Source organism: Lotus japonicus, chromosome 3 (genome assembly GCF_012489685.1).
Source record: "Lotus japonicus ecotype B-129 chromosome 3, LjGifu_v1.2".
NCBI lineage: Eukaryota > Viridiplantae > Streptophyta > Magnoliopsida > Fabales > Fabaceae > Lotus > Lotus japonicus.
This window is the reverse complement of record NC_080043.1, coordinates 41360075-41426259: the sequence shown is the minus strand read 5'-3', so window position 1 is coordinate 41426259 and position 66185 is coordinate 41360075. Positions and strand designations below refer to the sequence as shown.

The following is a 66185-nucleotide window of genomic DNA, read 5'->3' as shown; positions in this document are numbered from 1 at the left end:
CGCACATAACTGATCACCATGGCCTAGCTTTCCACATAAGTAGCAGAATTGAGGTAATTTTTCATACCGAAACTCCACCCCGAACACACCGTCTTTCCGACTTCCACTATTGACCCCTGCCAACAAAGGTTTAGTCACATCCAGTTCCACTTGCACCTTCACAATCGTTCTCCTGTCTGGCATCTCGAAAAGATCCACATCCAAAACCTCCCCCAATGAGGCACCAATCTTAGACCCAACTTCATGTGAGCGGCAGTGTAACGGGAGCCCCCATAGTTGCATCCAGACTGGAATGAAATTGAAAACCATATTACAGGGTTCAATGTGCCTATTCCAGGGTTGAATCAACAACCATGCATTACAGAAAAGCCAAGGGCTTCCCTGCACTACTATGCGAGCATCCTTCTCCATTTTAAAATTTGATAAAATTAGATTAATCCGTTAAGTTGTCATCTAAAATTAAAAGAATGTAGCTGATGTGGCCACTAAGATGCCACTAGGACTCCGAGTTAATAAATAAATAAAAATAAAATTAAATAAAAGTCTAAAAACTAAAAATGTCTTAACTTATTTAATTTTACTCCTAATCAAATCACTGGCCCCTAATCTCTCTTTTGTACGCAAGAAAAAATTCGCTAATCTCCCTTCATCTCATCTCCAATACATGAACAACAACAAAATATAGAAAACATCATCTGATAAATAATACAGGGACACAAGAAGGGGTTTGAATTGTGTCTTCGAGAAAACTACATTTTTAAACAAATATAAGTTTTTAAAAGCTTTTCACAAAAGAGTTTGATCTAGTGGATAATGTATGAGCAATAAAAAACTAAAGCAAATAAATCACATGAGATTGTATCATGGTTCACCATAAATCAATGGGCTACGTCCAGGCCTTGGTATTCATCAAGATTTTCCAATAAATAAGTATCAAGAACTTCCCTTTCACAAGTATTCTACAAGACTTCTCCTCACAAGTATTCTACATGACTTCTTCTGAACAAGTATTCTACAAGATTTCACCTAAATCTGAAAGAGGATTTTTCTTCTATTTAGATCTCTTCACAAATAAGGATGTAGAAAGATTAAAATCAAGCTACTATGTTTAAGTCTGTATACAAAATTTGACACTAAAGAATATTAAAAGTATTTCAGAGAGAGATTAAACGTGCGTGTGCTCTAATAATGTTGAACAAGAGATTTCTGAAGACTTTGATCTTTTGATTGCTTTTCAAATGTTGAGTAAGTTCCATAGCTCTTCAACTCTTCAAGTCTTCCATTTATACTTCTCACTTTGGGTCAAGAGACGTTGCATTGTGTGTTCCAATGCATCTATAGTACAAACGGTCATCTACTTTGCATTTAATGATTTTACTCATCATTATACTTTGGTTCAGAGGAGGCTTCCGAAAAGGTAATCCAAAAGGTAGGTAGAAGCTTTGTGCAATGAATCTTTCCTCTTTTAGTGAGAGTTGAAGTTGGTAGATAGCTGCATGATGTGACTTATTGTGACAATGTTGTACATTCACTTTGTTCAATTTACCTTTTGTAGCTCATGTGATACACTCTAGGTCTTCAAGCTAATTTTCTCTTAGGCTTCCTTTAGCTTCTTAAGCAGACCATACTTTCTTCTCTAAGGGTATGGACAATATCTCTTTTGTTGACTTGTCAATAATTATTGGATGATGCTTCCTTCAGACCAAACTTTTGCTCGTTGGATGAAAGAGGGTACAGACAATAAGTTTTTTGAAAAGTTGAGACATAATATCTTTTAGAAAAAATTATGTATCTCATAGTAATGCAATCAAGGACATTGTTATTACTCAAAACATAAGATTAGAGAATTAGGAATCTAACGTTTGAACTTTACATCATCTTCATATTTATCCCCCAACCATCATCTTCATCTAAATCAACCTCTTCCACTACCTAGAAACCAACCCCCAAAAACCTCTTGGCTTTCCCTTTACCAAGATTGCAGCAACCCACAAATAAGCACTAATCTTTCCAGTCCCAGACCAACCCTTTTAGTTCCTTATGCACAACGATGTGGGGGAAATGGTCTTAACTATTTGGAATGAGGAACAGGGGACAAGGCAATGGTGAAGAATAAAGGGAAGAATTTTTCAAACCCGGGAAGGAGAGTTTGGGGTTTTTACAGATCTGGGAAGGACATGGTGGTGTTAAATGCGTGAAGGCAGCTCCGAGTCCTTCATTGCCGATGACCTTGGGGTAGTAGAAAATGACAAAGACAAAGACTGCAGAGAACTTAGCAAAACCAATAGAGAATTTAGTCATGGTGGAATAGAGAAGATGTGATGATTAAAGAGTGAATCTGAATCTGATTTGATGATGTCCTCACATAAGGCGTGAAATTTAAGATTTAGGAACTTGCGAATCAGAAAAAATTGTTGTGGATTTTTTGGATGTGGGTTTTCTAGATGCCATCAAATCTCGGCAAGGGCGTCGATGTCGATGATTCCAAAGAGATTAAGGTCGGAGGGTGGAGGCCGGAGGCGATGTGGTTGAAGGAGATGACACTGGCCCAAGAGTTGTAGTAAGGGCACACGTATTAAGAACGATAGAGCTACATCCAGTCCTTGGCATCGCCAAGATTTCACTATCAAGTATCAAGGACTTCTCCATACAAGTATTATTTGACCACTGCTTCTTCATGAAAAACAAGTATTTTTTGTCCCTTCCTCTTTAGGCAGAATGAGTATTCTTTGTCCCTGCCTCTTCAGGCAGATGGGTATTCTTTGGCTACTGCCTCTTTATGCATTGTTGAGTATTCTTTAGACCCTGACTCTCCAGTAAAAACGAGTATCCTTAGGACTCCTCCTTGCTAACCTTACTAAGTGTTATCAGGACTCCTCCTTTACAACAAGTTTTATACAGGAATTCTCCCAAAACAATCTTTCTCAAGATTGTCTTCTTCTACATTGATCTCTTCTCCTAAGAGTGATTGTAGATTGATTAGGCCTAGGAACAGGTATTGTTTATCATATCTGACTCTTGTCCATATACTTTATGGTCTATTACATGAGAGATGTAGAGAGGATTTGTCTCTAACAAGAACTACTCTTCATGTAGAAGCAGACGATGTTGATGATCATTAAGCTCAATCTTTGTGAGCAAGCGCTAGTTCTTCAAGTCTTCACTTCTTCCTTCTATACATCTGAATCTTCCGTGTGATAGATTATAGCCGTTGGAGCTGGTTCTTCATGAAAATTCTAGCTGTTGGATCAAACGGTACAAAGTGCACTTGCGTCAGAGCAAAGTACTGTTTGATTGAAACCTTTTGCCGTAAAAATATAATTTGTCATCTAGCATGTAGCATAGGTCTGAACTTCTATCTGTTGGTGTACAAATGTGACAATATGATAGTGACACCACGGTTCCTTCATCTTCATCATAGCATTGTGTTAGGTGTTGAGATTTCATCTTTGAAACTTCTGCACAAAGCTTTCTTGGCTTCTTCTTTAACGAGAAGTGTACATGATTTGACTTTTTAGCTTGCTTTGAGTGTGAGCTTGATTCTTTAGATATCTTCTGCTTCTGTCGTCTTCATTCTGCTTCAAACGATCTTTCCTTCATCGTTCTTCAATTCATCAGACGATGATTCATGCTTCAGTCATTCTACTTTCTTTCAGATGATTTGACTGTAATGCTTGTTCTTCTTTCTTTCGTTTGAAGCTACAGACTTCATTTCATGATAGACATTGTTCCTTTCAGAATTTCTTCTTCCATTGTTCATTTAAGCTTTGCAGACAATGCTCCTTGCTTTGGACATTCTTCTCTTATAAGAGTTGTCAGTTCATCTCGTACTTCATTTGGTCATTCAGAATGTGATTGATAGCGTTTGACCTTCTTCATAAATGGATTGTCTTCTGTTGCCTAAATCAGATTGATGCTTGTAGGCATAGACAATAAGCTTTGCTTGATCTTGCTTGAAACAAGAAACTTTATATGTTGACATCTTGTACTTGTTTCCTTGGTCAACGTGCCTGAAGGGATATCACGTGGTTTCTCAGCACTTGACTTTCTCCCCATGAATGTCAGAGATATTTCCATTTGAATATGGCATAATTTTCTCTGAACATTGCTTCCTTTGATCAACCTTGAGATAGATGTTTGATCGCAGACGTTGAGGGAAGTCTTGTCATACGATCTGATTGCTTCGCTTGATCTTGCTTGATTGGTTTTGAAGCTTTGATTCTTCTTGTATAGATGAGCTTGATGCTTGGGCTTCTCCTTATGAAGATGATCTTGATGATTTGACTCTTCTTGTGTCTCGATCGTCTTCACCTTAAGTAGACTAGCGGATTTGACATTTCCTTGCTATTGTAGTTGCCTTGCTGCATTAGTCATCCTTAGCGTATCCATGATGTGCCTTGATGCTTTGATCAATCTTCTTCTTCTTCTTCTTATTCTTTTAGTCCGACTATTCAGTAGATATGACTTTCCTTTGCTTGTATAGTCTGCCTTGATGCTTTGACTTTTTCCTTGATCTTCTTGTGTAGACGATGAGGCATGTTTGACTTCTTTCGCTTGTCTCGTCTTCCTTTGATGCTCTTTGTCTTTTCTCTTCTTAGCTTGAGTGTCTCTTTATGTAGCCTTATACTTTGAATAAGAGACGACAGAGATAGAGGGCATAAGTGTGATTTCCTGAAATACAATTCACATGTTATATTTAATCACATCACTTATACTCTTGAAAATAGTTATCATTCAAAATGTAAGGCCCTAAGTTCAATTTGGAACAATTTTATGGAAGTTTGAATAAAATTGAAGTTTTTGGCTATGTTTGATAACTGGCAGATTAGAACTGTCAACTTGTGTGAATTTTTAGAGGGTCTTAACGACTTCATTTGGGAAAACTTCCTTCATGAGAGTTGTAGACCTTCAAGTCTAGAAAATTCTCCAAGTGGTTTCGTGTCGATCCGATATCTGTAGCTCCAGATATCCCCGTTTTAGTGAACGTAGTTCCGGCTGTACAGTGCCAGCGGGATTATTACATTGTTTTTCTTCTAAGTCCGAATTTAATTATGAATTTACCTTTGAGGGCTTAGGTTTTAGTAAGTTTCAGGTCTGATTAGGTAATTAGACTGGTGGGTTAAGGTTGAACTTGGGTCGGGCTTGTGGAAAAACAAAACCCTAGCCCACTTGTGGGTTGCATGTGATTTTAGCCAAGGGGGGAAACCCTATTCTTCCACAATCAGAAAACAGAGATACACTACAGCACCTTCACGTGAAAAACAAAGAGAGAACGTGTGAGAGAAGAGAAGGGAGCCGCCGCCCAAGCCACCACCATTGTCGCCGGTCACGCGCGCGAGCAAGGGAGAGAGTGCGAATAGAGAGAGTTTCGCGAAGGAGAAGGAAGGTGAAGGAGACTTGGACAGCAAGAGATTGTTCTTCCAAACTTCATTCTCTTCTCTTTTCAGATCAAGAATCAAGGTAAGGGCTGGTTCTAGGAATGGGTAGGTTCTTTAGGGAATATGCCATGAATTGCCATGAGAAACAACTTGAGTTTTGGACTGTTTTTGCATGATTTCCTGTACATGCTTGCTTGCTGGAATTTTTCTCTTGAAAAGCCATGAATATGATCCTCAAACGTTGTTTATGATCTGAATCTATGATTTTATGCGAGTTGCCATGGTATTTGTTAAGTTTTGTGCTATTTTACACTTGTTATAACATGATCCTTGCTAAATGTTTGGTTCTGAAATTTTGAGTGGATATTTGGGTTGTTGGGGCTGTACCAAGATTGCCATGATCAAAGGGAAAGAAAGGAAAATTATTTTTGAAAACCATAGAGCCATGGGAGTTTCGCTGCCAGTTTCCTGTACTGGACAGCGGACTTCAGAGCCCCTTTTTACCTGTTTAAGGTCATCAAATGAAAAAGTGATTAAAATGAAAGTTGTAGATTTTCGAAATATCTTTCCAGACATATAAAAAACATAATTTTTGGTTTAGTAATGTGATCTGGGGGTCGTGTTTAGTAACTGTCACACCTGCTGTTTTTCCTGTTCCGGACAGTTAGCTTTAAGGCCTAATATCACCTAATTCTGGGACTCAAATGAACAATTGTGTAACTAGAGAGTTGTAGATATTTCAAATAGCTTTCTAGAAAGGTATCATACGTGATTTTTGGTTGAAGGATGCATTCTGTGGCTCTATTTTTGTGAAAGTTGTTTCTGCTGTCAATATGCTGAAGTTGCGATGATATATTATGCATGAGTGAATGTTCTTGCGTTCCTTTACGTGGATTATATTTATTTTCTGAGTTAATGGTTCAAGGGTCGCTCACCTAGCCGTAATTCCCTTGTAACCCGTGAATGTTGTGTTGTGAAGGTTGTTGTATAAAGAGTATGATAAGACTCTAGGATTGATTTTAGAGACTTAACAAAGAGACAAGTGTAATAAACTCGCTTGCAAGTAAATGTGAATAATTGGACATAGGTCTGGTGAGGACTATGGACCATGAGAACGATGGTACCTTGCACGCGAGGGTGTTTTGTGGGTTGTACGGTGAGTCCCCACGTGATTGGCTGACTGCGGTCGCCTTGTGATTCTGTGGACGGACGGTGAGTCTGGCGGACGGTGAGTCCCCCCACATGATTGAGGGTTGTACGGTGAGTCCCCTCCGAGATTTGTTCATCTGCGGATGATCGTGATTATGGCCATGGAAGTTTTGGTGGGTTGTGTGAAGTGAGATTCCGTTAGTAACTGACTCTTTCCCATAAAAGACATATAATGTACTTATATTATATATGTTGTTGTTGATTTTGTCATTATCATTCTTTTGTTGGACCTGACCCTGCTTGTTTGCTATGTGTTTGTTTGGGGGGGGTAGATGGTCGTGAAGATAATGGCGATGACTCATTCTTGGGAGTTGATGCTACGTGACGTGCCAATACTGGAGGACGACTACACTTTAGAGGAAGAGGAAGAGGCTAAGGAATAGGGTTTGGGTTGAGAGTCTTTTGTTTTCTGTTGGGGTTGAGAGTTTCCGAAGTGTTGGTATCGAACAATTTTATTGCTTAAATTCGAATGAACAAGTTTTGATGTAATCTTTATTTTCATTCAGGCCTTTGTTTCGTACTCTTTACAGTTGGTTATTTAAAAAGTTTTACGAAGTTGGTTACTTCCGCGTGTTTTTTGGAAAGGTTATGTTTCAAGAGTTTTTGTAAAATGAAAGGTTTGTCATTAATTGAAGATTAATAAGTGAATCGACGAAAACTCTTTACGAAAATTGGTTAATTAGTTACTGTGTAACACTCGAGAAATCGGGGCGTTACATTGTGGTATCAGAGCTCCGGTTCAGAAACCAGAGCACTAAGGGTTTTGGGCTTACGAGTTTCCGAACTCGTTGTGTTTTTGTTTTTGATAAAAGTGTTTTCAAGGCTTCACGGTGAGATTGGGTAGACTTGTTTGCTAAGATGTTTGTTTGGCTGTGAGATTGTCTGTAGTTAGTATCATTGCCGTGATACTTGAGACTAAGTGTTTGATTATATTAAGATGTTTGAACTCTGAGATCGATTGATGGAATGTCAATCGAAGGAAGAGTGGGCTTTGGAATCCCTTTTGCGCCCCAAGGTGTACGCCTGTGTGCGTTTGTGTGCACCTGTGCTATTGGTAAAGAAGAAGGATGGGAAGTCCAGATTGTGTGTGGATTACCGGCAGCTGAATAAGGTGACAGTGAAGAACCGTTATCCGATGCCTCGGATAGACGACTTGATGGATCAACTTAGAGTTGCGGTGATCTTCTCGAAGGTAGACCTTAAGTCGGGATACCATCAGATCCGAGTCAAGGAATCGGACATCCAGAAGACCGCATTCAGGACCCGATACGGGCATTATGAATATCTTGTGATGCCGTTTGGGGTTACTAATGCACCCGCAGTGTTTATGGACTACATGAACAGAGTGTTCAGGCCATTCCTGGACAAGTTCGTGGTGGTGTTCATTGACGATATTTTGATTTACTCGAAGAGTAAAGAAGAACACGAAGAGCATTTGCGTCAAGTGCTAGGAGTATTGCGGGAGAAGGAGCTATATGCTAATGGCTCGAAGTGTGAATTCTGGATGGAAGAGGTGAAGTTCCTAGGTCATGTCATATCAAGTCAGGGTGTGGCTGTTGACCCCAGCAAGATTGAATCGATCATGTCATGGGAACAACCTAAGACAGCAAGCGACATCAGAAGTTTTGTTGGACTTGCTGGCTACTATAGACGCTTCGTGAAGGATTATGCAAAGTTGACTTCACCGTTGACTCAGTTGACAAAGAAGAACCAACCTTTTGCATGGACGGAGAAATGTGAAGAGAGTTTCCAGGAAATGAAGAAGCGACTGACTACTGCACCGATACTAGCTTTACCCAAGGAAGGAGAACCATATGACGTTTATTGTGACGCTTCACACAATGGGTTGGGTTGTGTAATGATGCAGGAGAAGAAAGTGATTGCTTATGCCTCGCGACAGCTGAAGATTCATGAGAAGAATTATCCTACGCATGATTTGGAGTTGGCTGCCATAGTTTATGCTCTCAAGATTTGGAGACACTATCTCTATGGCAGTACGTTCACGATCTATAGCGATCATAAGATTATTTGATCAGAAGGATCTGAACATGAGGCAGCGGAGGTGGATGGAATTCCTTCAGGACTATGAGTTCACTCTACAGTACCACCCGGGGAAAAGCAATGTCGTAGCCGACGCTCTCAGCCGGAAGGCTATACATGTATCCTCGTTGATGGTCAAGGAGTTAGAATTATTGGAGGCGTTCCGAGATCTGAGTTTGGATGTGAAGATAGCTCCCGGGAAACTTAGTTTCGGGATGGTGACGGTGTCGAGTGGGCTCTTGGATGAGATCAAATCGAAGCAAGAGACTGATGAAGGATTACTTGAGTGGCGCAAACTAGTTACTCAAGGGAAGGCACCGGAGTTCGCTATCGGAAACGATAACATACTGCGTTGCAAGGGACGGGTTTGTGTACCCAATGACGCAGCTATGCGAAGATTAATCTTGGATGAAGGTCACAAGAGCAGGTTGAGCATTCACCCGGGGATGAACAAGATGTATCAAGACCTGAAAGTTCATTTCTGGTGGCCTGGAATGAAGAAACAAGTAGCTGAGTATGTGTCGACATGCTTGACTTGTCAGAAGGCTAAGGTGGAACATCAGAAGCCAGCAGGAAAACTACAGTCGTTGGATGTTCCGGAGTGGAAATGGGATAGCATCTCTATGGACTTCGTGACGGCGTTACCCCTAACACGAAGAAGATTTGATGCAATTTGGGTAGTGGTTGATCGACTGACGAAGACCGCTCACTTCGTGCCGATCAATCTGAACTACAAGGTGGAGAGACTAGCAGAAATCTACATCGCGGAGATTGTTCGTCTGCATGGTGTACCGTCTAGCATTGTGTCGGACAGAGACCCGAGGTTTACCTCACGTTTCTGGGGGGCTTTGCAACAAGCTTTGGGAACCAAGCTGAGATTGAGTTCCGCTTATCACCCACAGACGGATGGGCAAACTGAAAGGACTATTCAATCCTTGGAGGATTTGCTAAGAGCTTGTGTGCTAGATAATAAAGGAAGCTGGGATGAGTTGTTGCCACTGATTGAGTTCACCTACAACAACAGCTTTCATGCGAGCATCGGGATGGCACCTTATGAAGCTTTGTATGGTCGGAGGTGTCGGACGCCTTTGTGCTGGCATCAAGATGGGGAGAACTTAGTGATTGGACCCGAGCTGGTTCAGCAAACCACCGAAGAAGTAAAGCGAATTCAAGAAAAGATGAGGATCTCGCAGAGTCGTCAGAAGAGTTACGCTGACAATCGAAGGAAAGAGCTGGAATTCCAAGCTGGAGATCATGTCTTCTTACGGGTTACCCCGATGACAGGTGTCGGAAGGGCGATCAAGTCTAAGAAGCTTACTCCAAAATTCATTGGACCGTACCAGATAACAGAACGAGTTGGGCCAGTGGCGTATAGGATTGCGTTGCCGCCTTTTCTATCCAACATCCATGACGTTCTTCATGTGTCGCAGTTGCGAAAGTACATGGCAGATGATTCGCATGTGATTACGCCAGACGACATACAGCTGAGAGATGATCTGACAATGGAGGTGCCACCCATCAAGATCGTCGACCGAAGCATAAAGCGCTTAAGAAACAAGGAGGTGCCTTTAGTGAAGGTCGTGTGGAACCAAGAGACTGGTGACGCGACCTGGGAGTTAGAAGATAAGATGCGGGAGTCACACCCCGATTTATTTGTAAACCCTTAAGTTTCGAGGGCGAAACTATTTTAAGGGGGGTGGTATTGTAAGGCCCTAAGTTCAATTTGGAACAATTTTATGGAAGTTTGAATAAAATTGAAGTTTTTGGCTATGTTTGATAACTGGCAGATTAGAACTGTCAACTTGTGTGAATTTTTAGAGGGTCTTAACGACTTCATTTGGGAAAACTTCCTTCATGAGAGTTGTAGACCTTCAAGTCTAGAAAATTCTCCAAGTGGTTTCGTGTCGATCCGATATCTGTAGCTCCAGATATCCCCGTTTTAGTGAACGTAGTTCCGGCTGTACAGTGCCAGCGGGATTATTACATTGTTTTTCTTCTAAGTCCGAATTTAATTATGAATTTACCTTTGAGGGCTTAGGTTTTAGTAAGTTTCAGGTCTGATTAGGTAATTAGACTGGTGGGTTAAGGTTGAACTTGGGTCGGGCTTGTGGAAAAACAAAACCCTAGCCCACTTGTGGGTTGCATGTGATTTTAGCCAAGGGGGGAAACCCTATTCTTCCACAATCAGAAAACAGAGATACACTACAGCACCTTCACGTGAAAAACAAAGAGAGAACGTGTGAGAGAAGAGAAAGGAGCCGCCGCCCAAGCCACCACCATTGTCGCCGGTCACGCGCGCGAGCAAGGGAGAGAGCGCGAATAGAGAGAGTTTCGCGAAGGAGAAGGAAGGTGAAGGAGACTTGGACAGCAAGAGATTGTTCTTCCAAACTTCATTCTCTTCTCTTTTCAGATCAAGAATCAAGGTAAGGGCTGGTTCTAGGAATGGGTAGGTTCTTTAGGGAATATGCCATGAATTGCCATGAGAAACAACTTGAGTTTTGGACTGTTTTTGCATGATTTCCTGTACATGCTTGCTTGCTGGAATTTTTCTCTTGAAAAGCCATGAATATGATCCTCAAACGTTGTTTATGATCTGAATCTATGATTTTATGCGAGTTGCCATGGTATTTGTTAAGTTTTGTGCTATTTTACACTTGTTATAACATGATCCTTGCTAAATGTTTGGTTCTGAAATTTTGAGTGGATATTTGGGTTGTTGGGGCTGTACCAAGATTGCCATGATCAAAGGGAAAGAAAGGAAAATTATTTTTGAAAACCATAGAGCCATGGGAGTTTCGCTGCCAGTTTCCTGTACTGGACAGCGGACTTCAGAGCCCCTTTTTACCTGTTTAAGGTCATCAAATGAAAAAGTGATTAAAATGAAAGTTGTAGATTTTCGAAATATCTTTCCAGACATATAAAAATCATAATTTTTGGTTTAGTAATGTGATCTGGGGGTCGTGTTTAGTAACTGTCACACCTGCTGTTTTTCCTGTTCCGGACAGTTAGCTTTAAGGCCTAATATCACCTAATTCTGGGACTCAAATGAACAATTGTGTAACTAGAGAGTTGTAGATATTTCAAATAGCTTTCTAGAAAGGTATCATACGTGATTTTTGGTTGAAGGATGCATTCTGTGGCTCTATTTTTGTGAAAGTTGTTTCTGCTGTCAATATGCTGAAGTTGCGATGATATATTATGCATGAGTGAATGTTCTTGCGTTCCTTTACGTGGATTATATTTATTTTCTGAGTTAATGGTTCAAGGGTCGCTCACCTAGCCGTAATTCCCTTGTAACCCGTGAATGTTGTGTTGTGAAGGTTGTTGTATAAAGAGTATGATAAGACTCTAGGATTGATTTTAGAGACTTAACAAAGAGACAAGTGTAATAAACTCGCTTGCAAGTAAATGTGAATAATTGGACATAGGTCTGGTGAGGACTATGGACCATGAGAACGATGGTACCTTGCACGCGAGGGTGTTTTGTGGGTTGTACGGTGAGTCCCCACGTGATTGGCTGACTGCGGTCGCCTTGTGATTCTGTGGACGGACGGTGAGTCTGGCGGACGGTGAGTCCCCCCACATGATTGAGGGTTGTACGGTGAGTCCCCTCCGAGATTTGTTCATCTGCGGATGATCGTGATTATGGCCATGGAAGTTTTGGTGGGTTGTGTGAAGTGAGATTCCGTTAGTAACTGACTCTTTCCCATAAAAGACATATAATGTACTTATATTATATATGTTGTTGTTGATTTTGTCATTATCATTCTTTTGTTGGACCTGACCCTGCTTGTTTGCTATGTGTTTGTTTGGGGGGGGTAGATGGTCGTGAAGATAATGGCGATGACTCATTCTTGGGAGTTGATGCTACGTGACGTGCCAATACTGGAGGACGACTACACTTTAGAGGAAGAGGAAGAGGCTAAGGAATAGGGTTTGGGTTGAGAGTCTTTTGTTTTCTGTTGGGGTTGAGAGTTTCCGAAGTGTTGGTATCGAACAATTTTATTGCTTAAATTCGAATGAACAAGTTTTGATGTAATCTTTATTTTCATTCAGGCCTTTGTTTCGTACTCTTTACAGTTGGTTATTTAAAAAGTTTTACGAAGTTGGTTACTTCCGCGTGTTTTTTGGAAAGGTTATGTTTCAAGAGTTTTTGTAAAATGAAAGGTTTGTCATTGAAGATTAATAAGTGAATCGACGAAAACTCTTTACGAAAATTGGTTAATTAGTTACTGTGTAACACTCGAGAAATCGGGGCGTTACATTGTGGTATCAGAGCTCCGGTTCAGAAACCAGAGCACTAAGGGTTTTGGGCTTACGAGTTTCCGAACTCGTTGTGTTTTTGTTTTTGATAAAAGTGTTTTCAAGGCTTCACGGTGAGATTGGGTAGACTTGTTTGCTAAGATGTTTGTTTGGCTGTGAGATTGTCTGTAGTTAGTATCATTGCCGTGATACTTGAGACTAAGTGTTTGATTATATTAAGATGTTTGAACTCTGAGATCGATTGATGGAATGTCAATCGAAGGAAGAGTGGGCTTTGGAATCCCTTTTGCGCCCCAAGGTGTACGCCTGTGTGCGTTTGTGTGCACCTGTGCTATTGGTAAAGAAGAAGGATGGGAAGTCCAGATTGTGTGTGGATTACCGGCAGCTGAATAAGGTGACAGTGAAGAACCGTTATCCGATGCCTCGGATAGACGACTTGATGGATCAACTTAGAGTTGCGGTGATCTTCTCGAAGGTAGACCTTAAGTCGGGATACCATCAGATCCGAGTCAAGGAATCGGACATCCAGAAGACCGCATTCAGGACCCGATACGGGCATTATGAATATCTTGTGATGCCGTTTGGGGTTACTAATGCACCCGCAGTGTTTATGGACTACATGAACAGAGTGTTCAGGCCATTCCTGGACAAGTTCGTGGTGGTGTTCATTGACGATATTTTGATTTACTCGAAGAGTAAAGAAGAACACGAAGAGCATTTGCGTCAAGTGCTAGGAGTATTGCGGGAGAAGGAGCTATATGCTAATGGCTCGAAGTGTGAATTCTGGATGGAAGAGGTGAAGTTCCTAGGTCATGTCATATCAAGTCAGGGTGTGGCTGTTGACCCCAGCAAGATTGAATCGATCATGTCATGGGAACAACCTAAGACAGCAAGCGACATCAGAAGTTTTGTTGGACTTGCTGGCTACTATAGACGCTTCGTGAAGGATTATGCAAAGTTGACTTCACTGTTGACTCAGTTGACAAAGAAGAACCAACCTTTTGCATGGACGGAGAAATGTGAAGAGAGTTTCCAGGAAATGAAGAAGCGACTGACTACTGCACCGATACTAGCTTTACCCATGGAAGGAGAACCATATGACGTTTATTGTGACGCTTCACACAATGGGTTGGGTTGTGTAATGATGCAGGAGAAGAAAGTGATTGCTTATGCCTCGCGACAGCTGAAGATTCATGAGAAGAATTATCCTACGCATGATTTGGAGTTGGCTGCCATAGTTTATGCTCTCAAGATTTGGAGACACTATCTCTATGGCAGTACGTTCACGATCTATAGCGATCATAAGATTATTTGATCAGAAGGATCTGAACATGAGGCAGCGGAGGTGGATGGAATTCCTTCAGGACTATGAGTTCACTCTACAGTACCACCCGGGGAAAAGCAATGTCGTAGCCGACGCTCTCAGCCGGAAGGCTATACATGTATCCTCGTTGATGGTCAAGGAGTTAGAATTATTGGAGGCGTTCCGAGATCTGAGTTTGGATGTGAAGATAGCTCCCGGGAAACTTAGTTTCGGGATGGTGACGGTGTCGAGTGGGCTCTTGGATGAGATCAAATCGAAGCAAGAGACTGATGAAGGATTACTTGAGTGGCGCAAACTAGTTACTCAAGGGAAGGCACCGGAGTTCGCTATCGGAAACGATAACATACTGCGTTGCAAGGGACGGGTTTGTGTACCCAATGACGCAGCTATGCGAAGATTAATCTTGGATGAAGGTCACAAGAGCAGGTTGAGCATTCACCCGGGGATGAACAAGATGTATCAAGACCTGAAAGTTCATTTCTGGTGGCCTGGAATGAAGAAACAAGTAGCTGAGTATGTGTCGACATGCTTGACTTGTCAGAAGGCTAAGGTGGAACATCAGAAGCCAGCAGGAAAACTACAGTCGTTGGATGTTCCGGAGTGGAAATGGGATAGCATCTCTATGGACTTCGTGACGGCGTTACCCCTAACACGAAGAAGATTTGATGCAATTTGGGTAGTGGTTGATCGACTGACGAAGACCGCTCACTTCGTGCCGATCAATCTGAACTACAAGGTGGAGAGACTAGCAGAAATCTACATCGCGGAGATTGTTCGTCTGCATGGTGTACCGTCTAGCATTGTGTCGGACAGAGACCCGAGGTTTACCTCACGTTTCTGGGGGGCTTTGCAACAAGCTTTGGGAACCAAGCTGAGATTGAGTTCCGCTTATCACCCACAGACGGATGGGCAAACTGAAAGGACTATTCAATCCTTGGAGGATTTGCTAAGAGCTTGTGTGCTAGATAATAAAGGAAGCTGGGATGAGTTGTTGCCACTGATTGAGTTCACCTACAACAACAGCTTTCATGCGAGCATCGGGATGGCACCTTATGAAGCTTTGTATGGTCGGAGGTGTCGGACGCCTTTGTGCTGGCATCAAGATGGGGAGAACTTAGTGATTGGACCCGAGCTGGTTCAGCAAACCACCGAAGAAGTAAAGCGAATTCAAGAAAAGATGAGGATCTCGCAGAGTCGTCAGAAGAGTTACGCTGACAATCGAAGGAAAGAGCTGGAATTCCAAGCTGGAGATCATGTCTTCTTACGGGTTACCCCGATGACAGGTGTCGGAAGGGCGATCAAGTCTAAGAAGCTTACTCCAAAATTCATTGGACCGTACCAGATAACAGAACGAGTTGGGCCAGTGGCGTATAGGATTGCGTTGCCGCCTTTTCTATCCAACATCCATGACGTTCTTCATGTGTCGCAGTTGCGAAAGTACATGGCAGATGATTCGCATGTGATTACGCCAGACGACATACAGCTGAGAGATGATCTGACAATGGAGGTGCCACCCATCAAGATCGTCGACCGAAGCATAAAGCGCTTAAGAAACAAGGAGGTGCCTTTAGTGAAGGTCGTGTGGAACCAAGAGACTGGTGACGCGACCTGGGAGTTAGAAGATAAGATGCGGGAGTCACACCCCGATTTATTTATAAACCCTTAAGTTTCGAGGGCGAAACTATTTTAAGGGGGGTGGTATTGTAAGGCCCTAAGTTCAATTTGGAACAATTTTATGGAAGTTTGAATAAAATTGAAGTTTTTGGCTATGTTTGATAACTGGCAGATTAGAACTGTCAACTTGTGTGAATTTTTAGAGGGTCTTAACGACTTCATTTGGGAAAACTTCCTTCATGAGAGTTGTAGACCTTCAAGTCTAGAAAATTCTCCAAGTGGTTTCGTGTCGATCCGATATCTGTAGCTCCAGATATCCCCGTTTTAGTGAACGTAGTTCCGGCTGTACAGTGCCAGCGGGATTATTACATTGTTTTTCTTCTAAGTCCGAATTTAATTATGAATTTACCTTTGAGGGCTTAGGTTTTAGTAAGTTTCAGGTCTGATTAGGTAATTAGACTGGTGGGTTAAGGTTGAACTTGGGTCGGGCTTGTGGAAAAACAAAACCCTAGCCCACTTGTGGGTTGCATGTGATTTTAGCCAAGGGGGGAAACCCTATTCTTCCACAATCAGAAAACAGAGATACACTACAGCACCTTCACGTGAAAAACAAAGAGAGAACGTGTGAGAGAAGAGAAAGGAGCCGCCGCCCAAGCCACCACCATTGTCGCCGGTCACGCGCGCGAGCAAGGGAGAGAGCGCGAATAGAGAGAGTTTCGCGAAGGAGAAGGAAGGTGAAGGAGACTTGGACAGCAAGAGATTGTTCTTCCAAACTTCATTCTCTTCTCTTTTCAGATCAAGAATCAAGGTAAGGGCTGGTTCTAGGAATGGGTAGGTTCTTTAGGGAATATGCCATGAATTGCCATGAGAAACAACTTGAGTTTTGGACTGTTTTTGCATGATTTCCTGTACATGCTTGCTTGCTGGAATTTTTCTCTTGAAAAGCCATGAATATGATCCTCAAACGTTGTTTATGATCTGAATCTATGATTTTATGCGAGTTGCCATGGTATTTGTTAAGTTTTGTGCTATTTTACACTTGTTATAACATGATCCTTGCTAAATGTTTGGTTCTGAAATTTTGAGTGGATATTTGGGTTGTTGGGGCTGTACCAAGATTGCCATGATCAAAGGGAAAGAAAGGAAAATTATTTTTGAAAACCATAGAGCCATGGGAGTTTCGCTGCCAGTTTCCTGTACTGGACAGCGGACTTCAGAGCCCCTTTTTACCTGTTTAAGGTCATCAAATGAAAAAGTGATTAAAATGAAAGTTGTAGATTTTCGAAATATCTTTCCAGACATATAAAAATCATAATTTTTGGTTTAGTAATGTGATCTGGGGGTCGTGTTTAGTAACTGTCACACCTGCTGTTTTTCCTGTTCCGGACAGTTAGCTTTAAGGCCTAATATCACCTAATTCTGGGACTCAAATGAACAATTGTGTAACTAGAGAGTTGTAGATATTTCAAATAGCTTTCTAGAAAGGTATCATACGTGATTTTTGGTTGAAGGATGCATTCTGTGGCTCTATTTTTGTGAAAGTTGTTTCTGCTGTCAATATGCTGAAGTTGCGATGATATATTATGCATGAGTGAATGTTCTTGCGTTCCTTTACGTGGATTATATTTATTTTCTGAGTTAATGGTTCAAGGGTCGCTCACCTAGCCGTAATTCCCTTGTAACCCGTGAATGTTGTGTTGTGAAGGTTGTTGTATAAAGAGTATGATAAGACTCTAGGATTGATTTTAGAGACTTAACAAAGAGACAAGTGTAATAAACTCGCTTGCAAGTAAATGTGAATAATTGGACATAGGTCTGGTGAGGACTATGGACCATGAGAACGATGGTACCTTGCACGCGAGGGTGTTTTGTGGGTTGTACGGTGAGTCCCCACGTGATTGGCTGACTGCGGTCACCTTGTGATTCTGTGGACGGACGGTGAGTCTGGCGGACGGTGAGTCCCCCCACATGATTGAGGGTTGTACGGTGAGTCCCCTCCGAGATTTGTTCATCTGCGGATGATCGTGATTATGGCCATGGAAGTTTTGGTGGGTTGTGTGAAGTGAGATTCCGTTAGTAACTGACTCTTTCCCATAAAAGACATATAATGTACTTATATTATATATGTTGTTGTTGATTTTGTCATTATCATTCTTTTGTTGGACCTGACCCTGCTTGTTTGCTATGTGTTTGTTTGGGGGGGGTAGATGGTCGTGAAGATAATGGCGATGACTCATTCTTGGGAGTTGATGCTACGTGACGTGCCAATACTGGAGGACGACTACACTTTAGAGGAAGAGGAAGAGGCTAAGGAATAGGGTTTGGGTTGAGAGTCTTTTGTTTTCTGTTGGGGTTGAGAGTTTCCGAAGTGTTGGTATCGAACAATTTTATTGCTTAAATTCGAATGAACAAGTTTTGATGTAATCTTTATTTTCATTCAGGCCTTTGTTTCGTACTCTTTACAGTTGGTTATTTAAAAAGTTTTACGAAGTTGGTTACTTCCGCGTGTTTTTTGGAAAGGTTATGTTTCAAGAGTTTTTGTAAAATGAAAGGTTTGTCATTAATTGAAGATTAATAAGTGAATCGACGAAAACTCTTTACGAAAATTGGTTAATTAGTTACTGTGTAACACTCGAGAAATCGGGGCGTTACACAAAACATGATAGACGATGTAAGCGTTTGAACTTAACAAGCCTTACTTTATTTATTTGTTTGTATAAACAAAGGTTCTAGAAGAGTTAATGGATAGCTAAACTCCTTAAATACTTAATCGGGGATTAGATCCCTGTACAATGTGTATGAAGAAGGATTTGTTGGGAGAGACCTACACATTTAATATATTATTTGAGTCTCGTGGGCTTAGTTTCATGGTTACAGGCCGTGAGCTACCTTGGGAAACCAATCAAACTCTTTATGCTTTTTCACCATCGTTGAAAGGAGAAAATAGAAGAAACGTGATTTTTTAGGAAATTGATTAGGATGGGTGACTTGATCAAGGGTCCTGGAGCTTGACTTGGTAGAGGGTATGCTAGCCATTAAATTAGGGTCTACTTAGTCTTAGGTGGTGTGATGTTATATTCTAGTTAGGAGGTTTGCCTCTTTGGTATGGGGCAACTTATTCTGTTGCATAACTTTGGGTGACATGTGCCCTTGAGCGATGTATTTTATTGTAAGCGCACATTACCTTAGCGAGATCTCTACTTTTGGCCACTAACAACCACGTTGTGAGAGACAGATGTGAGACAGTTTAGGAGAGAGATCAACGAACCGATGAACATCGAGCGACAGAGGTGGTGGTAAATTTTAACCATTTTTATAAGAGATCGTCAATGTAGTTGTTCACGAAAACCTCAAAAAATGGTTTTGGATGCTTATACTAGAGAGATTTACCCTATGGAGCACTTAGTGTATTTCAACACTAGAATGGTTATTAATGGGCATACTGATGTTGTTAAAAGAAAAATGTTGCCTTCTACATTCAAGAAATTGACTATGACTTGGTTTACTATCCAACAACCTCAGTTTATAGTCTACAAGTCATCGGTGCATGTTGAGGATGGTATGTTAGAGTTTTGCATAGTAGCTTTTGAATACGACTTGAGAGTAGGCCTTGAACAATGACTTTAGTAGGCTATCTGATGAATTGAGGAGTATGACGCATGATTTATTTAGAAGAAACAACGATTTGATGAAAAACGGTCTTGATACAGGGAAAACTTCTAATTCTACGAATTACCTTGGTTTCATAATAAATCGGTGCAAAGGGCCCCTCGAAGATCAAGAGTTCACCTATATAACAATCGTCTTGTTCTTCCTGTGCCTTATTATAATCTTCTAAGACTCGTGAGGACAACTTGGAACTAAGTAAATGATTATCAACAAATTTCCCTATTCTTTGCCTTTATTTTAATATGATGTGTTAGTTAGGCCCACGTTGATGTAGATTATTTACGGCGTGTTTGGCTGATGCTAACATTTATTTGACATTTTTTGTAAGTTCATAGTGTCAACTTTTAGGCCACGCTAACGTGGTCGATACTAATTTTCTTTGTGTCAATTTAGTTGCCTTCAACCACGATTTCTCTAGAACCGACAAACATCTAAGAGTGAAATCCCAGTGATTGGGCTCTAAGGTAGCCATTTCATCTATCATAGCTTGTCTCCATCAAGAATGAGAATTTGTTTCCTAAACATTTCCTGAACACTCAGATATAGGTAACAACATGCACCAATCAAAGACACATATATATCTTGAATCGGAATTCAAAAAAAAATGATCTTCAGCCAACATAAGGCTCCATTATTTTAGGTGCTTCATTACTTTTGGAGTCATAATTTTTTTATTCAATCCATAAATATAAAAAAAACTCAGGATGCCCTTGTGTATTATGACTTAACTCATAACCATCACAATACTACTTCATTAATTACGTATAAATTGATAGGTACAATGGTTCACGTAGATGGTACAATGTACAAACATCTGATAGTGTGAATTCGAACTTAAAACGAAATTATAGTAGAATTGCAAATGGTATCAATTTTTTGTAATTATGCAGTTGGGTAAGATGGTTGCATAGCTAAGCCACAGAGTCCTTCTGGGGCATCCACATCCCTTTGCATTCTAATGTAACCTTCTTCACCCCAATCTGCTCCCCATGAGTTCTTAACTAACCAATACTTTGTTCCATCATCACTAACACCATAACCCACAACAGCAACACCATGGTCCAACTGAGTTCCACAGCTACCAGTGAAGACACCACTTTGGTAGTTTTGAAAGTCAGAACCACTAGCATCAATTGCAATAGAAATTGGTTGATTAGCCACAGCTTGTTGCAGTGCCTGCTCATTGTTGCTAGGGACATCCTCATACCCAGTAATGGTAGCAACATGGGTAGCTTCTTCATTTGTATTGCATGTTCCATCAACCCCCTGATAGGGGTATTGAGCTTCAGTGTTGAGTCCACCATTTTGGATGATGAATTTGAAAGCATCATCCATAAGACCACCCTGGCAACCTTGGTCTGCACCACTTGTGTCACAATCAACAAGTTCTTGTTCAGATAAAGAAACCAAATTCCCAGTACTCAATTTATGAATTCCTTCTGTCGCGGCAACAGCAGAAAAGGCCCAACAACATCCTGCAAGGTAATTAAAACTAGACTTAGTTGACAATTCAATCTTGACATATTTGATTCAATTTGCATGAATTATCAAACACTTACCACAAGTGCCTTGGTTCTTCACAGGTGTCACTGCTCCTTCCTGCCTCCAATCCACAGTGGAAGGCGCAGTCACATTTTCGTACTTAAAAGTGGTTGTCCTTGTGATTGAGGAGCTCATGTGTCCTTTGAATTTGTTTCTAGTTGCTATGAACTCCTCATTGGTGAGATCTGCAAACTGATTAACACCTAGCTTGTAAGGTTTATTTCCAGCATTGTTGGAAGCTTCAATGTAGTTGACATTTTCCTTAAATATGCTGAAACGCTTTTCCTTTTCTTGGAGATCCTTATAGACCCTGCCATAGCGAGCCATCCATTGCTCATGCCTCTCCTGCATAGAAGCATCTTGGAGAGTGCGAGATGAGACTTGAAAAGCCCACAATCCCAAACAGAGAACTAATGCAAATGAAACTTGATAGAATTGATTTTTGGTAGCCATGGTAGCTAGTCAGCTAGTGTATGGAGTATGGTGACTTGAATATCTACTTCAAGTTGGTTAATGAAATGTGATGATAAAAGATGTGTTGTGCTGGTTTCCAGGATGATTTGTTGTATTTATAGGAAAGTTGACAATGAATTATAAATTGATCTTTGTAGTTTTCAACTTAAACCACAAAACACCTTTTTTCATTTTTCTTACCTGTGAGAATTGTCTGATTAAGACCTCTTTGTCCTGGTCAAGATGGATTTGATATATTTTGCTACTTTTAAATCCGATTGCTTGTCCTTGCATCAATAAAATGCTCAAGTATTTTGGTACAAGTTTGTATGAGAAAAAAAAACGTTCTACCAAACTTTTTTTTTTTGAAAGTCGTTCTACCAGACTTAAACCAGCGCAAAATGAGGATGACATATAATATATTCAAAATTCAAAATTAGAAAAGGGTAAAATAAATTTATTGATGACATGAAACATTTTTTGATTGAAAGTTCAATTTGGTATTCATGAAGTATTGTGAATAATGTTCATTAATGTTACGAGGAGTTCAACCACCGATCTAGACACGCAGCGTTACAATATGCTATTAAAAAATATATTTTTTTAGTTGTTTGGGAACATTGTCATAAAATGACGTATTTATTTTCAATAATGTTACTTACACACCTTTTTTTTAGGTGGAATAGGTGACATGAAGAGAGATAGGAAGAAAAAAAAAATAAGAGAGAAAAAGTATGAGATGTAATAGATGATAAGATGAGAAAGATACAACAAAAATAGGTGGAAATAAAGTGTTTAAAAATGAGGTATGTATATATTATTGTTGGTTTACTTTATAGAGGTTTTATAACTTCTGATAAAGAATTTTTTTCTTTTCGCGAATCACTGTTAGACATGTATTTTGATGATATGTGGCGAAATGTCTCAAGAACTAAATTTTTTTTATACATCGGAAAAGTCAAGAACTAAAATCTTAAACTTGAAAGATGCAATTTATTTTTCCGATGAAAAAAAAAAACTAAAATCTCAAAACATTTGGAAGATTTTATTTTAGTTTTAATATTTTTATGTCACAAAGTTTTTTAATTTTGCAAACATTTCGTTCAAATTAAACCGTTTAAACAATGTTTTTGAAATTAAATTATTTCTAACTATAGTAAATGTAAGTATTATTAAAATATTGATACCAATTTGATTTATAGTTTTATCCCTATCTACCAAGCTGTTCACGTTCAAAAACAAAAACCAAGCTGTTCACTGCAGGTCATAGATGGAATCCAATCACACGTGAAGCTCCACAAACTAAAACGCCAAGAAAATAATCTAAATCATCAAAATTGAAAACGACAAAGTAAAATTAAATAATTTCAGTCTCTTTTTGTTGTTTTATGGTTTTTCCATTCCAATCTGTAAATAATATGAGTGAATCAAAATTATCTAATGGCCGTCGTGATCATCATCAAATTATCTAATACGCCGACTTCAACCTCGCCGTAGCAAACAGGTTGTAATGTGATTTACCTTCCTCCTGCATGGGTTGCTCTTAATTGCTTCATATATTTATTGTTCCAACAAGATTCCATCACACTTAATAAATAGCTGAAATCTGAACTCCTTACATATTTAATTGAGAATTAGATATGTGAGCAGTGTAAGATTTATTAAAAAAGACCTACATATTTAATTTAATGTGATCTTTGAATCAGAAGAGCTTAGTGTCACACTTACCAATCGTGAGATACTTTTAGAAGAAAAAAAATACATATATATTTTTGCCTTATTGACACAGATTTGTCTAAATGACACATGTGTTTATTAACCCACAATCCAATTGACCAATCAAAATTTTTATAAATAAATGGCTTAAATAATCTTTTGGTCCTTGAAATTGTAAAGGGAATCAAATATGGTCCTTATAAAATTTTCGCATCAAATTGGGTTCCTAAAATTATTTTTTTAATCTAATTAACTCCTTTTGCTCAATTTTGACCGGTCAACAGTCTAGTGGCAAGCCTAGTCAGCTAAGGACAGCCACGTGGATTTTTTCACATCAATTTTAGTCCCTTGAAAAGTATTTTAATCAATTTTAGTTTCTGTTCTTCCACCTTCATGTTCTTCCACTTTCACCTTCTTCCTCTTCTTCCATAACTCAAATCACATAAATTCAAAAGGAAGAACAAGGTGAATGTAATAAACATATAGTTTTTTTAGGGTTTTGAATTTCTAGGTTTAAGGATTTGAGTTATGGAGGAAGAGGAAGAAGGTGGAAGAGGAAGGTGGAAGAACAAGGACTAAAATTGATTAAAATATTTTTTAAGGGACTAAAATTGATGTGAAAAAAGTGCATGTGGCCATCCTTAGCTGACTAGGCTTTCCACTGGACCGTTGACTAGTCAAAATTGAGAAAAATGACTTAATTAGATTAAAAAAATAATTTCAGGGACCCAATTTGATGCGAAAATTTTACAGGGATCAGATTTAATTCCCTTTACAATTTCAAGGACCAAAAGAGTATTTAAGCCTAAATAAATTAATGAATAAAATATAGAAATTTCAACTCACTTATCTTCAATGTGATTAGACGATGGGTTATAACTCAAACTTTCTCATAAGTCATTTAGACAATCTCGTTTAACACGGCCGAAAAGAGAGAATAGAAGAATTTTTTTTTTTTGAAAATGAATTGGGATGGAGACATGATCAAGGGTCGTGAACTTGACTTGGTAAAGGGTATGTTAGCCACTAAATTAGGACTCACTTAGTGGTGGGCGGGGTGATGTTATATTCTAGTTAGGAGGTTTGCCTGTTTGGTTGGGCGACATGTGCCCTTGAGCGTCGTGTTGTATTGTAAATGCATCTGACCTTAGCATGAATTTTACTCTTAGCCATTAATTGTCAGCCACATAGTGAGAGGCAATTGTAAAACAAGTTAGCTGCTACATGGTATATAGGAAAACTACAGAAAGGGGAAGGAAGAGTTTATGTTCACTTGAATGCAAGTTTCAGAGATTAAGCTTGAGAATCTCCAATTGTTCTTAGCTTCTTCTCTCTTTGTTTCACTTCCTGAACATTGGCACTCAATATTGTAGAGCCGTAGTAAAATATTTTTCCTAGGTCCCAAGTATTTTGACAACATGAATACGTGATCCTATACAAATGCATATGGGAACAATCATTACAACAATGTTCCAGGCACGGATCCAGACATTATATATCGGTGTGGCTAAACATAAAAGAAATTATAGGCTAAAATATAAAGTAGAAATTATATTAGGTACCAAGCAAGAAGTAACTATAATCTCACATGAAAAGCACAAAAGTTTATTCAAGCATGAAAAGTTAAAACTAATTTGTGCAGTAAAAATGACAAATTTTGCTTTTTTGGGAGAAAACAATATAATGTTGCTAATTTAATATTCCAAAATTTGCAGGCACGAATCAACAATCAAAACAGGAAAACCCATCAACAAAAACAAACGGAGGTAGCTCCAAACCCAACATGGTTCCATCAAAGAACTCAGATCTGTTGAGTTCACAAGCAAAAATTCTCACCCAGAAAATCGATCCAACTCAACGCGTGGAACAAGTTCATAAACCAAAAAAATCTTTGAAAATTAAAAATTTAAAAAAATAGAAATAGGAAAAGATCATCCAACATGAATTGTGTGTAGCGTACGTAGTAAGGATAATTACGAAGTTGATTTACCTGAGAGACAATGAATCAATTGAATTTCCTCTTGAATTTTGGTTGATTGGTGCGGTGGTCAGGGTTCTCCATGCGATGAAAAATTTAGGAAGGTGAAGATTGGTGGGTTTTCAATTTTTGGGGAAAAGGGTTTTAAGTTGATGAATGCCGAAAAGCAACAATGGAAGAAAGAAAGAAAGAAAAACCGCGTTCTAATTAATTTGATGTTAAGCGTGAATTTTGATTTTTTACTTATTAAGCTATGGCGGCGCTTTCGACCGTCGCCATACATTAACAGAAAACTTTTAGGGACGGATCCCTAACCGCCGCAATATACGGTAATAAAAAAACTCAAAAAATTTGGTATGGCTTTACGTGGGTCCGCCCCTGCAATGTTCCTCAAATGTTTTGCTGGAGAGTATGGTTTGTTTGGAGGAAACTTGGAATGACAACAACAGTTGAAGACTCGGGAGAGAGATCAACGCAACGACGAACATCGTGTAACTATAGTGGTGGTAATGTTTTAACCTATTTTTTTTTTATAAGAGATCCTCAATGCATCAGTTCACGAAAATCTTAAAACATTGGTTTTGGATGGTTATACTTCCTCTGTTCATTTTAATAAAAAGCAAATAGGAGGTGCACCTTGATCCTTTTTATAAGAACCTACTTAGAGTGTGTGGTGCATTAATTATTTTTCGACAAGAATGTCCTTGTTTAGTTGAATTTTCTTTCTCATTTCACTCTCAAAAGCATCAATGATGCATATAATTTAAGAAGAGCAGTGCTACGTGGTACGAGAAAGGAGGCACGAGAGGTGCACGAGAGTCATTTAGGGGCGGTTTTGAACCGCCACAAAATTACAACTGTAAAAAAAAAGAACAGCTACAGTTTTTGGGGGTTTAAACCGCCGGAAAATGCTTTGTGCATGGTGCACGAGACCCCACGTCGTGCCCCACAACATTTTCCATTTAAGAAAAGTAAATTGAAAGGTTGATATAAATAAAGAATCCAGGAATCATCTCTGACTTGGTTTACTATCTAGCGACCATGATCTATAATTGATTTCACACAATTGCTGATTGAGTTTTCATCATAATTTCGGCTAACCAAACGCAAGTAGTCACCCGGATAACATTATGTAACGCACACCAATAGACGAGCAAGACATTGAAGGAGCACATGAGCCAATATAACAAATCATTTGTGCATGTTAGATGTCTGCATATCAACTTTTGAATACGATTTGAGAGCAGACCCTTGCACAATGATTTCAGTGATCTGCTGAATTAAGAAGAAAGGCGCATAAATTATTTTGAAGGAACATAATGATTTGATGAAAAGGGTTGTGATGCATGACAAGCTTCTAGTTCTCACGAATAGGGTTGGCAATGGGTCTCAGACCCATAGGGTACCCGCAAAAAATATCCACTATAGGTAGGGTAAAAACCCGCTAGATGGGTATGGGGTATGGGTAAATACCCGCAAAAAGTAATGGATATGAGTGCGGGTATGGGTACTAAAGTATCCAACCCGCCCCATACCCGCTCACACATATTATTATTATTATTATTATTATTATTATTATTATTATTATTATTATTATTATTTTTATTATTATTATTATTATTATTATTATTTAGTATTATATGAACAAATTAACTTAAGCTATAGCTTTCAAACTTACTTATTTTAAAAAATATATGACTATTTAAAGTATTCATAATCATTGCTAATTTACTCTCACTTATTTTTAAAATTAGTAAGTTAATAACCTACAACTTTAGGACTATATTATAAATCCAAAATTAAAAATTAAGTTATATCTTTCTTTCTTATTCGTTCTAAAAAAATATATTCTTAGTTGAATAATTTTATGTGCTACGTATATAATCTTTTGTATTCATATTAGTGTTTTTAATTTAAAAAGTTAGTTGTATTTTTTTATTTCTATTAACAAAATAGTGAAAAATATATTTTGGTTAGCTAAATTGCGGGTAATGGGCACGGGTACGGACATATAGGTACCCAGAGGGTACGGGGACGGGCATTCAAGTTGCTACCCACGCGGGTATGGGGACGGGTACGGGTAATTTTTTAAAACGCGGATATGGGGATGGGTACTATAGTACCCTACCAGACCCTACCCATTGCCATCCCTACTCATGAATTACCTTGATTTCATAATAGATCGTTGCAGAAGGCTATATTTAACTCAAAGTTTTTTTTTTCCTAAATGACCCATGAGAAAGTTTGGGTTAAATAATTCACTATCTAAATACATTGAAGATAAGCGAGTTGAAATTTAATATATTTCATTTATTAATTTATTTATAAAAAATCCTATTAGTCTTTGAACTGTGGGTTTCTTTTTTTAATGGGGAATTGTGGGTTACTAACCACATCAATCATTTAGACAACTTTTTTTACCAGGTTGTTTAAATAACACATAAGAAAGTTTGAGTTAAATAACTCATCATTCAATTACATTGAAGATAAATGAGTTGAAATTTCTATATTTTATTTATTAATTTATTTCTAACTCACTTATATCCAATATAATTAGATGATGAATTATTTAACCCAAATTTTCTTATGAGTCATTAGACAACTCATTTTTATCACATATTTTTATCTTTCAAAGTATTAGTGGAAGACCCGATATTTTCTTCGGATAAAAACAACTTTTAACTAAAAATATATCCTTTTTTATAAAGTCATGAATATTTTTCCCATTCTACATTACCTTTTTTCTTTTTGAAAGCCCATTCTACATTACCTAATTTTCTTCTTTATTAAGTTACCTCACCGTTTAAGATTTTTTTTAAAAAATACGTTCCTTTTTTAAACCGTAAGCAATCACCAATCCACAATATCAAAACAGAATATAGAATCTCCTAGAAGATTACAGAAGGAAAAGAAACCTAATCCGAAGATTAGTGTGATGCTAATCTTGCCGTGTATGCCAGCTTTTCCGTACACGTGGAACAATTTCATTCGTGGATCATTGATATTTTCCTCGTTGAGTCGGCAAAACGCAGATATAAATACCACTCCTCCTTGCCCTTCTTTCTCATCGCAATTCTCAATTGAACGATTCTACGATTCAACGCAAACCCAATCTCGCAGTTCCTCTCCTCTCAATTTCGTTTTTTTCAAGGTATGTCTCGGTTTTCATACAATTCTATCAGGTTTCGATTATTGATTGTACATAGGGTTTTGATTTTCATCACATGATTGAGTTTCAATATTTTGATCTCTTTGCGAGATTGTGTTGATGTTCTTGTCAATAGGAGTTCGATGTCAATTCTGAACCCTAATTTATTGTTCAATTTTAGATTTGGAATTCGAATAGGGTTATGTTTCCGTTGTATATTAGGGTTTGTGATTTTAGGGTTTGTGAATTGATTTCTTAACCCTAATTTGTTGTTCAATTTTAGATTTGGAATTCGAATAGGGTTATGTTTTCCTTGTATATTAGGGTTTGTGATTTTAGGGTTTGTGAATTGATCTCTCATGTTTGGTGTATTGTTTTGCACAGATGCAAATCTTCGTGAAAACCCTAACCGGGAAGACAATCACTCTCGAGGTAGAGAGTTCAGATACCATTGACAACGTGAAAGCTAAGATCCAAGACAAGGAAGGGATCCCACCTGATCAGCAAAGGTTGATCTTTGCTGGGAAGCAATTGGAGGATGGTCGCACCCTTGCAGACTACAACATCCAAAAGGAGTCAACCCTTCACCTCGTTCTTCGTCTCAGGGGTGGTATGCAGATCTTTGTCAAGACCTTGACAGGGAAAACAATCACCCTCGAGGTTGAATCCTCAGACACTATCGATAATGTCAAGGCGAAGATCCAAGACAAAGAGGGTATTCCTCCGGATCAGCAAAGGTTGATTTTTGCTGGGAAGCAGCTGGAGGATGGAAGGACCCTCGCTGATTACAACATCCAGAAGGAATCTACCCTTCATTTGGTGCTTCGATTGAGAGGTGGTATGCAGATTTTTGTTAAGACCCTGACAGGGAAGACCATAACATTGGAAGTGGAGAGTTCAGACACCATTGATAATGTAAAGGCTAAGATTCAGGACAAGGAGGGCATCCCTCCGGACCAGCAGAGGCTCATCTTCGCTGGGAAACAACTTGAGGATGGAAGGACCCTTGCTGACTATAACATCCAGAAGGAGTCTACCCTGCACTTGGTGCTGCGATTGAGAGGTGGCATGCAGATTTTTGTCAAGACCCTGACAGGAAAGACCATTACTTTGGAGGTTGAGAGTTCAGACACGATTGATAATGTCAAAGCTAAGATTCAGGATAAGGAGGGTATCCCACCAGACCAGCAGAGGCTTATCTTTGCTGGTAAGCAGTTGGAAGATGGAAGAACCCTGGCTGACTATAACATCCAGAAGGAATCTACCCTTCACTTGGTTTTGCGTCTTCGTGGTGGGATGCAAATTTTTGTGAAGACATTGACGGGGAAGACCATAACTCTGGAGGTTGAGAGTTCTGATACGATTGATAATGTCAAAGCTAAGATTCAGGATAAGGAGGGTATCCCACCGGACCAGCAGAGGCTTATCTTTGCTGGTAAGCAGTTGGAAGATGGAAGAACCCTGGCTGACTATAACATCCAGAAGGAATCTACCCTTCACTTGGTTTTGCGTCTTCGTGGTGGGATGCAAATTTTTGTGAAGACATTGACGGGGAAGACCATAACTCTGGAGGTTGAGAGTTCTGATACAATTGACAATGTGAAAGCTAAGATTCAGGATAAGGAAGGTATCCCTCCGGATCAGCAGAGGCTTATCTTTGCTGGGAAGCAGTTGGAAGATGGAAGAACCCTTGCAGATTATAATATCCAGAAGGAGTCTACACTGCACTTGGTTTTGCGGCTTCGTGGTGGGATGCAAATCTTTGTGAAGACCTTGACAGGGAAGACTATCACATTGGAGGTGGAAAGCTCTGATACAATTGACAATGTTAAGGCGAAGATCCAAGACAAGGAGGGTATTCCTCCAGACCAGCAGAGACTGATTTTTGCTGGCAAGCAGTTGGAGGATGGACGTACTCTGGCTGATTATAATATTCAGAAGGAGTCCACCCTGCATCTTGTCCTGCGCCTTCGTGGTGGCTTCTGAGCTTTAAAGGGCTTTACCTCTGTGTCAGTTCCCTTTGCGTTGGTTTAGTGATTCTGCTATTAAGATCTTGTCCTTAGTTTGTATTTTGCAGCCCCTTTATAGTGGCTGTAACTATGTTTTAATGTTTGTGACCTGCTGTTATACTTCCATTCCCTCATGTCGAACCTTTAAATAGAATAATGTCATCTTTGTGTTTCTTTTAATTTCATTGCCTGGTAGTTTTTTTTTTGGTTTATTTGTGGCTGACTTTTATATTCTCCATTGTCAATTTGAGCTGGCATAACATAAAAACTTCATAGGATAAGATATAGACTTCATTTGTGGCTGACCTTTGAATTCTGATGTTGTTACTCAGCCAATCTATTTTATCCTACTTATTGCCTTAGCAAACTGCAATGCCCAGTTCTAGGCAAATTCTTTGTCACCCATCCTTAACTTTTACAATTTTTCGGGACTGGTAGTAATCAGATGTCCAAGGATATGTTTATTATTTTGTTTAGAAAATGGGTTGGTTTTACTTGCTCAGATTCTTGACTCCTCACTAATTGTATCTAGGAAATAACTAGATGAAGTTTGTAGATAGTTGATCTCTTGAAACTAATGAGTGAATACCGAATATTGATAGGAGGTACTTTTATTTAGACAGTGATTGCTGAATATATTGACAATGAACTTGTAAATTGTAATGATCTTAACAAATGACTTGCAGGCTCAAATGAGTTTTTATGTTTTCCAAGAGTGATTGTTCTATCCATAAACAATGATACTTCCAATTCCAAAGATAGTTTTCCTTTCCCTTAGTTAGATGTGGTAAACTTCAAGATGATTTTTACTTGTGTATGAATGATTACAACTCTTTAATTAGAATTGTTTAGAACCTTCCTTCAAGATACTTATGCATACATGATTAGATTCATCACTAAACGTTTCATTTCATGATTAACCAGACACTTAATTAAACTTATAAGGTTGTAGAATTGCTTGTTTTTATTAGCATGGCATGTTCATGCAGACCAGGTTATAAATGCATCAGTGAATTTCAATGTTAACTTAATTTGAAAGGTGTTTTGGACCAATAAAACTATTGTGGAGTGTGGATTTAAATGTCTTGTAATTTATTGGAATGGGACTGATTTAGTGGTCTTACATGGATTTCTTCTTACTTATCCTCATGTCTAGAGACTAAATTCAATTTTGAGAATAAGAGCAATAAAAATGAGTTCATAGTAAAATTTTACAGATCTACCCATGAAGATAGATTATTTCTTAACCTCTAAATGTAAGTCGAGTCCTCGATTGCTATCGTTATAAGCAAATGTGTTTTAAGCCCAACTCCACGCACTCAAGTCCCTTCCTAGTCTCTCATAACTAAACCGGATCCACATACAAAACACTTACATATATTTAAAGACACCAATGAAGCAAAAAGTTTTGAAAGTGTGGTTTCTGCTGGCTTAAGCATAGAATCTTAAATCTCACTCCGTGCACTTAAGTCTCTTCTAGATTCCCAATACTCAATGGGACTCCACAAACACAATACCTGCAAATATTTAAGACCCAACGAATTTTGAATAGTGCCTAACAATTTTAGAGTCTAGGAAGGTGTATAGATTTGTTGGTGAAGGTTAATGTGGGTCACTTAACAAAGTGATTCATATTTATACACTAAGGAATTCCATGAAATCAATATATTACTCCTCAAAACCTTTAGCTTCTCATGGTCATTAGCCACCATTTCCATAAAAGCAATTATGATGGTGCAGTCGGCCACAAATGCGATCTAACGTCAATGGTACTGATTGATTTCATGGTGAGGCTTGTTTGTGAGCAACACGTGATAGAGGGCCTACATGGTGGTAACGGCAATGCTCAGCTCATGTACGCACCCAAGTCGCATCAAGATTCACCTTAATAATATCTGGACCAGGTCGCTGCCATACCTGTGGGGGGGACACCGCTTGAACTCGGACATGAGGAGCACTTAGAGGTGGGCTGGCAAGCGAGGCAGCTCGCGAAAACAACAACTCCATCACAGGTACCACACCATAAAAAACCAACCTGTTTCGCGCCTCCCAGAAGATGTAGCAAAGCTCACAAAATCTAGAGATGCATCCCTCATTTGCTCTGCTGAAGAATTCCGCCATGAACTCATGAAATTCCATCTCATCATCCAGCCGGAGTCCTAACGAGGAAGCAAAACACCAACGTTTAACCACTGTGAAAAAAAGCAACGCATGGGCTACTGTTTCAGGCTGCACCGCGCACCAGGGACAAAGATCGTCCACGTCCAAACCCCGTGAGCGAAGGGCACCACGCGTAGGGAGGATTTTCAAGCAACCCCTCCATATAAGTTCTCGGTATCGAGGCAGCGTGTGTGTACTCCATAGCACCTTCCAGACCACCGGGGGGACTTGCAAAGCCAAGGAGGAAGACGGCGTGCCATGCAACACTTTATTTCGAGCCACAACATAACCAGATTTTGAGGTATACTCCCCATTGATAGTATGCGGCCACGCCATCACATCATCTCTTGGCACCATAGGTAGAGGAATCTTGAGAATTCCTTCCACTGTAGGAGGCCAAAAGATATGTCTAATAAGATCAACATTCCAACACATTATCCCAGGGAGCATAAGTCTGAAACATGCACCACCCCAAGTGTGGACGCTTCCTCCTCGCGGTAAACCAACAGGCTACCTTGGGGGAGCCAACGGTTGTCACTAACTCGATAGTTTTACCATTCCCCGCTCGCCACACCGCCTCTTCGTCAAAGAGCCACCTCTTCTTCCACAAACTGGACCAGGCATAGCTAGGCCTGCCACCCTTTCTCGCATTCCACAAATCACCCCTAGGAAAATACACAGATTAATAAACACGAGAAAGCAACAAATCCGGATTCCGGTGCATTTGCCACCAATTCTTACCCACAAGAGCCATGTTAAAGGCTTTAAAGTCCCGAAAACCTAGACCAGCATCCCTCTTGGATCGGCACAGTTTTCCCCAACTCATCAAATGAAGACCCCATCGCGAGGCATCACCACTCCAAAAAAAAATTTGCTAATCATGCTATCGATCTCATGACACAGACCATCCGGAAGGATGAAGCACGACATCACATAGGAAGGAATGGACTGCACCACATATTTAATGAGAACCTCTCTTCCCGCCCGGGAGAGGGAACGTTCCTTCCATCCCTTGAGCTTCTTCCAAACCCGCTCCTTGACAAATTGGAAAATACGATGCTTGGACTTACCAATAATCGCTGGCAAGCCCAAATACTTATCATAGCTCTCTACGGCCTTTACACCCAACAACAGTTTCAGTTCATCAAATCTAGTTCCAACCACATTTTGGCTACATGAGAGCATAGACTTCTCCAAATTGACAACTTGTCCGGAAACCTGCTCATAGGTGAGGAGTACATTTTTTATGCAATCCACCTCTTGCGTCTCAGCTCGAGCAAAAATGATGGTGTCATCTGCAAACAACAGGTGTGAGATAACAGGTGCATTACGCGCAACTTTAATTCCGCTAAGAGAGGAAGAGAGTATCTCCTTCTCAATCAAAGCGGAGAAAACGTCGCCACATAAAATAAACAGATAGAGAGATAGAGGATCACCCTGTCTCAACCCCTCCTAGGATTGAAAGGAGCCTGAGGGTTTCCATTCAACAAAATTTGGAAATTCACCGTAGACACACAAGACATAATTAACGTAATCCAACTCTGTAGGAAACCCATTTTAAGTAACACACTTTCCAGAAACGGCCATTCAATTCTGTCATAAGCTTTCGACATATCAAGCTTTAGAGCCATAACGCCATTGCGGCCACAAATTTTGCTTTTCATGTAGTGAAAGCATTCAAACGCTATAAGTGCATTGTCCGTTATCAACCTACCCGGAACAAAAGCACTCTGAGCCTTGCTAATAATATCTAGAAGAATTATTTTCAAACGATTTGCCAAAGTTATAGTAATAATTTTAAACAAAACATTACACAAACTTATTGGCCTGAATTGAGTAGCATTAACAGATTTTTTAATCTTTGGAATTAAGACCATAAGAGTTTGGTTAATGTTACCAAGCGAAGATTGTCCGTGCAATATCTGCAAACAAAACTGAACCACATCATCTACAATAATGTGCCAAAACTTCTGATAGAACAGAGCTGGTAATCCATCCAGGCCCGGGGCCTTTGTAGGGTGCATTTGGAACAACGCTTCCTCCACATCCTCCCTGGTAAAAGGAGAATTTAAGATGGTCAAATGATTCAAAGAGATCCTATTAGCCACTAGATTCGTGGCTCTCTCAATATCCGTAGGGTTGGATGTGGTGAACAGCTCAGGAAAGTAGCCATTAAGAACCCGAGCTATATCAATGTCCTCCACCCAGCTTGTTCCTGCTGCATCCACAATTTTTTCAATCATATTTCTCTTTCGCCGCTGGGTTGCTTTCTGATGGAAAAACCGGGTGTTCTTATCACCATGATTCAGCCAGTTGGCCCTAGAGCGTTGGCACCAAACAATTTGATCCTTCTTAAGAAGGTGCTCCAAACTATTCTCTGCCTCCTTTGTCTCCCTCAACACCTCATCCGTCTGAGTTTGGCTCTGAAGCCGCTGGAGAAGAGCCTGAGTATTAGAGATCTTCCTAGGAATGTCCCCGAACTGTGCTTTTCCCCAGCTATCAAGAGCCTCACCCACACCTGTTATTTTTCCACCAATACCACCTGTTCCTGCATTCAACCAACTATCCTTTACGACCTCAGTGCACTCCTCCATATTTTGTAGCCATAGTTCTTCAAACCTAAACCTGTGCTCCCTTCTGGTTTCTCTTCGTCGGCGCAGGCTACACTCAACCCTGATGGGGTTGTGATCTGATTTATATCTCGGGAGATGAGTCACATGAGTAACTGGCCAAAGATGGTGCCATGCATCACTCACTAATGCATAATCCAACCTCTCCTTGATGGTATAGGGTGCCCCTCTTTTGTTGGATCAAGTGAACCTGTATCCAGAGAAGCCTACCTCCTGAAGACCACAGTCCTGACATGTTTGTGCTACCACCTGCAATTGATTAAAATTAACAGGGTCACCCCCCAACTTATCGTTAGGGCTTAGAAAGTCATTAAAATCACCCACACATAACCACGAGATATCATCCCTAGGTTTCAAACGCGCTATTAAAGCCCAAGTATCTTTTTTCCTCCTCTCCTCCGGGTAGCCGTAAATGGCTAGAACCTGCATGCGTTCATTGGGGGTAGAGGGGTTAATCCAAAAAAGAATATGATTAATGGAAAAATTAACTACCTCAATTTCAACATCCGCACTCCAAAGCAAGCATAGACCACTTGCTCTAGAGTTGCCCTGCCCTGAACAATCCACTGGAAACATATTTGGTAAAATTTAAGACATACGTTTTGCCAATATCTCTTGGGATTTCCTCTTCGTCTCCGAAAAGAAAACCACTTCGGGAACTTCTAACCTGATTAGCCGCTTGGCGGCCAGAACTGTCGCTTGGTTCCTAAGCCCGCAGAAGTTCCAAGCTATGATCCTCATTGAGGAGGGCGGAGCTGCTCCGCATGCTCCGCCGATCCCAATCCATCATTGTTGTTCTGCTTCTTCAAAGGTGGTGACAACCCTGTGTTTGACAATACCCTTGAGGATGGTGAAGAGCCCATCCCCGTTCTCTTGCGCGAATTAGTCGCCTTGTCTTATGTCTTTCCCCCATTTTCCTCCAGCACCAAACCATGTTGAATGTCACTGGACATCGTCCCCAATTAAAGGTAAAGGGATCATCTTGGGGTGGCAAACCTGCCCTATTCCCTACCTTGTCGTTGACATGGTACTTGCCCTCAAGTCCTTCAAAATGGAGCGTTCCTCTTCCTCATTTAACAGGTCATCATCCTCAAAGTCATCTTCACCCTCCTCCATGTTTTTCCCCTCACCCTCCCCGTGTGTTTTCGTCACCCCTTCTAACTTTGTCCCACTCGACTCTCCCTCTGGTTTTTTCTGGTTCGCACCCTCCCCTCTCATGTCCGCCACACCGTCCCGCTCCCTCCTAGCCCGATATCCCTCCCCATAAGTCTCATCCCCATGCAACCGACCACCATAAGGGTGATCCCCTTCAGGTCCCTCACCAACAAGCCCACAATCCCTCACCACATGATCCATCATCCCACACTTACAAAAATAATTTAAAAGTTTTTCATATTTGAACCTAACCTGGAAGGTGGTGCCGTTCTCCGCTTTCATCGCTTGTCCACGGCGTAGCGATTGTGTGACATCAACCCAAACTCGAACGCGAATGAACTCCCAGAAGCGATGCACCTCCGATCTGTCCCATGTGATAAACCCAACAAATATGTTGCCAAGGGATCTTGCCACCGGTGTCGTACGGAGACTCACCCTGAGATTGAACACGCGAACCTAGAAGGGGACCTTAACCAGAGGAAATTGGGAAGGTATTGAGTTCACGTTGAACCTGGCCATCACCACCACGAACTTGTTCACGTACGATGGGCCGCCATCCACTGCAAAGTTTCTTTCCCTTGTGTTGACAAACCCGAACAGGAAAAGATTGGGGTCGACCTCTCGGATCTCCACTCGGTTATGGGCTCCCCACAACCTTCCCAGCACGCTACGGAAGATCCCCGGAGTCAGAGCAGCCTCTGATGAAAGTCTTTCAACAGCCCATACGTCCGCCGCCAGCCTTGGGTCCACTGCCACCTTGCCTACGTTCAGCACCTCCGCCTCGGAACCACTCAGAGCCCATTGATCGTTCTTTTCGCCAGCCATCAAGCCGTTCACGTCTTCCTCCAAGTCAAAGGTGAGCGCCAAGGGTGAAAACGTTTGAAAACACACTAAATGAGTCAGAAGGTTTCTTTCCCGTCAACCGAATAGGCCTTGCTATAACAGCCAATAGGGATCTAGATGATCATGCAAACCAACCACGTGAAAAATCAAGCGGCGGCCCAAAACCCTAGAGAGCTATCCCCAAACCCTAGGAGAGCCATTCATAGCTCGACAAACACTCCCTGTAAAATGTTTAAACCTTGATTTGGAATCCTTTGATCTCAAGCTCATGTCATTGGAGGTACTGCATTGTCTCCAACAAGAAATCAGGCATCTATAAAAATTAAGGTAAGCAACATAGATTGAATCATAGGAAAGTTTCAATTTATTTATTAAATGAATAGATTGAAACTTAGATAGGGAATTATAAAACAGAGATCATCTAACATATATGTATCTACAACTTCTATAGTATATGGCATATTAAATTCATAATCCATACATAATTACATATCAGAAGAAGTAAATAGGCCAGACCATGAGATTATTCCAGGAGTGGGTAAATTGAATCCACATTAAGAATCTAACGGACCATGATTCATAAATCCTACAACTTTCAAATTAATCTCCACCAGCCACGCATCTCTAGACCCAAACTACGCCCTTACTTGTCTTCGTCTATTTATGGTTTTTTCTTTTTCTTTTCTTGTATTCATCAACTTCATCCTACAAATTTATTTCCTCATCAAAAGAAAGCTGCTTGACTTCCACCAAACTAAAAGCACCTAGTACTCATTTGAAGTCAGTTAATTTCAACAAATTTGAAAATAGGTAACACTAACACACAGAATATTCGTCTGAAAAAAGTCAAAAAAACACTAATATCACATCTGAAAAAATATAAATGAAATATAAAGTAAAATATCATATTAAGATAAGTATGTAAAATGTAGAAAAGAAGATTTGTACCAACTAAATAGTTAGTGTTAAAGTCATCTTTCATGAGTTCAGCTTATTGGCGACTTGGACATTGTGTGGACATCTGTGTTGAACATAAAATCGAGTTTAAATTCATGTCTAGTTGTCTTGAACTTTTCAGAATTTGATTCCACGCCAAAATAAGTCATGTTGTAGACGCGCGACCTTCAAATAGCATACGTTGGAATTTTTAACCAATGTCTTGCGGATATGGTTATGAATTTTGGTACCCTAAATTACACCAAATAAAATATATACATCAAATGACCAATTACAAATAAACATAATATAAAATTGGTTTTCATCATTGTCCTACAATCTTGTTTAGTTCAGGCTTTGGATCAACTAAATATATGAGTAATTAATCCATTTCCAGAGATTTTAATTTACATGATTTCATGTCTATATTTTTGTGCTTGGTAGAGTTTCAGGTATACGTTAACCTTTTTATCTTAAGAATGAAACAAAGTACGTTCAAAAAAATAAAAGAACGAAACAAAGTAATTTGTGTTTAGAAACATAAACATTTATTAATAAGAAACAAAACATAACATATACACAAACAAGGAACAAAATGGGGGGACAAATGTATTTATTTAGAATAAAAAAATAAACTAAAAAAATAAAACGATTTGAAGTTATATAACTTAGACATCTATGAGAACCATGTTAATTGGATGTAGACGCTTGCAACCATTGAAACGTCGGTTACTCCACATCCTAAGAATTTTCACAACAACTTTTCTTGATCCTTCAGTTTCATTGATGTTGGAAACTTGAGCAACTACTAAATTCATACTAGATAAGAAATTTGAGAGCAGTGTGGAAATGTGGATTGGAAAACAATGGTTTTGTAGTCTATTTATAATGAGTATGAGAGCTTGGAAGAGGTTTGTAGTTGCAACACAAAGAGTGGTAAAATAAAAAATCAAATTGAGTAAGATACCGTAATCATGACTGAAACAATATGACTTTTGAAAAGAGAAACAATTTCTTAGTAAGGTTAGGAAGATACTCAATGATGAATGGCTAAATTGTTTGGTAGTGTTTGTTTATAGTTTTTTTTGTATTAAAAATAAATATATTTCATGTAAGCATCCGTTGCCAACTTGAAGAACCAATCACGAATGTGTTAATCCATTCCATAGAAGGAGACATCAACTCAAAAGAAAATCATTGATTGTCGTGTGTGAATGTGTTATTGTGTGCATGAGAGTGGCAAATTGAAGCTTGTTATTAAATGGAACACATGAAAAGATTCAAGGAATTGTTGCCATATAAGATTTGGTTGAACGCGGTGAGGACACATCATGTAGTAAGTTCTTATAATGCCTTCTCTTTTAATATGTAAAAAAGAAGGTGATTGCTACCATACCACAACACTTAATTTGGGTATGATATATGAGTTAATGTGTACCAATTAAATAAATCCAGAGTGTAATTAATTGAGCATTTTCTCTTATTATTTTATCTATCAAATAAAGGCTATTATAAATTTCATTATTTACACAGTAGTCCTTAGTTAATGTATCAATTGAAAATGACCACCGCCACCCCCAGAAACAAACATAGAATTTCACCAGAAATAGCACCTTCAACCCCACACCTTCAACTTCAATTTCACCAAAAACAGAAATTGATAGTTAACAGATCTGGAAAAACCCCAAAAATTGATCTTCATTGTCCAAAACAGCACCTTCAACCCGGATCCAAAATAACACTCTTTCTTCAATTCCAAATGGATCGACGTCGAACACTCTCTCACCCTGACCCAACTCCTCCCAACCCTCGTCAACGCCGCAGATCGACATAGATCTGGAAAAGCCTCGCCCGCCATGAGCAGGAAGAGGAACGTGGCGGCCAAGACCCAAATCGGGCTGAAAACGACGATCAACGGCGAGAAGAAGATCAGGGCGAGAACGCTTTCAGCGAAGGTGATGCCGGTGAAGAGGAGCAGAATTCCACCGGTGATCACGAGGTTGAGAAGGCCGGCTAGCTGGGTTTTTGACGTGGGTCAAGATCTCTATCTGCAAAGGATATAGGTCAAGCTTTTAGGGTCGAGGTCGCTAGGCGGTGGTCGGGATTCAACCTCTGAGTGCAATCTGGAGAAGGTGGAAGAGGATCGGTGGGGAGGTGGTCGTTGGACGGTGGGGATTCAACCTCTGAAACCCTAACATGGAGCGTGCTTGAGAGAGAGCGTTGCTTCCTTTTCCATGGTAGCAATTTTCCGATTCTGATTTCTCTTTTTCTCTTTTTCAGATCTGTGTTGTGGTTGGGTTTTGGTGATCATATTTTCTATCTTTCTTTTTTCCAAATCTGGATTATGGAAGGTTAAATGAGGTTTTGACTTTGGTAAGAAAGATGTTGATGAGAAAGATGATGATGAAGGATGAATTTCTGGGTTAAGATGAAGCTTAATCTCTTTTTCTAAATGTGAAAACCCTAAAACGCACAAAAAAAAAGAAGTTTCATGAAATTGAGTTACCACTTAATGAAATTACAAAAATGTTAGGACCATAACATAATTAATACAATTTTTTTTTGTTTTTCGTTACTTTAAATAGAAAAATAAAGAAGTCAAAGTTACAGTCAAAGTAAATCCTATTGGTCCACATCACTCAGGTATGATACAATTGTGGTATGGTAGTATTTAAAAAAAAAGAAAAACTTGTTACTGGAATAAAGACGAAGTTAAAGAGATTCGGATATAATGAAACCAGTTAATTGGCAAGAAAAGAACTACTTAATCGTTGGAAACTAAAGAACTACAATTGTCAAAAAAATTAGAAACGATGAAATAAAAGAAAAAAAATATGAATAATGTGAAAAAAAAAAGTATTTACCAAAATAGGGTTAAAAAAATGATATTTACCAAACTGGTGTGTTTTTAGAAAAAGCAACAGAACTGGTGTGTTTACCATAATAATTTTTTTTTTCACATTATTTACCAAAATAATTTTTTTCACATTATTTACCACAATAATTTTTTTTTCACATTATTTACCAAAAAAGGGTTAAAAAAATCTTATTTACAAAACTGGTGTGTTTTTTGAGAAAAAGCCACGGATGCTAGGCCCCAGAAATAAACCGTGGCCTAAAGCTGGGAAATGCCACGGTTTCGTAAAGTGTGGCCTACACACCAGTTATAGCAACGGTTAAGGAACCGTAGCCTATACCTTCTTCACATTCACATTAAATTTCATTTTCTCCAAAAAAATTTGTATAAATTATTTTCACTTATAAGAAATAAATTTTTATAATTTCATATGAGTATATAATATTTATTTATGTTCTTTATAGATATTTATTTTAAAGAACAAAAATATATATGAACTTTTTATTTATTTAAAGGTTTAAAATATAATAAACTCGTGAAATTTAAATATGGGCTCTTTTTTAAATATGAGATCTTTATTTAAATATTTATAAAGAACAAAAATAAATAAATTAAATTCATGAAATTTTATAAATATATAACAATGTTAGTAAAAATATTTATTTTAAACATTTAAATAAATGAAAAGCTCATATTTACTTTTGTTCTTTAAAATAAATATCTATAAAGAACACAAATAAATGTATTAAACTCATATGAAATTATACAAATATATAACAATTCGTTTTTTCATAAGTGGAAATAATTTATACGAATTTTTTGGAGAAAGTAAATTTTAATGTGAATGTGAAGAAGTTATAGGCTACTTTTTTAAAAAAAGGAGAATTTATAGGCTACGCTTCTCCAACCGTGGCAGTAACCAGTGTTAAGGCCACACTTTGGGAAACAGTGGCGTTTCCCAACTTTAGGCCACGCTTTATTGACCGTGGCCCTACAACTGTTGCTTTTTCTAAAAACACACCAGTTTGGTAAATATATTTTTTTAACCCTATTTTGGTAAATACTTTTTTTTTTTCACATTATTCATATTTTTTTTTCTCTAAAATGAGGTGATTTGATTGATAAAGGAGAAATAAATATATAGAAAATGAGGTGGAAAAGGAGTGGAGACGCGTGTCTATCATAACTGTTTTGGAAAAGATTTTCCTTCGCAAAGTAGAAATGTGCGCCGAAATCAAGCTTCGAAGATAAGGAACAAGGTGTATGATCTTAAACACTTACACTATGTTTGGTTGTGGTGAGATAGAAGAGAGAGATGAAAGAGAGAGAGATATAGGAGAGATTGAGCAACTACCTTTGTTTGGTAAGAAAATACTGTAGACAAGAGAGAGATTAAGGGTGGGTTTCTTCACATTTTTTGGTCTTCGCAAAATGCAAAGAGATTGAACAAGGTTGCTTTTTTTTTTCTTCCCTATTCTTTGCAGTTAGCGGTGGTTTTAAACCACCACTATTTGCTTCTGACCCCACTTAATTTCACTTTTCATTTAAAAAACATTTTTTTAATCAAAAAGTTACCTTTTTCTCTCTTCCACCTTATTTATTCTTTTCTCTCTCTATTTTATTTCTACAATATCAAACAACCTCTAAATCTACTCTATTTTTTATCTATTTCTCTCTACTCAACTTTTCTCTTCTCTATTAAATTTTGGTAAATTTCTTTATTTGATTAAAATGTGGCATTATTCATTTTTCTCGTGTACTCAAGACAATTCTAGTGTACGTTTTTTTTTTGTGAATAGTACAATACACATTCATTGGTTTTCCTAATTATTTGTTTTATTGCAATAAAAAATATAAAAACTAAAAAGTAATTTCCTTGCAAAACCGCGAAAGAGAAATTTCCAATGTGAGAAGAGAAGAGGAGATAACAAACTGGTAACAAACTCGTGAACTGAAACACCGCGCGGGAAGTGTGACTATAAAACGGGTTTGGATTCTCTCATGTGTAAAAAAAACTTGAGAGTGTCAAGTTTCATCATCTCACCATTAATTTTATTTTATTTTATTTTTCGTTTATTATCTACACAAAAGTTAATGGTGAGATGATAAAACTTGACACTCTCAAGTTTTTTTACACTTGAGAGGATCTGGATCCTATAAAACGCGCCCATTCCATTCCACATCGCAGTTTGCGTTTAGATCACACCAATGGCAGAAGAATTCCCAACGATGGATTCGCAAGCAAGCTTCGCCAGGAGACGACCTCCCAAGAGCGACAAGCTCTTCCTCGAGGACTACTTCCACCTCCTTCACTCTCGCCAATCGCTTCATCTCACCATGAATCAACTCAACCAGGTTCAATCCACACTCAAAACCCTACTTCATTTCAATTTTCGAAAATTCTCCTCAATTAATTTGATCTCTGAACATTTTGCGATTCCTTTTCGTTGATTTTGCTTGTTCAGGTCATTCGCATTCACGGCTTCAAGAAAATCCACCACGCTGTCAAGGTTCGATCGAATTCCTGTTTGGTTACCGAGAAAATTTCATTCTCTCTGTTTTTCGATTTTACTTCACGAGATCTTTAAATTCAACGCTCATGATTACAATCAGTAGATATAGATTACCAAATCGTAGTAGTACAAGTGAATCTGCAGTACTTAGTCCAGAATTTCTGTTCGTCCAAACTACTGTGATTTTTTTCGATGAATCTCAAAATAGCAAGAGGTAGTTCATGAACAATTTCGTTTTCAATTGCAAGAAGTATCTTAATACTGAAATCAACCACACTATCAAGGTACTATTGAATTGCTGTTTGGTTGCTGAGAAAATTTCATTCTCTCTGTTTTTCTCCTTAATCGATTTTATTTAACGAGATTTTGAAATTCAACGCTCATGAGTAAAATCAGTAGATCTAGATTACCAGATTGTAGTAGCACAAATCAATTTGCAGTAGTTAGTCTGTGAATTTCTGTGAAACTTGCAAGAGGTTGTTATGAACAGTTTCGTTTCGAATTGTGATGCGTATGTTAATACTTCTGGATTTCATTCGCAGAAGGTGTTGATTGATGCTGTGGAGTCGCTGGATCTGGTGGATCTTCCGCGATCCACACTCTGCCAGAGCGTATCGGCGTTCGCGGCCGTGTCGCTGGACGAGGCAGTGGCGGATCTCGGCGAGCTGAACTGGCAGGAGTGCTGCGTCACCTCCGTCGAGACGCTCGGCTCCTACCACGGCGGCAGCGGCAGTGGCGGTGGCCAGAGCTCGCTTCCTACTGGCGTTTCCTCCGATCAGAACCTTCAGCTCGCGATTGTGCAGAGCCACGCTCACAGGACCAAAAGAATGGGCGAGATCTATGGTGGTCTCGTCCTTGAAGCTTCAAGGAGGAGCATGCCAGCGAAGAAAATGGTGCCGAAGCGGAAGAGGAGCACCACTTACTCTGCCGCGTCAACTGTGGATTCTGCTTCACTCGCTTCATGCTGAATGAATTGACTCACGTCACGATCGATATCTCTCGGTATCTCTTTCTGTTTGAATTGGATTGAAGAATAACTGTTTCACTCTATTAATTTGCACATTCTATTGCTAGTTTGCTACATACTCAGGTTTCTATTTCTCAAATTCCTCTTTTTATGTAGGGATAAATACTTAAGTGCAAAAAACAGTGTTCTCAATTAGAGTATGAATGTGTAATGTGCTAATTCAAGAGTGGATTTCATACTTCATATTAGGTTTGGTGGGTTATGGAATCAAGCTATTCTCTAGGCTTGTAATTTCTTTTTTCATATTTGAATTACATATATCACTCTGATTGAATTGCCTCTCTAGCATAAATAAGTGGGTTTCTATTGATTCATGTCCCTAAGGATGGTTGTGTTTATTGCATGTTTACTTCTTCTTGTTGCATGTTTACTTCTTGTTCTTGGTAGAACAGATAGCATCCAAGTTAGACTAATTCATCTGATGGTTATAATTACCTATAAGATCAACAAATATGAGATTTCCTGTAACATAATACAATGACGAAAGTATTACATTTTGAGGTGTTTTGAACAACTAGAACACTTTTCTCTAGAATGGTCGCCGATAGTTTAGTATGCGTGTGGATATCCATTGAAGTGCACTGTGTACAAACTTTTATTTCAATTCTTAAAAAAAGTTAAATTCACATCTTATCTCAAGTGTGTGCTAGCGTTCGTTTGCATTAGTAAGGATTGTAATTCAAACTACTATGTATGTAGCTTTACTGAAGCAATACTTCTTACAAGGGAACAAGACTGAAGCAATACTTCTCAAACAACCCTCCAGGTCCAGGATAAAAACAGAATAAAATGGTAGAAATAGGCCATTTCCAGACGCCACAGGATTAGAACAGAGAATAAAATGGTAGAAATAGTTACCCAATTGCAGTGTGGTCAATCAAAAAGAAACAAAAGCAATGGAAGCCTCTATCTAGCTGATACAAAGATGAGTAATAAGCTCTCATTTTTCATTCCTAAACACTTCCTTCAAATCCCACGGTGCTCCACCAGCCATCAGCCTCATCGATCACTAGTGATGAATAAATCAAAGCAGTCAAATGGAATGGTAATGATATTCAAAGAAATCATGTATAAAGAATTACTCTCATCTTCATCCTCATGGGCAGTGCGCCATTCACTTTCACGGAATCTTCTGTAACAGCAGCAGGCATAGGAAAATTCAAAAACATCAGAATTGACGAAACTAGGCATTAGAAATGAAAGGGACATAATTCTCACAAAAATACAAAATTGGGACTTTGCGATACTACAAAATGATGCAGTAGTTGATGAGTCATTAATAGAAACAAAAATGCTTTCTCTTCTATGCAATATAGTTTATTATGCCAATAACATTGACTTATCTATCTATAATCTATCTATCTATAATCTATAATCTATCTATCTATCTATCTATCTATAATCTATCTATATCTATAATCTATCTATCTATAATCTATAATCTATCTATAATCTATAATCTATAATCTATCTATCTGTAATCTATAATCTATAATCTATCTATCTATCTATCTATAATCTATCTATAATCTATAATCTATCTATCTATCTATCTATAATCTATAATCTATAATCTATCTATCTATAATCTTCTATAATGTATATAAAAGCAAAGTTTTTACAGCTTCGAGGATAAATTAGTCATTTAAAAATTTATTGCACTACAATTGAAATTTTCTGCATGAATATTTTAGTAAAAGTACACATTATTTTTGTAAGATTCAATCCTAGCCGTTCATAACTTTTGTTGCCCTTCTTTATTGGGTGTTAGATTTGCCACCCCAGGCAATAGATCTAACACCCCACTTAAAAGTGGGGAAATACCAAAATGTCCCTCCGTGTTTATTTTCGGAACATAAAGTTCCGAATTTTTTCGGAACATAAACTTCCATAGGTAAGTCGGGAGAACAGTCAATATCATATTTTTATGATGTTTCGGAACATCATATTTCCAAGGCTTAATACATCAGAAGGCCCCTGTAATTGTAAAGGGAATCAAATCCAGGGCCTAGAAAATTTTTGCATCAAATTGGGTCCCTAGAAAATTTTTTTTAATTCAATTAAAGCCAAAGTGTGCCAGCTCTCAATTTTATCCCAGTCAGCATTTCCACGTGGCTTTTATTATTATTTTTTAATTTAAAAAAATAATTAAAAATTATTTTTAATTCCATCTCAGTTAAGTAATCAGAAAAAAAATTAAAAAACTTAATAAATAACCTAATCTAATAATCTAACCTAATCTAATTATAATAAATCCCTAATTGAACCCTATTCATCCCATCACAAAAGAAAGATCTGACCACCACAAACTTCACCCATCTCTCTCGGCCCTCATCAAAATCACATGTTCCAGTTTCTTCCTCTTCTCACCTTTCTTCCTCTTCTCTCGATCTGGGTTGGGTTGACTCGATCTAGATGTGGTTGGGGGTTGCAATGGGTGTGGCTGGGTTGGGTTGTGGTGCGTGCCCAGAAATGTTTGTGAGGTGTGTTGTAAGTGCCAGAGAAGGTGTACTGTAGGGAGCAGAGGCATGGTCCATGACGGAGTAAGGGGTGTTGATTTATAAGTATATTGGCATTTGGAACAATCAATTTTGGCTGCTTATTTTTCCTTGTTGGTATTTGAGTTCCTCGTAAGGTGGTGTCATGTCCAGCAACTGATTGTGAGGCTTGGTAGCTAAGGATTTTTTGGTCTTTTCTTTGGTGAATTGTGCAATGACTCTACTCATGTTTTTCATTTGGGAGATGAAATTTAAGTGATTTGCAGGGATCGTTGGTAGTTGGTTGCAGAGTGCCTTAGTTGGTGGCAGGAAGTAGGGTGCTCGCATGGATGATTTGGCCAGGAAATTGTAGGAACTGGAGGGATTTTTGTTTTGTGTGTCATTCGGGTTTGCTCGATCTTCTCATCTTCATCGTTTCTGGGTTTTTTCGCTCTTGTTTTTGCTGCTTTGAGTTGGGTTTTTTGAGATTGGTTGTTGTTGTTGGTGATGGAGGAGGAAGGAGAGCTTGAGTATTGTCTGGGTATTTTTGGTTTCTTGCTGGAATTTTATTTTTGGTTGTTGTTCTTGGTGATGGAGGAGGAAGGAGAGTTTGGCTTCTTGTTTAAGTTTTTAAATTTTTTTTTTCTGATTATTTAATTGAGTTGGAATTAAAAATAATTTTTAATTATTTTTTAAATTAAAAAATAATAATAAAAGCCACGTGGAAATGATGACTGGGATAAAATTGAGGGCTGGCACACTTTGGCCTTAATTGAATTAAAAAAAAAATTATAGGGACCCAATTTGATGCAAAAAATTTCTAGGCCCTGGATTTGATTCCCTTTACAATTTCAGGGGCCTTCTGATGTATTAAGCCTATTTCCAATATATTTCAAAATGTTATCTTCCGAATGGTACTTCTGCCATTTTTTTAAAAAGCCTGAGTGTTAGATCTATTCCCTCGGTGGCAAATCTAACACCCTTCTTTATTCTATTGTTTCATTCTTTTGGGTTTCCTAAGCCCCTGTTACTGTTTCACATCTTTCTGAATTCCCCTCCTCTGCAATCTCTCATCTTCCATCCGTTTATTGTATGCCTTAATGGATACTTCAGCTTTCGCTCCAATTTCATCATTTCATTCTCGAAGTTTAATCAGCAGTGAGAGAAACCGCGCGAGACAACGCTCTCATAAGAAGGAACCCTTCTTATGATTTTCTCCTTCTTATTCCCCTTTTGATTGTGGGCTTGATTTTTAGAACCCCGATTTCTCGCAGTTTGGGAGAAATCCACAGCTTTTGTGTGCCGCCGCTGCCTCCGCCTTTGATACCGCTGCTCGCCGTTGTTTCCTCCGTTCATTGCTGCGTTGGGTTTCTTTCTCGGCCTTGGTTTATTGTTGTTCCTCGAATTTCCTTGCCTCTGTTTTGGCTTATAAACCTGCTTCTTCTTCTTTTTTTTTCAATTTGTTATTCAATCTATTTGTTTTTTCTTTGTGCTTTGTGTTGCATGTTTCTTTTATTTCCCTTTTGTTTCTTAACCTTGATCTTTTGGAGATTTTCCTTACTCTACAGGTTTAGTGAAAAAATGGCTCATTTTGTCAAGGTAAGCCCTCTTTTGTTAATGCGTAGGTTTTTGTGTTAGTGGTGTATACTAACCAGTTCCCTGTTCTGTAGTTGAGAAAAGGGTTTGAGTTGCCATTGTGATCAACGACATCTGCAAGCCCAAGAAGTGCCTCAGAGTATAAGAGATCTGAATGATACAAAATTTGTAGTTGTGTGATGCCAATGCTATACGTGCATATATATTATTCTATGTGGTCATCACATCCATTATATTTTTGGGATTTCTGGGTCAATTGTTAAGAGAGGTATAACCTCATTTAAATTTGTTAAGTAGAACAATTTGAAAATGTTTACTTTATTTCACTCAACATGTGAGCCTGGAATTGCTCTGTTACGATCTCTGCTTAAACCTTTTTATTTTTGAGTTGTAGTTCCTTTAAAACACTTTTGCAATGGACTCGGGAAATAGATTCAGGTTTATCTTATCACATTATCAAGAACCATTCATTCTCAAGAAACATTCGTCTGTATTGTCTTGGTGACAAAAGAATGTATTCCTAAGATAGATTCTAACATTTAAATGACTATTGTGAGTCTTGGTTCATTTTTCATTCTTAACTTTGTGTGCTTGCCTTTTCTTTCCTTTTTTTAACAATGGAACATGTGATGCAAATGAGAGGGAGCAGGGGGTATCTTGGGCTTACGAACACGGTAAGAGAGAAAGAGAAATAGGGCTTGGTCTCTTTACTTGAAAAATTAAAAGAATTTGGGTGAAGTTAGCTTGGTGCAGGTGGTGGCAACAATTTGAGGAAGGATTCTTCTATGGGAAACAAGTGTGTCCATGGATAATAGATTATTTTGTTGGTTCCTCCTTCAACCCCTTTTCGTGGTCTGGATATGGCGCTCTACAGAACCAAGGGAGGAGAATGTCGGCGATGATCTTGGATACAAGCGACTGAGTTCGATGAAGGGAAGATAGAATGAAGAGCGAAAGCAAGGTAGGGTTTGGAATCAGAAGAAGAGGAGAGAAGAGCGCAACGGAAGAGTCAAGGACGAAAAAGGAGTAAATGATCATGAATTCAGAATTACGGATGGAACCTCTATTTCTTCTTCTACAATTTTTTATAGAAGGTAACTCTTTCTACCTCATTTTCTCTTCTCTGTTTCTTTCTTTTAATTTACCTCCCTCTTTTTTTGTGTTTGCCAATTACGATTAAGTTTTTTTCATTTTCTATTTCAGTTTGATACAAATGGGGTTTTTTCTTTTATTTTATTTTTTGTTGTTTTATTGGTGTGACCATTTGAAGCTTTTTCTAAATCTATCAATTTTGAAGAATCATGCTACTGGGATTGCTAAGTATTGTTGAGGGATTTAATGGGCTGATGTTTGAAATGACTGCACGGAAGCTGCAATTGCAGCAATTTGTGTAGAACATGATTATGTGATCCATAAAGGTGATTAGAAACTAAACGAGGCAAAGAAACTTTAATCATGCGCTCACTATAGTGCTGATTTTTGGAAAGACTAAAGACTACATCAAAATTATTTCATAGCCAAGATATCTTGGCAGTGCATTTTTTAGGCTAGAGGGTTAGACATTTTTTTTTTGAAACGTATAATGGTAAGTAGTAGTCTTTTTGGGCTATGCTTTCTACTATCTGAAAATGAAATTAGATGGTAAAATTATCAACTAAACTACGACAAACGGATGGTGTTCAGTTATTGGTTGGAAATTATGCCAAAGATGAGTTTTATTCTTCATCCTACACTGCATCACATTTGGCCTATAAATTATATTCCAACTGAATAGCTTTAAAAGTATTTTCCAGTTACCATGGAAGATGAGGTGTAGAGGTTTGTAGTTCTTGACTAAATGTTTATCTCCTTTGTAAAACTTGAAGCTTTGCCCCATCCATTCTCCGCAATGAACTCTTATCACCTCTTATGTGCTCCAAGATCAATTTTTCAGTATTTAATTTCAGCTTCTTGGGGGTGCAACTTTGAAGCTTCAACAAACATGAGTGAACCACCAAACGAAGATTTTTTGTTCCTAAAGTATAGTTTTGGTGCCTTTAGTCTTGATAGCTCAAATTAGTGTATGTTCTGAACAAAATAGTAGTTAATGTTTGCAAACTCTTTGCAGGTTCATAAGTTGAAGAGGAAGCTAAGACATGAAAAGAATGTTCAAAGAGTGTTATAATTCCACTGTATCTGATCCATAGATTAAAGTTACAAAAGGTTATTACCTGTTGGTCGATACTGAGTGTCCATCTAATATAACATGCATATTTAGATTCCTACATGGAAACTTGCCTTTGTGAACTTAAAGGGCCTTACTCATCGAGAGAAACTCTTTGAGTAAACACTTAATATAACATACATAATTCTTGGATGCTGAATGTGAGATACTTTTCTGTTACTTTTTCCACTACAAGGCAAGACTTTGACAATTGATTCTTTTAAAGTCTAGATTTGAAGTTGATATCATCTTAGCTTGCCTAACATGTTGAATGTAAGATGCTTTTCATTTATTATTATTTTTAGTTTCATTTTTTTTATATGGAGGTTGACAACTTAGTAGCAGCGACGCTTATGGGGGCTTATGGAAGCTACTCTTTGGAATGGAGCAGTCCTAATATGTTCCAACCTGTTGAAGTGCAGGAACCAAAGATGAAATCACTGATATGGTGGAACCAATAAAATATGTATACTTTCCAAGTTCCTTTTTTCTTAACTTATATATGTTTTTTCAATCAAGAATATAATTAAATGATGCTCCATTGTAATAAAGTAAATAAAAAATAACACAATATAAATATTCTTAATGGAAATTTTGTTTCACCTAATTCTGTTTGTTACAACTCTATATTAATGGGTTTTGTAAGAAAGAGAGATTATTGCTTGCAGAAGAAGTGCTTAGTGAAATGGTTAAGGAGGGTTTTGAGGCACGACATATGCTACTTTAATAAATGGGTATGCTGGGTGGGGGAGCTTGACGGAGTCAATCAGGTTGTGTGATGAAATGGTGGAAATAGGATTTTTTCCTAATATTGTTTACAATTCAATTTTACACTGGCTTTATCATCTAGGAGACATGTAGGAGAAATCATTGGGCTAATGTGACATGATTGATAAGCACATATGCCTTGATCTTCGTTACATGACTGAAGCTCTTAATCTTCATAGCCGAATTTCAGACTTTATGTCATCCGCTTTCTCATACTTCTTTCATGGCCTTTTCTTATTCCTTCTAATGAATAACAAATTTATGATAGAAATAATATCACTTAATTTAAGTGGGTATAAACTAATAATTGACACTATTTTCGCTGTTTTTTAAATTTAAGTTTCATTAATAAAAAACTTAAGTTGATGGACTCTATATTATGTTTGTAACTGCTTCAATATCTTTTTATAACCCCAATTTATTTTTCATTACGAAAATCCCTTCGTAGCCGCTCAACTAAAGCGGGTAGTCAAAAAAGTGAAATATTTAAATATCACTTATGGAATATATTACTTAAAATTAATCTTAGAAAGTGAATTGTTACACCTATTAAAACTTTCCTCAAATTTATTTCATATCGTTTTCTATTATCTAATCACAGTTAAATTTGAGGAAAAACATTGGAAAACAATTTAATGAAAATATGGTTTGTTAAAACATTTTTTGTTTTCATTTTTAAATTCTTCAAATTTAGTAAAACATGTATGTTTTGACTTTTTATTTACATTTTCACCGTCATCGTGGTCTCTTCCGCTGTCATCACCACCGCAGTTGCGCTCGCGATAAATTAATTCCAAAATAAAACTTCCAAATATATATTTTATTATATCTAAAATTAATTAATCCTTTAAATTTATAAAATTTTATGTGGTGTATTAAATTGCGCTCGCAATTCGACCTTATTTTGAAAAAAAATCATTCTTAAAAGAAAAAAGAATGTCCCTGAGGGTTAGATCAAGTGGTAACAATTATGAGACATAAGACTTGAGGGATATGAAGGGTGAAGGGGTCAGGTTCAAACCCTGATGAAGGAACTAATTGCTAACAACTAACATTTTTCTATAAAAAAACCATGAGCGTTGCACGGGTCACAAGACGAAGATAAATAAGTTAAAAAAAAATAGTTACACAAAAAATAAAATCGAACAATCAACACAAAAAAAAAACTTACAAATTTATGTTCCTTATATCTAAAATATTTTTTTTTAAATCCATAAAATATCTTTAAAAAAATCATAAAAAAAAAATGGAGATCCCCGTGCATCGCACGGGTAAAAAATACTAGTTTAAAGTACAAGAAGAGTCTTCCTTCCCTTAATTTCATAAAAACAAAAATGAAATATCATTAATACCGATCCAATGAAGAACAGGGCATGACAGCATGTGAAAAGAGAAATACATATGCATCCTAATTGCTTAGCACTTTAGTGTAACTCATATATTAAGTCAATATAGCAACTATGGTCCTTAAATAATAAATTGGAAAAATGATCAAAATATTAAACCAAAGTGAAACATAAGACTTTTACTAATAGTTATCTTCTTCTAGTTGGATCTCCGACGTCCACAAGTGAAAGTTGCCCCTTAGAAGCTGCATAATCAAGGTGTAACCTTCGTATGATTCCTTACTCGTATATAGCTTCATAAAAAGCTTGCTTTGAAAGATGGCAGGCCTTGGATGGAAAGAAAAGAAGATAAATTTCGAAAATTGAATACAATATTAATGTAATTCAGGATAGAAATCAAACCGACAAACCTTTCCAATGCCAGTAAAAGTGAGCAATCTAGCTCAAACAACTAAAGGGACTACGATAGCAGGAAAGGAGGGAAAGGTACGTACTACTAAAGTGCCATGGTTTTATTGCAAATTTTAATCTTCCATCATGATAAAGAAAACCTCAAATCACCTAATGCTGATGGAAAGCATGTTACGAATACCATTTTTTTTGGCTTAACATCATGAATCTTTAGAGGAGGCAAAGAGTTAACCCTACAACCCAATTGAAGGGACTAAAAGAACAAAATAAAATAATTAGAACAATTACACTAAGAATTTACATAATGTGAATAAATAAGTCAAGGATGAAGAACCCACTTGTGCAATTAGTAGAAGTGAATAACTTCCATAATTGTCAACAATATACAAGTCTTATGAAGGGGAAGAAAATAACAGGATCAAACAGAACAAACCTTATGCCTATTCTGCATATCAAAACCAAATATGGAAATCTAAACAAATACTCGCCAATAAATCACAACAGCCACTGACCAAGCACGACAGGCACATGAACAGAGGTTGAAGCAAAGACATCCTGATAAGGGTGGTGATCAAGCACGACAGGCACAATCGAGCAAGAAATATTATGGTCAGTGGTATAGGAACAAGAAGAATAACGAGAAGTGGCGTCGTGATAAATGGAGAAAGAGTGAAGGATAAAAGAATTATAGTTGTTCATCTCACAAGTCTAAGCCCAACCCCCAGAAATTTGGTTCTAATCGGGACAACATAAAGGTTTTAAACAATAACTCTGACTACAGAACGACAATAGATAAGAAGAAGGTTGATGACCCGGGTTTATATGATGTTTTTAGGGTTTTTCCTTGTAGGTTTTGAGTCTTTTTCTTGTGTCTCATGTAGTGTTTCATGCATTCTCATGCATTTTTATCATTTCTTGAGTCTTTGTTTTGTTTTGGTAATTTTGTAGTTTTATAGGGAGTTTTCTTGCATTTTAAGTTAAGTTTAGGACTTGCATGATTTTCTTTTGTTTTATGAAGGACCTCTTGTGCTAATGAGCTCTTGGAGCTTCTAGAATCTTCCTTGACTTGTTGGTTAGGTTTGGAGAGCAGAAACTGAAGGAGAAAGAAGGCCAAGAAGCATGGAATTGATGGAGAACTTAAAGAGGATTGAAAAGAGGAGTTTCAGAAGCCAAAAAGTCATTTTCAGGCGAGCTTAAGCGCCTAGGCGCTGGGAATGGGCGCCTAGGCGCCAATTAGGTCCAGAGGCATGTTTTTCAACATGCAATTGGCGCTCAGGCGCTCTGAATTGGCGCATGAGCGCCCAACCTCGTTTATTTTGCCTATAAATAAGGCTTAGGCCAATTTCTTTGGGAATCTTGGATACTACTTTCATTTTTACATAAACTCAGAGGTAGAGGAGCATCTAGGAGAGTGTGAGAGGGCTTCCAAGCTTGTAATTCAGGTTTTTAGCCAAGCATGGCTCTTGTCATGCTTGGCTAATCTCTCTTCTTTTGCTTTGGATTTCTTTGTAAGACTTTTTATATTTGAGTTATAATCTTAAGTTCTTTCCCACATGTTCTTCTTCTTCCCTTGAATCCCATTTTCTGAATTTCAATCTAAGCTTGTATGCATGCTTGCTTTATACTATTCTATAATCAGAACGGAAGTTTGTTATAGATTAGGGAACCGATTTGGGATTATCCCTTCTATGCTTGCTACTAGGAATAGAGGAAGGGTTGGGGTTTGATGGCCTGAATTTGCATGATCTAAAACCTCATATAAATGACTAAGTATACAAGGAATTGGGCTTAGCTTTTCGTATGAGAGAATTGCTTATGTGAGGAATCAATAAGTGAGTAAATAGGCTATATCATCAAGGAGAGATCCATGAGAACATGTGCATAGAATGATGTGCTTGAATTGATTAGTTGAGCAAGAACCCAAAGTAAATCACTCTTTCTTTTCATTTTCTGTTTCATTTCTGAATTTATATTTTCTTTTTCCTTATTACTACTTCAACATATGTTTGCCTCAATAAAACAAACCTTCAAACTCAAAGCCTGAACCGAATCTATTCACTCACAATCCCTGTGGTTCGATATTTAAAACCGGGTGGATTCGTACACTTGCGGATTTACCAACAAAGGTGCAGTGCTATTGTTCCTGATTGGAACATTGAGAGCTAGGGTAGTACCTAGAGTGTGGTGTGATTGCACTAGAGAGAGAATATAGAGAGAGAGTGTGTAACTAAATTTCATGTGTTATTAAGAAATGAGCCAAAAGTCCCTTACAATTGGTAACTGCCACCTATTTATAGGTTTGGGGTGTGGGCCCCGCATGCTAGCCTATTCCTAATGGGACAGTTGGGCCGCATGCGTAGGCCCAGTTTATAGGCCAAGTGACCCGCCAATGGGCGGGCGACTCTAGGGCATTGCCCCTATAGGAGCTCGCCCGGTCCAGAAGTCCACAAGACACCAGGCTTGAGGCACGATAGCCAAGCGTGTCTTAAAGAATTTAACAGTCCCTTAAGCTTAACTTAGATCTAAAACATGCATTTATCATAGGTCGCCAACATGGTGTTTCAATCGAAGGTTGCCAATACAAGTCCACAAGTCCATAAGTCCACAAGTGTACTGGCGGCGAGAGGTGAGCTCGAGAAAGCGGGTACGGAGGCGACCGGGAAAACCGGATCGACGGTTGTGGCGATCAACAACTTCAAATGGACACCATCTTTTCAAATCCACTTCCATTTCAAATCCATCATACGTCACTTCAGAACTGAAGCCGGAAGGTATTTACATCAATCATGCGCGTTCATTCCCATTAATGCGCCGCCTGCTCTTCCCAAGGTAATCATTCACTCCACGTGACCACCACGTGCTCCATGCCAACCGTCACCCTGTGCCTATAAACACCCTTTTCCTCCATCATTTCTCACTTTCCAAACTCCACTTTCTTCCTCAGATTTCCTTGAGCAAACTTCCGGCGTACCTCCGCTCCGGCACCGCTGCCATCAATCCTTTCTTCAACCCTTTGTTTATTTCATCCTCCGGTGAGTCTTCTCCTCCCTTGCCTCCGTCCTCTTCTTCGCTGTTGCAATACTTTTTTGGCAACAAAGTCTTCCCAATCTGTCCCCGACACCGCTAACCATCGCCAACACCAACTCGTCAGACAACGACGACTCCGCCAACTCATCAAGTCCCTGAGAATCCCAGCCCTGTTCGCCAAGGGACTGGCGAAAAAGAAAGCCATACTGGCTTGGGGGAAAAAGAAGGTTGATCCGACTTGGCCGAAAAGGAGACTCGCTCTGACCCGGGCGAAAAGGAAAAAGAAGTTCCATCTGATTCTTCCACCATGTTGCGCGACGCCACTGACCCCATGGAATTCTTGCTTTCCGGTATCAATCATGACTACCTGGAAAAAGAAGTTTATGGTGAAGGGGTTGAGGACGCGGGACAAGAATGTGTGGCGTCATTCCTGCACGCCGGTGCATCTTTGCCCACGCCTTCAGGAAGCTTGGGGCCTCTGCTGCTGAAGGAGAGATGCTCCAAGCTGACTACGCCGCGCTCCAAGCAGAACACGCAAAGTATGGTGACCGCCTGGACAAGAACGTGGCAGGGGTGGCGAGAGAGAGAATTGTCGTTGAGAAGAAGCTGGAGTCTGTTGCAAATGAGTTGGCCGAGGTAAGGGTTGACCTTGGTTACCACGTCGAGAAGATCACCGATCTCGAGGTGGAAATGAAGGAGAAAGAGCAAGAGGCCCAGTTGGCGCTGGCGGCCAAGGATGACGCCCTTGCTTTGAAGGATCAAGAACTTAGCTAGATAAGGGCGGAGCCTGAAGAGAAAAAGAAGGAAATCACTGAAGAGAAAGAGAAGGCAGCCAAGGCGAGGGAAGCAGCTGCGGATGACGCCTATGAGCAGCGCGAGGAAGGTTTCTACCTATCTAAAGATCAGGCTCAATGTCTTTATCCTAACATAGATTTGTGCCTCATGGGGATGCTTAAGGAGATAACGGATGCTGGACTGATCGGGCCGGAAGATCCACCAAGATTGGGGCCAAATCTTTGGGCCGCAGGAAATGAAGAAGAAGAGAATGAAGATAATTAGTTTTTGTATTTTACCTTTACCGTGTTGCACCCTGTTTTTCTTTTTTGCTTTCTTTTAGTTGTTCGCCCTTCAGGGCTTTATGTAAGCGACTCGCCCCCTGGGCCTTAATGCATTTCGTTTTTCCTTTAGTTATCGTGCTTTCGCCCTCCGTATTAGCACACTTCTTGTTTTTCGTGAGCAACAACGTGCTCGCCTTCCAAAGAAAAATATTGCAGCAACAACAATTCAAAACTAAATCTCCAAAGATCTTGTTGCGTTTTTCCCAAGTAAAGATAGAAACAAATCTTTTATCAAAGAATGTTTCAACAAATAACAACCCACAATTAAAACCCTTCGGGTACAGCTACTTGAATCTCAAGTAACTTATAAAAACATATCTTCATAAGATCTTCAAGGGCCCACAATCACGTTCCAAGCAAAGTACTGATGTCCTAGCTTCACGAAATCGGATGTCAAGGCATTTGCTTCGACATCAGGTTGTTTTTGACAAAATGCAAGACAACAATGTGACAACAATCTCCCCTTTGTCAAATTTTGTCTAAAACAACTTGAGAATCAGAGAGGGTAAGCAAAGAGAACCAAAGGTCCCCCTTAGTAGCAGAACTCCCCCTCAAATGATGCATCCATACCAACAACAAGTAAACTCCAAAGTCACCAAATACTACTCCCCCTTTTTAACACAAATTTGGCACAGGGTGCTCAGCATAAACAAACCATAACTACTAAGACCAGAATGACAACAATTCATGAACATCTTCAATAACTGACTTCTTACAACCGGTAGATGGTTCAGAACCCAAGGTAGATTGATGGATTTGGAGATCAAGTTTGGAGATCAAGTTCAGATGTGTCAACAATGGGGTTTGGATTTCCAGCAGAGGGTTCCATATTCACATCTGAAGTAATCTAAACTAATGTCTCAACATGGGGTTCAACATTGGGAACAGAAACAAATTCAACTAATATCTCATGAATCACACTAGGCACAATAGCATTAGGATATGCACTTACAGATTCACCTATGCTTGCATGAACAGTTATTGGTGCATTTGAAACTTCAAGAGAACTTGCAACAACAAATTTCGTCCTCCCCTCCTTCTTAACATCTACACCAGAACTCTGAGATTTAAGAAGAGCAACATCCTTTGAATATGATCTATTCACCTTAGATGGATGTGGAGACATCTTTTCCTCGCCGAAGAACTTGACTCTAACTCCTTCTTTAGGTTTCCACTCTTTCCTTGCTGGAGCTACTAGTGGATTAGTCATTGGTTGATCATGAGACTGAAGATATCCATATAGCTTGTAACAGTAGGGCCTTATATGACCAAGTTTGCCACAGTGATGACATCTCCAAGTAGATTTCTTGGATTTTCTGAACTGAGGGTACACATGTCGTACAGAATGATGCGACATTGGGTCTGACATTGGTTGCTTAGTTTGCTTTTCAGATGAAGTAGACTTATTTGCATTCTTGTAGCTGAAGCCAATCCCTTCCATATCTCCAACTGTTTTCTCAACTTCCAGAATCTCCTCTAACACATTAGTACTATTATTCATCATACGAATAGACTTTTTCATACCTTCAAGCTTTGAGTTCAGTAATGTTACCTCCTCCTGCAGCTTTGCATTAGTAATATGAAGTTTCTCATTCTCCTCACGCAACTTGCTGATGGTCTTTACTTCTTCTTGCAAGCTGGAGTTATTACTCTGAAGTTGCTTCTTCTCAGCAACCAAATCCTTGACTTCTTTTCTCATTTTCTCACCATACATACATGATTCCTTCCACTTAGCCAACAACAATTTGTAGGTTTCAACTAGTTCTTCATTTGAGATAACCTCATCACCATCACTTGACTCAGCATCAGAATAGTACTTTCCAATGAGAGCTTTTACATGAATAGCCTTGGTTGTATCATTCTCATGTTTGCCCTTGAGTTGAAATTCAGTGTTCTTCACATTGTCCGACACATTGTCCAGGGCATTTGTATTTGACGTTCTACCAAACTCTTCAACGCTTTGTTAAGAAATGATATAGCTTCTGCAATACTTGCATTAGTATCAATCTCCCTATGATCTTTATCTTCTTCAGCGTTGGACACAAAAGTTATACTCTTCGCCTTCTTCACAGATCTACCATTAAGAGACATCTCAAAGGGTTGCAAGGAACCAATGAGTTCATCAACCTTGATGTTACTGATGTCTTGGGCTTCTTCAATGGTAGTTACCTTCATATCAAACCACTTGGGGAGGGACCTGAGATTCTTTCTTGCTAACTTTTCTTCAGACATGGGTTCCCCTAGGGCAAAAGAAGAGTTGGCTAGATCCCTAATACGCATGTGGAACTCATATATGGATTCATACGAACTCTTGATGTTCCTTCATGGACAGTCTTGAGAATCTCCCATGCTTCTTTAGCCACAGTACATGTGTTGATTAGCCTGAACATATTTTTGTCAACTCCATTAAAAATAGCATTCAAGGCTTTGGAGTTTCCAAGAGCTTCGTCATCTACTTTCTTTGTCCACTTTTCTTCATGCTTCAATTCAGTTGTGGATGCTATCACAGGATGTTTCCACCCCTTGACTATTGCCTTCCATGTTATACTGTCCATAGATTTGAGAAACACCATCATTCGAGCCTTCTAGTAGTCATAATTGGTATTGTAAGGCCCTAAACTCATTTTATGCTATTCAAGTGGAAAATTGAATAAAAATGAAGGTTTTGACTAGGGTTGAGTTTTGACAGATTCTGCCTGTCACTTTGTGCGAACTTTTGAGAGTCTTAATGATCTCATTTGGGAAAACTTCCTTGATGAGCGTTGTATCCCTTTAAGTTAAGAAAATTCTCCAAGTGGTTTCAGGTCATTCCGATCTCGGTAGCTCGAGATATCCTCGTTTTAGTCACTGTGGTTAGGGTTGTACAATGCCAGCGGATTAATTGATATTTTTTTCTTTTAATTCCGTGTTTGCTCTTGTTTTTAATAAAAAGGGATTGAGTTTTCATTAGGTTCAGATCTGATTGTGTGTGTAATTAGTGGGTCTAGGGTTTGCTTTGGGTTGGGCTTAAAAAGAAAAGAAAAAAAGACAAAACCCTAGCCCATCTATAGTGTAGCCGCAAGTTGATTGGGGTGAAGGGGGGGAGGAAACCCTTATTTCCTTCTCATGCAGATATAGAAGTGCACCCATACACCAGTCACGTAAGAAAAACAGAAGAGAGAAAGAGAGGAAGAAGAGGGAGCCGCCGCCGCTGCACCCTTGCTTGCGGCCGCAGACCACCATGCGAGAGAGGGAGAGATCAAGTAGGGGAGGTGAAGAGGGACCTTGGACAGCAGCTTTTGCTCACCTTTCCTCTCCAAAAACCTCTGTTTTCCATCACTATTGTGAAAGGTAAGGGCAGGTCCTAGGAAGGGTAGTTTGTCTAGGAATCCTTGCCATGTTTTGCCATGAATTATGTTGTGATCTAGAGGGTTTTCATGAGGGTTTGTGCATGAGATTGCTTGCTGGAATTTTCCATATGATGCTATGTTTTTGCTATGCTCATATTACTATGTTTGGTGTAGGTCATGATGCTCTAGTCTATCTTAATCCTTTCTTACGATCATATGAAATTATGTCAAGAAATTGGTAGTTTGTCATGAGATTTGTGTAATATGATCCTAGTTGCTAAATCTGAAATTTTGGTGATGAGTTATGTGATTTATGATTGCTGGAAAATGGCCTTGGAATTCATATATGAGAAAAATAAAATTGTTAGAGAATTCTGTGTTGTTGTTGTTTCGGCCGTAGCCCTCTTGGGGAAATTTCTGGCTGAATTTCTTGCTTCGGTTATCATGTTCTGTCACATGCCGTGGTTGAGAAATTTTTGTTGAGAAAATGTAATATATGCAAATAACATGTTGGACTCTACTTGGAATGAAATGACATGTCTTGAATATTTAATTTACTGGTATTGCTATTTGATTAACAGTTCAAAGGGTCGCTTACCTAGCTGTAATTCCCTTTGTTCTCTGAGATTGGTGTGCTGTTAATATTTTTGTGAAGAGAATAATAAGACTCTAGGATGACTTTAGAGCCTTAACATAAAGAGAATGAGACTTAAATTGTCGCGCCCCTTCCTTAAGTGACGAATTCGCCCTTACTCCATCACTTAGGAGTGAGCACGCGACGTGAATTAGTGAATTTTTTTTTCTACTTAGGGTTCTTTCATTAGATCGGGGTCGCAAGAGTAAAGTGTACTCGCGCACCCCCTTCTCATCCCCAGGTAATTGATCTCCTAACCTAAGACTATGGAGGACAACGATATAAACCACACAGAACATTCATAGCATGCATAGTTGGTGAACGGATCCACCGCATAAGTCTATAGATAAGAAGACAACACATAAAGAGGACATAGCGCCCTCAAGCACATAGTCTGGTACAGGAAATCAAATACAGAAATGGAAACATAAATTATCATCATCATCATCATCAGAAACTCGGACCATATGGCTTCACTGTAACGCCCCGATTTCTCAAGTGTCACACAGTAACCAAAACGTCGTGAATTTTCGTCGTTTAATTAATTAATCTTCAATTAGTGACAAAAGTTCAATTTTACAAAATTCTTGAAACTTAACCATTTCGAACTTGCAGAAATAATCATCAACGTAAACCTCAATCTTTATTAATCATTGAAAAGAGTATGAAATAAATATCCGAAAGAAAACTTCAAAGTAAATTACATCAAGTTAAAATATCCCAATTAAAATAAAGTAATGGTTCAATGCTTCCAAAACTCGGTACTCTCAACCCAAAAGAAAAATGGATGTCTCTCAACCCAACCATATCCTTGACCCCTTCCTCTTTATCTTCTTCCTCTTCATCATGAGTGTAGTCGTCATCCGGTAGTGGCTCATCACGTAGTATCAACTCCCAAGAATGAGTCGTCGCCGTTATCTTCACGACCATCTAACCCCCCCCCCCCAAATAAACACATAAAGAAGTAGTGCAAGGGTCAGGTTCCACAACAAATCATGCATAAACATAATCACATCTCATATAAACTTTCATCATATGAACATATCCACATGTCATAACTTCTCTTGTATTAATAGCACTAACTGAGTTAATAACCTACTCGCAGTTAGACTAACGTTTCCTCACATCACACAACCCACCAAGACACTGTCTATGACCTAGACACTGTCTTCTGTAAGAACACGACCCAGACTGCCTCATTGCAGTCACACTAAAACAACAAAAGTGTAAGTCAAACAGGTGTTATGCTCATGCCAGTACACGCTGGTCGGCGTCCCGTCCAGGTGATCCAGATGCAACATCAACAACTCAGACACGGGAAAACAAAATTTCCGGACACCGAGCTCAAAGGTTCCATCCACCAATTCACTCGTTCGGTAGTTCCATCAACCACCTAGTCCATTCGACGGTTCCATCCACCATCTGGTTTGTCCGATCTATGGTTCCATCCACCATATACGATCGTTGGTTCCATCCACCAATCTCGTCTTTCCTGATGGTTCTATCCACCATCTCGGTCAGACCAATGGTTCCATCCACCATTCCTGCTTCACCGATGGTTCCATCCACCATCTCATCAACATTGATGGTTCCATCCACCATCTCATCGACCTTGATGGTTCCATCCACCATCTCGATCGCCAATGGTTCCATCCACCATCCTTTCTTAGCCAATGGTTCCATCCACCATCTTTGCTAAGTGAGGATAATCGAGAGTGCAACACAATCACACAAAACACCACAAACACGTAAGGAAGACATTGACTCGGTCAGTGTTCTCCCCCGCCTCTATGACTTAATAATGAGCCTTCAGCACACCAAATCACATCACACACATAAATCACAAACCATTCACAAAATGAAATAATACCAAATATTATTTATTTGATCAAGTCTGACACAAAGTCTCGATGTGGTCAGGCGTGTCCCACTTGGAGCGTCCATTCCCATCTCAATCTTTGGTAAGCGACAACCCTTAGATATCTAGCAATCATCTTCAGATAGACCTAGATATCACGCTCGTACTAGGGCACTAGGCTCCAAATCCAAAACCAATTGATCAACCGTTTATAAGCTAATCATCATCTTAAAACCTAACATAGAGTCAAACACTTAATCTCAAGTATCACGGCAATGATACTAATCACAGACAATCTCACAGCCAAGCAAACATCTTAGCAAACAAGTCTACCCAAATCTCACCGCGAAGCTTTGAAAACACCTTTATCAAAAACAGAACACAACGAGTTCGGAAACTCGTAAGCCCAAAACCCTTAGTACTCTGGTTTCCCAACCGGAGCTCTGATACCGCAATGTAACGCCCTGATTTCTCGAGTGTCACACAGTAGCCAAAACGCCGTGAAATTTCGTCGTTTAATTAATTAATCTTCAATTAGTGACAAAAGTTCAATTTTACAAAATTCTTGAAACTTAACCATTTCGAACTTGCGGAAATAATCATCAACGTAAACCTCAATCTTTATTAATCATTGAAAAGAGTATGAAATAAATATCCGAAAGAAAACTTCAAAGTAAATTACATCAAGTTAAAATATCCCAACTAAAATAAAGTAATGGTTCAATGCTTTCAAAACTCGGTACTCTCAACCCAAAAGAAAAATGGATGTCTCTCAACCCAACCATATCCTTGACCCCTTCCTCTTTATCTTCTTCCTCTTCATCATGAGTGTAGTCGTCATCCGGTAGTGGCTCATCACGTAGTATCAACTCCCAAGAATGAGTCGTCGCCGTTATCTTCACGACCATCTAACCCCCCCCCCCCCCAAATAAACACATAAAGAAGTAGTGCAAGGGTCAGGTTCCACAACAAATCATGCATAAACATAATCACATCTCATATAAACTTTCATTATATGAACATATCCACATGTCATAACTTCGCTTGTATTAATAGCACTAACTGAGTTAATAACCTACTCGCAGTTAGACTAACGTTTCACATCACACAACCCACCAAAACTCTTTGGCCAAACACATACATCCGCAGATGTACAATCACATGGATACGCAATGATCCACAATTCACAATTCTCACGGTGACCGCTGTCAACCAAATCACGATGATCCACCGATCCACAAAATCTCCCTCGCGTGCAAGCACCCGTTTGTCTCTAACGGCACCATCGTTCTCATGGCCCATAGTCTTCATTAGACCTATGTCCGATTAATCACATTTACTTGCAAGCGAGTTAAGTCTCATTCTCTTTGTTTTTAAGGCTCTAAACTAAGTCCTAGAGTCTTCTCAACTTTAATGACAAATAATAATAATAACGACAATAGATATTCACGACACCAATGGGAATTACGGCTAGATGAGCGACCCATGGTTCCTCAGTTAGGCAATATTCATAACACATAAATATCCCTAACCATACTCGCATGCTCCTCAAACACATAAACATGGCAAGTTAACCAAAACGAGATGTCTAACAACCGGTGCAAGAAAACGAAGAAAAGTAATGGCTCGAAACCTAAAACTAGGTTCGGCCGAACCATTTACATGGTCCTAGGGTTTTTCAAAAACTTTTCCTTCTTCCTTTTCAAGTGCACTAGCCTTAGATCAGCCCTCAAACGTCAAAGTAATTCCTCAAATTTTCCAGATTTGATCAACTATCAAACATCAAGTTGGAAACAATCGAAAAGTAAGCCAATCTAGGAAGTAGTCATATGAATTTCACATAAAATCATAGATCCATGGCAAATATATCAAATGTGTATTAATAAGCATGCATCCACTGCACAAATTTCCAACAACAATTATATTCACAAAACATCAAGAGAAAACTTCAAGATCATCACTTTTCTCATAGAAATTCATAGCATCTCCTAATCACATATTCCTAAACAAAAACTTCAAACATTTTCGCAACTTAGCTTTTGACAGCAGGGACAACATGCATTGAAACTGGTCTACAGAACGCATCTTCCAACCAAAAATCACGTATGATACCTTCCTGGAAAGCTATTTTAAAGATCTACAACTCTCTAGTTAAACACGTTTTCATTCGAGATCCGGAAATGGGTGATAATAGGCCCTGAAATCCGATGTCCAGTACAGAAAACTGGCAGAGAAACTTCCGCCTCTAAATTAATTTATAAACCAATTAAGCACAAGGTTTGAATGAGAAAACCCCTCGCCCAAACCCTATCAAACCCGCGGCTACACATGCATGGGCTATGGTTTGAATATTTTTTTTTCTTTTTAAGCCCGAAACAAGGCAAGCCTTAGACCCACTAATCACACACTTAAGCAGGTCTGAATCAAAAGAGAACCTAATCACTTTTTATTAAAAACAAGATTAAAACCGGAATTAAAAGGAAAATTAACCAATTAATCCGCTGGCACTGTACAGCCAAAACCATCATTACTAAACTTCGATATCTCGGGTTACCGATATCAGAATGACCTGAAACCACTTGGAGAATTTTCTTAACTTAAAGGGGTACAACGCTTATGAAGGAAGTTTTCCCAAATATGATCGTTAAGACCCTCTAACAATTCGTACAAAGTGACAGCCAGAATCTGTCAAGACTCAAACCTTGACAAAACCTTCATTTTTATTCAATTTTCCACTTGAATAGTATAAAATGAGTTTAGGGCCTTACAAAACCACCTTCCTTAAAATAGTTTCGTCCTCAAAACTACTATAGGAAGACACACCACGCTTCCGTTGCACACTCTGATACACTCCACAAATTTCTCAGTCGTCTCGACGCATAGGTTATTGTCCTTAGTCTCATGTTTCTGGTCATCACGTGACATCTCTAGTGGTCCGGTTCCACATCATTTTC

At 38.9% G+C, this 66185-nt stretch overlaps 3 protein-coding genes and 1 long non-coding RNA gene across 4 annotated transcripts; 3 read left to right on the top strand and 1 right to left on the bottom strand.

The window, feature by feature from the left end:
* Positions 1–20233: 20233 nt before the first annotated feature.
* Positions 20234–21581, bottom strand: LOC130748339 (senescence-specific cysteine protease SAG39-like). Its single transcript, XM_057601523.1, has 2 exons — positions 21057–21581; positions 20234–20972 (listed from the first exon to the last, which is right to left on the bottom strand). The coding sequence occupies exons 1-2, from the start codon at positions 21490–21492 to the stop codon at positions 20380–20382; spliced, it is 1029 nt and encodes a 342-aa protein (XP_057457506.1). The 5' UTR covers positions 21493–21581; the 3' UTR covers positions 20234–20379.
* Positions 21582–28124: 6543 nt separating this feature from the next.
* On the top strand, positions 28125–30523 carry LOC130742727 (polyubiquitin-like). Its single transcript, XM_057594827.1, has 2 exons — positions 28125–28337; positions 28719–30523. The coding sequence occupies exons 1-2, from the start codon at positions 28140–28142 to the stop codon at positions 30318–30320; spliced, it is 1800 nt and encodes a 599-aa protein (XP_057450810.1). The 5' UTR covers positions 28125–28139; the 3' UTR covers positions 30321–30523.
* Positions 30524–43097: 12574 nt separating this feature from the next.
* LOC130742726 (uncharacterized) lies at positions 43098–44787 on the top strand. The gene is made up of 3 exons (XM_057594826.1): positions 43098–43279; positions 43390–43434; positions 43980–44787. Exons 1-3 carry the CDS (start codon positions 43133–43135, stop codon positions 44403–44405), a joined length of 618 nt encoding a protein of 205 aa, XP_057450809.1. The 5' UTR covers positions 43098–43132; the 3' UTR covers positions 44406–44787.
* Positions 44788–46739: 1952 nt separating this feature from the next.
* Positions 46740–50893, top strand: LOC130742725 (uncharacterized). The gene is made up of 2 exons (XR_009021254.1): positions 46740–49631; positions 50645–50893. It is a non-coding gene; the product is annotated as an uncharacterized LOC130742725 (long non-coding RNA).
* The last annotated feature ends 15292 nt before the right edge of the window (positions 50894–66185 follow it).

Bases quoted from the DNA above. Each gene is read 5' to 3' on its own strand.
- LOC130742726 (XM_057594826.1), top strand. From the start codon at position 43,133: ATGGCAGAAGAATTCCCAACGATGGATTCGCAAGCAAGCTTCGCCAGG. The intron at 43,280-43,389 runs GTTCAATCCACA...TTGCTTGTTCAG, and splicing joins CCATGAATCAACTCAACCAG to GTCATTCGCATTCACGGCTT. The intron at 43,435-43,979 runs GTTCGATCGAAT...TTTCATTCGCAG, and splicing joins AAATCCACCACGCTGTCAAG to AAGGTGTTGATTGATGCTGT.
- LOC130742727 (XM_057594827.1), top strand. From the start codon at position 28,140: ATGCCAGCTTTTCCGTACACGTGGAACAATTTCATTCGTGGATCATTG. The intron at 28,338-28,718 runs GTATGTCTCGGT...TGTTTTGCACAG, and splicing joins TCAATTTCGTTTTTTTCAAG to ATGCAAATCTTCGTGAAAAC.
- LOC130748339 (XM_057601523.1), bottom strand. From the start codon at position 21,492: ATGGCTACCAAAAATCAATTCTATCAAGTTTCATTTGCATTAGTTCTC. The intron at 20,973-21,056 runs GTAAGTGTTTGA...ATTACCTTGCAG, and splicing joins GAAGAACCAAGGCACTTGTG to GATGTTGTTGGGCCTTTTCT.